The sequence below is a fragment of the Channa argus genome, chromosome 15 (assembly GCF_033026475.1).
Source record: "Channa argus isolate prfri chromosome 15, Channa argus male v1.0, whole genome shotgun sequence".
Taxonomy (NCBI): domain Eukaryota; kingdom Metazoa; phylum Chordata; class Actinopteri; order Anabantiformes; family Channidae; genus Channa; species Channa argus.
In genome coordinates, this window is record NC_090211.1 from 12,098,668 (window position 1) to 12,152,472 (window position 53,805).

A 53,805-nucleotide genomic window follows, 5' to 3' on the forward strand; every position below is an offset into this window, starting at 1 on the left:
TCATATAGCCCCCTACGGTTTCCATAACTAAAGTCATATATACATATATGCCTGAACACTCTGACATCCCTGTAGACTTGGGATTTTGTTATTCATGAAGCCAGTCAGTACTTGAATACAAACTACATTGTTGTTTTGCAGTGATCACGACTTGCTGTCGAGGAACAGCTCACTCTCTGCTCTGTGATTCATGAAGCCTGATGATGAGTCCTCTACTCTGCAGCACATCTATCTTCAGGTAATCTAATGTTTTTTTCCTCTGTACCCACTGTAAAAAAGGGGGGGAGGGGACTACAAAGCCCATAAGTGAAAAAAAAATATTTATAGAGAACATGCATTCATTTGCATCCACATACTGTAGGCTACAGATATTTTACACTGAATTTTTGCAAGAGAACACTGTGAAAGCTGAAGGACTTATCTTTCCAGCCACTTTGTCAATTGGTTGCTCCATGGTGCACACTATTAACTGTGTTTTTTCTCCGGTAAACCATTCTTTTCACAAACCAAGGCCACTCTGAATGGACAGCCCACACAACAGATTCTTCTTGGGGACGTGAAGCACTGGGTAGATAAAATGACAGGCTCATTCCACTGACAATGTTAATCTCAATTTAATAACTGCAGATAAGTGCTGCAGCCAAATAATAAGTTATGTGGTTCTTTCCTAGCCTTAAACCTCATAGGGTATATTGGGCAGACAAACATTTTGGTACAAATCTCTGAAGTACATAAAGCAATGCTACTCACAGTACTATACACAACCACACAGTGAAATAAGAAATATTGTCTGTATCAAAACTTAGTACTTGTGGGCTGATGTAACCCCAGTTATCTTCTATATTCTAAGGAGATTATTTTGGCAGCATCAAACATCAACAAAGCTGTAAGATAAGATGACATGATATATAAAACCAAAAATGCTGTAGTTGCATGATTTTGAATTGATGGTGTGTTTCAGAAGTTCACTTCAGTTTATTCAGAGATCTCAGTTGTAAAATATGGTTAAATATGATGCATTTTCACAAGCTCTACGGTATATAGGTACTGCCTAAATTAGGCCTGCTGTTCCAATACTTTTGGAGGGGACTGCATATTTGCTAGCTTGTGTGAGCAATGAGGAGGAAAAACCAATATTAAAATGCAAATTTTAATGCCACTAGCTCTGTTATAATTTACCCAGGTGAAAGGCACACTCGTGTATTAGTATTAAGTACCCTTAGTCAAACGTCACAGTTGTATAAGCACTGACACACATGCTCTCATTTGCTCACACCATGGTTGCATGAGTAAATATAGAAACTACTTCCATTAAATGTGGCTTGGTGCGTATTCATGGTAATAATTTGACCCCATCATGAGCATCGTCAAAAAATTAACATTTTTTTAAGCATAATCTTATGACTACACAACCTAGTCATCTGTTGAACTCCACAGTCAGATTCATGCCTCACTTTATATTAAACTTTAATTAATATGATCCAGCATCCAGCAATTGGCCTCTTTGTGGTGCTGTTTCAACACCACACCTACACAATGTTCATAGACTATAGGTAATTCAAAAAAGTTAAGGTCAACATTTAAATATACGAGCCAAGCTTAAATTAAATTAAATAATAGCTCAAAATGTTTTTGTATGAGGCTTTTTAACTTATGTGCAGGGACTAAAGATGTGAGTATCAATTTTGGCAAACGTTGTCACATTTTAGTGCACTCTAAATACAGCTTTACTGCATCACCAGTGCAATAATAAATTGACTGTTAGACTACAATTATTTCATTGTCTCAAACTACAGCCTCACAGCAGACTGCCACCTCTTTCCCTCTTCTTAACTGCATTTTACCACTTGCTCAGGTAAGCACAGGGTGAGCTAAGCAAAGACAAAACACACACGTTACAGAAAGTAATTAATAGAGCATAACATGTGACCTTTTCACAAGAGTATTCTAAAATCTTACTGTCAGCTAAAGATTCCGTTCAAAGTTTTAATAACGTGATTTACAGTTTACAGACTCAGAGAGAAACATGACCTGCCAGGAAAGGAACACTATCACTAGAGGGCAGCAAAATGAAATTGATTTCACACAAGATGATCAGCGTAGAAGGTCATCAGCTTTACATATTTTGATTATTTAAAATTATTTCCACAAAATACTAAAACAGCAACATGAACATTCCCACAATCATACCACTATTCTCCAGAGACTGTGTAATTCATCATTGCTTTTATTCTGAAGAGCTATTTTTAGATCAACTATTATGCCCATATTTTTCATAATGAAGAAACATGTCACCCAGTGCAACAGTGTGACTCACTCACACCATTTTCCACCAGTGGAGCCCAATACATATTGACATATTGGTGAATTTCAATTTTGGATACATATTTTATACTTATGTTCATGTTTTTGTGATTTTGTTGGGATTCACTTTAAATAAAAGCCATTTTTAAAAATACTTAATCTTAAAATAACTGATCAGTTGTTGCACACATTTTGTTTTTGTAGTATTGAGCATTTTTCTGTTCCTCTCTCACTTTCAAACACAGACGAGAACACAAGAGAAGTCAAATTTGCTCTCCTGCATGACGTCACTGTTACCCAGTTGTAGGCTGGTGTAACTTATCAGTCCTCTCTCCTCCCCCTCTGTTTTCCCAGACCTTGCCTGCATGTCACCCCCACCACTACCTCCCACCCCCCATGCTGACCTCATCAGGCCTTTGTTGGGAAACAAAGAATGTAGGCATCTGTTTTCAGTAGAAAGAAAGACTTATAGGTTGTAAGGCAACCTATAGGAGGAAGAGGCCAGAGGAGCTAAAATAGGTTTATCATAACTGACCCAATCAGTGAGAGATAAATGAGAATGACAAACAAGCTGCACCAAACAAATTTGTGCTCCCACAGTCCAGAAAGCACTTTATAATCTCATTTGAAGCACTTATCTGCCCTCAAGAAATTCCCCTTCCATTTATAGCCAAGTTTCACTCTCTGTTTGATGAAGTTTTGATTTCTGTACCACTTTACCCTTTTGTCGTCTCCAAGAGTCCTTTGTTGTTTCAAGGTGGAGCTGGTATTTCCTGTATATCCTGCTCCCTCAGCCAGCCACTGACCCACTGTTCCCTCCTGCGGCTTCTCCCTCTGTTGTTATTACTAACTCAACTTTGCGATATAAGCTGTCTATACTTTCAAATGCATCTTGCAGTGGATTGAGATCAGTATGGACCATGTACTGAACCGCAGCCCATGTACATAGAAGATTTAGGCCTAGTATAATGCACAAAGATGTGCATTCAGACAACATCCCATTAGTGGTGATAAATAAGTAAAAAGCGGAGATGCGATGATTAAGCTGCTTAAAAGGAAATGTGGTACTTTGCAGAACCCCTCTGGGATAACATGCTCACTCACTGTCCAGGAAGTGTTACAGCATAGCTTCTGTAAAGGGAATTACAGGGCCCGTGGTGAGTTTGTACACACCTTATCATATAGGCTATTTCATTTACATCTCACTGCAAAACTCTAATATCATCTGCCTGTAGGGTGGGTGTAATTTATGCAATATTTGGATATTATATTACATGTGGTGAGTTTTGCACAGTGCCCTTCTGAAACCAAATAGAGATGTTGCTGTTTGGATAGGAATAAAAGCTGTAGGCTGCTCTTAACGTATCTCCAGTTACACCACGCAGTTGTTGTGCGCCTGTAGAGTGTAATCCTGTGTGTGAGCCACCTGCTTCAGTCAGTACTGATGCGTTTCCATCAGGCAGTGAAAGGGTTAAGAGTGACTCTTCCTGCACCGGGCCGCCCTCCCTCTCCATCCATTTTTACTGAGTGTGTGTGTATGTGTGTGTTGTAGAGGCGAGCTATGCCATCTGCAGGACTGGATTTCTGAAATGCGCCCTCAACTTAGTTTGGTAACAAATCAGCACCCACTCGTTTTAGTTTTGGATTCATTCTGTGTTGTACACAGGGTTCTCCGCGGGTGCTTTCCTCTCCTGTGGCGTAAATATCGTTTTTCCCAGTAGTTCTTCCCTCTACGGGTCGGGATATGTGGAGAGTTGGAGGCGTTGCTTCCTCCACCCAAAGCCTCCCTGAGTTGGGATCCCACAGACGCGCTATGACATGAAGGTAAGAGAGAAAGTGGAGGCGCTGATCCGAGCCGTGGCGGATCAGACTTTTATTTCAGATTTGTCGGGGTTTTAACTTTTAAACTCAGGAACACAGCTGAGTCACGGCCACATACCTACCGGACCATCCCATTTGACGCAACTTGCATGATAATGGGCCCAGTCGTCCTAGCTTGGGACAAAAAGGACATATGAAAGAAATAAGTGAAATCGCGACCACTGTTTTTATCCAGCCGTTGCGTTTTTCTCTCCATACATTTGTGGATATTATAAAACATACCCGGGAGAGCATGAATAGGCCTGATCTGGAAGAATATTTTTCCACTTAGCCTCCTCTTCGTAGCTGTTAAAGAGTGTTAATATCCTTCCACACTTGCACCTGAACAAGAAATTGTACACTTAACTGGCCAGATGTAGATGTCGGAGTACTTTCATAAAATGTATGATGCTGTCACGTCAAGGTCAAAGTACTGAAACTGTGTGAGTTCACCTGGATTGTCTGAAGGCAGTTTGATTAAGTAGTATGAGTGTGTATTGGCGGAGACGGGGTGCTGACTCTCACCCCACTACTGTCATGTGATGATAATGTGTTAGTCTAAATTAAGACATTCATTTGTCTTCATTACCAGTGTGATGGCAATGGAGGAACCAATACTGAATAAGAAATCTGGCCACAGAGAGACATTGTAATTGCCAGACAAACTCTTTGCTTTTCCATTTAAACCACTGCTCTCTCTGTCATTACCTGCATTAAAAACCCTTTTCTCCACCCAAACAACTTTCATTTACAGGAAGTCGCTGCTACGGTGCCATTTCTGTCTGACTTTCTAGTTATTCCTCACACAGTCCCTGGAGATAAAGGGACTGAATAGTAAACTGGGCCTGCATTGGTAACAACTTGATATTTAACCTGTGGTCAGCAGAGCCACAACCTTTCTGTGTCTCACTACTACCACTGTACAGTCTATTTACAGTCCTGCTGCAGCACAGGATGTGCTCTCGTAGTATGTCAGAAACTGTAGGCCAACCCACTGCAGCCACCTTTTAATTCATAGTATGACCACAGCCTGCTGAGGTTTTTTAACTTTTAAAAATTAAAACGTTTTTAGATTCAGGTTTGCTAGAGTATTAGTGTTGCCCATTACAAACTAATTCATCACAGTACAAACTGTACACTTGTTATAAAGCAGATTCTTCATTTTTAGTATTCAACTGCCTCGAGAAGTCAAGCCCACCTCTTTTGTCGCGCATCTTTTTTTTAAAATATATTTTGGAAATGCTTACTCATGCTTTTTAAGGGATGGGATTGATCCCATTCAGTGCTTTGTACACTGAGGAGACAGGTCTGGGAATGACACAATCTCAGTTCAGCTGACTCATTGCCCTGGCAACATAAGGTAAAGGAGTCCAATGTCCAGGGGAAAGCGATATGATACTGTCAAATAACGTTATCTTGCATAAGTCTTTAAATACTTTAAACCCTGCTGCTGCTGTTGCTGCTGTTGTGGTTTAACCAGGTCAGAAAAACATGGGATGTGGAGCCTCTCTTCCTTCTGATAACAGTGACCTAATCTACAGATTATTACAGCCAGTATTTGCTTTTCAGGGGAAGAAATATTTCAGTATAATGAAAATAAATTCCTGTGTCATTGCTTATAACAAAGGACTGTATGCTCTCACACAGATCTAGGGAAATCTGAGCCTTGATGTTGTGTTTCACATTAGTTGAAGCTGCTGAGTCGTCCTCTTTCCTTCCAAACCAAATTAGTGAAATAATGTGTGAGACTTGAGACGTAGTTACTATAACTATTGACACCTGCAAGAAGTAACAAAAGGATACGGTTTGTTTTTTAAAAATGTAAAACTTCTTTCTCTTTATCAATATTTTAAATGAGAATAAACGACATACACCTTCAGATATGTCTGCATGTCTAATTTGTGTCTCTAACTTTTGCAGGACAAACGCTCTCAACTTTTCTAAGGTTGTCAAGAAAAGGCCGACTTCATCACATTTTTCTGCTAAACTCATCTCCACCTTGCCTATAGGGTGACAGTTTGGGCTGGCCTACTGTTAGACTATTTTGCCACTTGGAAACACAACACACAACACAACATCATGCAGACCTCATCTCTCCGCCGTCAGATGAAAAACATGGTCAACAACTACACAGAGGCTGAGATCAAGGTCCGAGAGGCCACTTCCAATGACCCCTGGGGACCCTCCAGCTCACTCATGTCTGAAATTTCAGACCTGACCTTCAATGTGGTGGCTTTCACTGAGGTTATGGGTATGATATGGAAGCGGCTCAACGACCATGGTAAAAACTGGCGCCATGTTTATAAGGCACTGACACTGTTGGACTACATGATCAAAACAGGCTCTGAGCGTGTGGCCAAGGAGTGCCGGGAGAACGTATACACCATACAGACACTGAGAGACTTCCAGTACATAGATCGGGATGGACGTGACCAGGGTACTAATGTCCGAGAGAAGGCCAAGCAACTGGTGGCTCTGTTGAGGGATGAGGAGAGGCTGAAAAGAGAGAGGAGCATGGCGCTGAAGACCAAGACACGCATGGCAGGGGTCACCAGTAGCTTAGGCTCTGGATCCCTGCCTCCTCCATACCCAGGAAGACACACCAGCCAGACCAGCTCAGCGGGTGTCCATGGGGATGATTTGGGCGTGTGCAGAAGCTCACCTTCTTCCTTTCACTGTGAGTAGCAGGGACACATGACGCACGTATACAATACACACTGTGACACAATTTTTTTGCACCCTTTGAAAAAAAACACACCCATGGGCATCTTCAGTTGTTTCAGTCATGTGGTTATCTAATACATTTGATTGAGCTCCTAGGGATTGTGGAAGTAAAATAATAACAAGAATAACAGCATTCCATAACATCTTGATTCATCAGTGACCTAAGATTGTGCATTAGATGTTAGTAAAGGGAAAAAAAGAGGCATTTAAAGTGGAAGCTACTATGTATATTATAATAATTTTCTATGTAGCTTGCATCATTCAGTTCTTGCCTGTGATTTCTCACTAACGTGGATGCTATTTTAATAGCAGCAGCACATTAAACATGCAAGTCTCCATGAGTATGAATTGCTGAGTTACCGTGTTAAAGTGTGTGAAAGTGTTTCAGTTTTGCTTGCTACTCACAGTTGGGCTTCTGCATTCCTTTCGTTCTCCTGTTTACGATCATGTCAGCTATACTAGATTTACTAAAGATAGGAGGCCCTGTTGTTAGTTAATTCAAAGGAAAACCTAAACTAGATAACACGTTCATTTGTGCTGATTTGTTTGTCTACTGCAGCCATTTTGGTGAGATGACATTATGTAATCACACCTAAATTATTCTAATGCTGATGTGTAGGTTTTAGGATATCAGAAATCATCAAGCAGGTGTGGCATGTTGTAAATGTGGTGGTGGAATTTGTGTGGTGGTCTACTGCTTATTGAAAGGTGTTAGACAGTAGCAGAGATGTTGCTCCATGCAGAGACCAGGTACAATTGTGTGCCATGATGTCTGTGGTTTTTCCTCATGGTGTAAACAGAGGCTTGCCCACATATGGTATCTGGCTGTTTTATTACCGCTAATTCCCCAAACATTCTTTTTGTCTAATACATTTTTCCCTTCAATAGACATTCCAGTGTCAGTGGAAACATGTGGCCAGTTGCAACCTCAGAAGCCCAAAAAAATTTAATACATCTGATACCAACCACAGAATTTTAAGTTTGAAGCCTACATTTATGGGACAAAGGGTAGCATTCATGCTGGGTAACCATAACAATTTTATATTCCAGCCATCACTTGGTCTTCATCCTAACAGCAATGCATTCAAAAGGCCTCAGTGACAAAGGATAAGTACTTTAAAGGTGTGCTGTGTTATAATACATTAATGTGTGTTAGCATGCGATTGTGTGATGTGCATGTATTTGTGCCACTGGTCAGTTTAAATACAGTCTATTCTTCTTTCACTGCACAATGTCTCTGCCCCTGATTCTGCTGCGGGTGAATTTTAAAGCTAAAAAATTACAGGATACTGTTGATCACTAGGATATTCCAGGACACATGCATGATTGGAGTGTTGGACAAAATGTTAATGGATGGCGTGGGTGTGGATCTGAAGGCTGGCAGCAGCTAATTTCCAGTAAGCAATTCGGTTCAGATGGAGGATATTGAGGGTTAGCACAGTGGAAACCAATGGTTTCTGAGACCTGACTTTGCCATTGTGTGGCCTGGTGTTTCTTTTAGCCTGGTGACCTACAACCTGGCACCCAAAGTGGTATGCTGCCAAACCCCCATCCCCCTAACTTGGACCTGAGTCCTGGATCACACCCAGAGGATTCGGGGTAATAAGGTGGGCCCCACTCCAAACCGTCCATTCCTCTCCCCCTCCACCACCCTAACTCTCCACACAGGCCCACCATTGTTCTCAGTGCAGGCAGAGTGAGGCAGAACGTGGCAAGCAATGCCAGCACAGGCCCTAAACAAGGGGCAATGAAAAAAATTAACATGCAAAAACAGTGTCAGCTCTTTTATGACCGTCACCCTAAAGTGTTTTTTTTTGTTTGTTTGTTTTCAATATCTTTTCCACTCTATTTCAATTTATTAATGCTTTTGTCTTTATTCTTCTGTGGCCCTTTCCTTCGTACACCCTTCCTGTCCTCCCTTCTGGTCTTCCTCTTTCCCTATAGCCTCCTCTTCTTCTCCTCGAATTGCTCCAGATCTGGAGCAAGCTCGGCCCGCTACCAGTGGAGAAGAGGAGCTGCAGCTGCAGCTGGCTCTGGCTATGAGCCGAGAAGAAAGTGAAAAGGTAGGTCTAACTGAGAATAACACACACACACACACACACACACACACACGTCCCCTTATAACACCACTCCTAAAGAGTCATCTTAGTTGCCCTGCAGCTGATGTGTTGTTATTCTGTGGTAAATCAGTAAATGGCATTCTGCCTCTACTAGGCTTCCATTTCCCACAATCAGTCACTGAAAGTGATATCATCAACTCTGACTCAGATATGGCCAATATGGCCACCTTGATTAATGAGTGTGAGCTAAAGAGTGAAAAGCCAGATAGACACCCATACCCCTCCCTAGTCTTCATGGCAAGGGCAGATCCTGCCTTCTGTTACTTCTCCTAGGCCAAAATGTGAAGATATCAGTGTGCATAGTAATTTCCACTTCTGTAATCAAACTTTGATAATTTTATGATTTTGATGATGAAATTGAAATCCATTTTCCTGTTTTCTGTGTTACTGTATGTTTTTGAGTCAAAAGAAATCACTTTTAAATCGTTCTCTTAATGATTTCTTTAAATACATATTTGAGCAAATTGGATCTTCCTCTTACCTTTCCCTTTGACAAGTCTTCCTCCTAATTCCTCATGCTTGACCCTAGCCATCTCCCCCAGTGGAAATTGATGAACAGGCCCAGCTCCAGATTGCTATGAATCTCAGCAAGGAGGAGGGCCAGAAGGTATAAATACACTGGCAGCAGGGATGACCCTACCTTTGCACTCTTTGGCCTACAGCACATCTTCTGTTGATCTGTACACTAAAACCGGTATCACAGCCCAGACTCCTCCTTCACTTTCCATAGATTTAATATGTGGCCTCCATCCTTCACTTTTCAACAGTGAAAGGACATGCATCTATCTTCAGCGACTAATCAAATGAGGCTTGATCTTTCTGTTCTGCCAACCTTTACATCTATTTTCTTATACAAAACTAGGTGATACCCATGTCAGACCCTCTGACCCCTTCTGAAGTGGTGTTATGACCCCTTTGCTCTGCTTGGGACAGCCTTGGATTTGCATGCATGCTTTTGGAATGCCCAAGCATTATTTCCACATTTATTTATCACAAAATTATGGTTAACACATCCACAGCCAGTCCATCGTGCACCTGCCGCACTGGATATGGATGAGGAAACCCAGCTCCAGTTAGCCCTGAGCATCAGCAAGGAGGAGCATCAGCAGGTAATGTTTAACATTTTGCACCTCCTGGTTTGTTTGCTATGTCTTTTCAAGATGTACAATCATTGATCTGTGGTAACATCTCTCAAAACCACTGTACCCCACCTCACTTTTACTGTTTCATTCTGTCTCTTTGTCCTCCCTTTTTCGTTCTCTCTGTATGCCAGTATTAGGTAGCACAATAGAACTGCTCTGTTAGCCACAATGATGCTCTGCTCTTTCTTCTCTTTGACCAGAGAATTATCTGGCTTCCGGGCATTGTACAAATCTATCTCTGGGTCTAACGTTGCTTAGGAAACATACAAACTTGCTTTTGTGCCTATGGGCTTCCGCTGATTCATAAATATAGTATGATGTGACAATATGTTAATTTTGCCAGAAGCTGTCAAGCCTAAAGGAGTCCATGTGTCTATTTCTGTTGACAGGAACAGCTCAGTCGGCAAGGAGATGAGTCGATGCTGCAAAAAGCTTTGGAAGAGAGCAAACGTGAGATGGAGGCTAGAGGCGGGGTATGAAATATTGGGGTATGGAATATCTCAATGGGGGTGATGAAATATAATCATACATTTGAGAACAGGCGTTTACTGACCAAGGATCAACCCCAAACCAAGCAACCAACTAAACTGAAACAATGTACTGGACAAATGAAGTTTTCTTTCTTGTTGATTTGGACAGACTGCCTTCATGGACCTGGTAGATGTTTTTGCAGTGCCTTCAGATCTGCCTCCTAGTGACCGTCATTGGAATAAGGCTTCACACCAGGCGGGAGCACATCGTGGGGACATAGATCCCTGGGACTCTCTTGGTAAGCTTTGAGTTAGCTTACCATGACAAAATCAGGAGTATTTACTGAATGATTTTTGTCATTTTCTAAAAGAATCTAATTGTCAATGACCGCATGCAAACAATAAAATCAACAATGAATTACCTCTACTCACATTTAGTGTCTGTTAGTCTGCAACATATTCATCTGTGTTGTAGACCTTCATTATAGTCCAAAATAAATCACCTTTATTTTTTGGGGACAAAAACAATACGTTTTTAGGTTTTTCAAAAATGTGCATTACAATGTGGTTAGAAATATAGGGCACCCTCCTTCATATACAACTTGTTTTGCTCACAAGTTGTTTTGCTATTCTACGAAAAACTTGCTCCCTCTCTATTTCTCCTCTGTGGTTTTAAGAGGGCAGAAACATCCCCTCAAGAGTAGATCCTGCCTGGATGGCACCACCAACCTCCAACAGCCCTCCACCACCATGGGAGCCCCCATCTGAGCCCTGGCATGACCCGACAAACACTGTCTCCAACCTCAATGCCACAGGCCGAGTATGGGCCCTACCTGCCAGCACAGGTAAGTAAATACAGTCACTGGCCACTTAGCTACACCTCTCTAGTACCCAGTTGGACCCATTTTTGCCTTCAGAACTGCCTTAATTTTTCATTGCACAGATTCAACTAAATGCTGGAAACATTCCTCAGAGTTTTCTTTCTATATTGATATATCATCACACAGTTCTCATGACACAGTTGGTGCAGATTTATTGGCTGTGCATCCATGATGTGAATCTCTCATTCCACTACATTCCATAGTCCTCTATTAGATGGAGCTCTGGTGACTGAGTACAGTGAACGTTCATGCTCAAGAAACCAGTTTGTGAGGATTTTATTCTGCTTGAAGTAGACATCAGCCTTTCAGTACACTGTGGTCATAAAGGGATGAACATGGGCAGCAACATGCCTCAGTTGTAATAAGTTGTTTAATTACTGTTTCTATCAGCTCAGACTAATCTGGACATTCTCCTCTGACCTCTGGCATCAACAAGGCATTTTCACACAGAAAACTGCATCTCACTGTATATTATCTCCCTTTCAGACCATTACCTCTTTACCTCCATTTACCTCTGTAAAGCCTGCTGTTGTGCATGAAAATCCCAGTAAATCAGCAGTTTCTGAGATACTCAGGCCAGCCTGTCTGTCATTCAAAGTGACTTAACTTACCTTTCTTCCTGATGCTGATGCTCAGTTTGAACTTCAGCAGATCCTAATCATGGCTGCATCAGTACATTGAGCTGCTGCCATGTGATTGGCTAATTAGATATTAGATATATGGAAGCAGTTGAAGATGTGTAACTAAAAAAGTGGCTGGTGAGTGTATGTACATACATGCCACTATACAGTTCAGTTGATAACAAATTAGAGAGGCTACAAGTATTTTAAATGAAATATTTCAGGTAATTTCTTTTGTTTTTAACCTCTTCAGGCATTGATCCATTCTTGGCTCCATCAGAAACAACAAAACTCAAGGGAGCTGTTGAGGAACCATCTCATCGAACTATAAGTCCATCAGGTAAACACCTTCTTCACTTACTATTTTTGGTTTGGTTTTGGAAATCCCATATTTGTACAGTTTGCACTCTCTCATTTTCTGCTGTTAGATGGGGATCTGTTTGATGAGGCCATGGATGGAGGTCATATGAATGGCCGAGGCGAGGGAAGCCCTGAGCCCTTTGACCTGTCAAGTCTCAGGGAAAGCTTGGCTGCCCCCAGCCCCCGTAAATGCAAGACACCTGAGGCTTTCCTTGGTCCAACAGCAGCTTCCTTGGTTAACTTAGACAGCTTGATCCCAGCAAATCCCTCAGCCAAGACCATGAACCCCTTTTTGACAGGTATTTATTAACCTTTGTACTTAGATTTAACTCTACCTAGTTTTTTTATGTAATTTAGCCTATTAATTGCAAATTATTATACAAAATTTTTATTTTGTCTTCCATTTAGGTAATATATGTATCTATATATATATATCTATATATATATCTATATATATATAGATATATATATACACACACACACACACACACACACACACATATTACCACAGAATGGTAATAAAGTTGTAGAGGACTTTTTGTATGTAGACTTTTTAAAACTTTAAACTTTGGGTAACTGGAGAAAGTAAACCTACTACTCTGCGTTTTTGTTTCTTTCTGCACAGGCCTGAGTGCTCCTTCAGCCACCAATCCATTCCAAACCGACCAGCCCAAACTAAGTTTAAATCAAATGGGCTCCAGCTCCACCACCTTTGCTCCTCCCTCTACTTCTCTTCCATACAGTGCTTCCTTGCCCCTGCCTATGAACCACCAGCCTGCCAGCCTCCCTTCATCACTAACTCACCCCACCCAGCCTGGTCTGGACCTGCCAGGGAACCTCCCTGAGCCCTTGTTGCCCTTCTCGTCAGCCAGTACCCAAGGACCACAGGCTGCACAGAGCAGTCAGAACCCTTTCTTATGATGACAAACTGAACTGGAGAAAATGGCTTAGAAAAAGGGGAACTCCATTAGGCTTGAAAGATCCCAGTAACTAAAGATTGAACTGCAGTCCAAATGACTTGTTTAAAAACTGTGTTCTTAGTTGTTTTTACATTGTGCTATAATACAGTAACTATTAGACTGGTGCAAGCTGTTCCTGCTCTTCACTATCCTGCTTCCTAACACAAGTGCAGAAACAAGGTGAAAACATCACCTTTGTTTTAGAAAATAATAATGTTATGTAAACTTCTTTAAGGTCATGACATATTAATATTAATAGACCTCTGGTGCAAACTTACACAAAAGCACAGTTTGATATCAAATTTTATTTCTGCACTTCTTCACATACAGACATACTACCCAGACAAATGTAGTATGATTATTTCAGTACATCAAAAAGTCTGCTCATTCAACTGTTTGTATGAATGGCTTAGCTGGCCTCTGCTGCTGTCATGCTGTCTGGCTGCTAAAAAGAACTGGCAAGACCTGTCCATCTCCTAAAATGTTACTTCTTTAATCAAGGCAATTCTGTGAAGCTTCTGTTGTACCAACACTGATGAGGAACATCAATTTACAATGGGGAAATAAATTGCTGAACTTAACTGAATAAACTTACAATTTGGGAGGACTATACATGCTTCACACTGACCATTAGAATGGCAAATATAGAAAATGCATAAATCAAGTTTTAACCATTGCTTGCACGTCTCATAAAATATAAGGTTATAACACTTCTTTATTCTTAATGCTTTGCATTTTTTTCATTTCCCTTGATGTAAGAACATTTGATATCATAACACAGGCCCACACCCAGTACCAGTTTTATTATTGTTTGGGTATCTTATGCCCTCTGTTGGTAGTAATTCAAAGCTACTATGCTTTAACCTTCAAGTAATCAGCGTTTTTATGTAAGCTGTCCTGGCATTTGTTTCTCCTCATTTGCTACTTGGTAAAAGGGAACTATAAGAGCTTAGTTCATTTCATACAGACATTAGTCTTTATTTATAGCAACATTTTCTCCATTGTTATTGTGACATGTTCCTTAGGCAATGTCATGAATCCTTGCATTTTACTTTTTGTTTGGAATTCAATTAGTACAAGTGACCAATATAAACAACTATTGGCTGCATGTAAGAACGTCAGTAGTGATGATTTAACAAACATGAAATGGTAAAGCATTCAACCATTCCATCCTACCATGCTATCACTAATACATATTCTTGTATATGGTCTCAAAGGTTCGGCATTTGTTTTTTCTTTTTGAGTCTTTTCATGTTCTCAGTGAACCCAACACTACAGTATTACCGACTGTAGACATCATATCATTTTAAAATGTACACAGTCTTTGTATATAGATGATACTGAAATGGAAAAATGTTTGAGATTGTTCTAAAGAAATTATGCAATATCACTTGACTTTAATGGACTCCAGCCAGCTGAGCACCTCCTGAAGTCCCTGTCCAGAGCGGGCACTCATTTCCAGTGTTGTGATTGGCTGAGTAGCTGAAGCAATTATGTCATCCATTCTGAACAGTGATTTTATCTCTACAAGACTCATAGTGCATGGCATGTCGCTGAAAAAAGGTGGGGGAAAAAAAGTGAAATACAATGGTAAGAACAACAGAATTATAAGAATGAATACATATTAAACCTGGGAAATCTTGCATTTTGCACATATGGCAGGTGAATTAAGAAACTGATGTGTATGCTTGGATTCTCACATCTTGTTGAAGAGAATAAGCACAGAGGCACTGCACAGAGGCTCAGCCGAGAGTACTGACAGCAGCTGAATACAGGAGGAGGATACCTGAGCAATGTTGGCAGAGTCCACCATAAACTATAAATAGCACAAAGAATTAAAACATTCCAACTGTCAATTTCATTCATGCTGCAAGTAGTTACAATAATTATAGAAAAACGTACAATGACAGAGGAGCAGTCATTGAAGTAGCTAGCCCATATAGGGCCCATGCAGCCCCCCAGCTCTCTCACTGTCACCCTCTTCTTCTTCAGTGTCAGATCAGTCAAGTTGGTTCCTACCTGTAGACGAATAGGGTGTCAAAATCAATAGGCCACAATTTAAAACCATGTTTAAACTAGTTACTACCTATCGTCTTAAAACTAACTTTCATGAGTACTTACTGTCGGCAGAGTAGAGGGAGGTTCTCCTAATTCATGTAAACTGAGCTGTAAATAACTGTTAGGAAAAAAGCCAGCAGGTGCCAGTGCTGTAAGTTTATCTTCCTATCAAACTTAACGTTAGCTCAGTATATCATTAAGATTCGTAAATACATGCGGTACTTCACTTGAAAACGTGTATAAATATTTTATATACAGTATATAGTATTTAAACAATCTTGTTTTGCAATTACATTTGTACTCAAACGTATGTAAAACTATATGATGTGTGCTGTTGATATGTTTAACACTGGCTAATCTTAAAAACCTCAACGGGCTAGACTTATTAGTACTGTATTTGATAAAAGATTTGGCTAGTTCAAAACAGTCAGCCAGACACAAAGGATATTTTGTAGACGTTTCAGCAACAGCGTTTTGCCAACACCCGTCGCTCCAAGAAGCAAACAGATTTCATTTCGGCTCATTTTAGCCATTAGTAGCATGTAGCCTCACTTGGAACCATGGCGACGGTGTCACTGTGATTCAGCGAAACAGAAATCAATCTCTTCGGTCTTGTTTCTGATTGGTTACCATTCCACCTATAATGAACCGGAAAAAAATCCAGCTCGCAGTTGGTTAGTCGTAGAGCAAGTGTACTGATTGGTTCATACCACGGAAAGCCAGAAAAACGCCCCCCAAAACTTCAGGAACTACAGTTCTGCATTGTTGATGTTTGCGCTATAGTATTTTCCTTCTAGAAGTACTGTATGTTGGGGAAATAACCATGGAAGCTAAAATAAAAAAGGAGTTAGGTACAACCATGCTAAAGTCAACTGGTCACTCTGGGGGTGGATGCATTAGCGAAGGCCAGAGTTATGATACTGACACTGGGAGAGTGTTTGTGAAGATAAATCACAAAAGCGAGGTATTGTATCAAACTTAATAGGTATTTTAATGTATCTCTTATTCTGGACGGAAAAGAACATCGTTGACTAGGTCTTTGTTGCAGCATATTACAAACGTTATTTTTTAAAGCAATTTTGTGCATGAGAGAACAATGTTAATATTTATTTCTTCTACATGCAAAATAGTGTGGGTTTGTTCTACTACGCTGTTGTTGACGCAAATCCTGTTTTTGTTGTATTAAGGCCAAAGTGATGTTTGACGGAGAGATGGCTAGTTTGGAAGCCATTTTAAAGACAGAAACTGTTAAGGTCCCCAGGCCTGTCAAAGTGATTGAGCTTGACAGAGGAGGATGTGTATTTGTTATGGAACATCTGGACATGAGAGGTCTTAACAAGTAAGATCTCTCTCAAGTTATTTCTAGTACTGTATCCCTGTCAATAGTATCACTATGACTTGTCTGTTCATTTTTGATTGCTTACTTAATTTCCAAATCCAATGTGTAGGTACTCAAAGCAGCTAGGAGAACAGCTTGCAGATCTACATCTTCACAACCAGAGACAGTTGGAAAAATTAAACAAAGAACAACAGACTGTGGGTAATTTACCTTGCCTTAACTTTTGTGCATGCTAATAAAAACAAATGCTTTTTGTTTTTGCTTTTACTGGTGTGACAGAATTGTGGTAAATTCGAAGATTTTAACTTAGAATTAATTGGAGATTAATAAAGATATAATATAAATTATTTGTTTGATTATACACAGGAAAAGGAGCAGGGCAGTCAGAGGCTGCTGTTGAAAAGTTTGGCTTCAGTGTAACTACATGCTGTGGATATCTACCACAGGTAAAGATATCTGTACACTAGAGCTGTATTGTAGTCTCTAAGATGTAGTACATTTGTAGTGCATATTGGTGTATGTTCTTTGAGATATTATAGATATATTTATCACCAATGTCACTGTTGCTTTCTCTCTTTTAAACTTTCCAGGACAATGAGTGGCAGGATGACTGGGTGACATTTTTCTCCCAGCAGCGGCTGCAGCACCAGCTTAATTTGGTGGAGCAATCTTATGGAGATAGAGAGGCCAGAGAACTATGGGCCAAGTTGCAGGTACATCCTCCCTTTGACTCATTTTGCAACAAAACATATTTAAAACACAGCTTTACGACTGCATCTGTAATCTGACTTACGTGTGTTTGTGTTATTTTAGTTAAAGATTCCTCAGTTTTTCACTGATGTGGTGATTGTCCCTGCTCTCCTTCATGGAGACTTGTGGGGAGGCAATGTGGCAGAGTGTGCAGAAGGCCCAGTCATCTTTGACGCATCTTCCTTCTATGGCCATTCAGAGTTTGAGCTGGGTATTGCAGGGATGTTTGGTGGCTTCAACACCTCTTTTTACTCTGCTTATCATGAGAAGATTCCTAAAGCAACAGGTTTTGCAAAAAGAAACCAGCTTTACCAACTCTTTAACTATCTGAATCACTGGAACCACTTTGGGGGTGGCTACAGAGGCTCTTCAATAAGTGTAATGAAAGATCTGCTGAAATGATTGCACTCATTGACAACTGCAGAAACTTTCAATCTAAAAGTCAAGTATTATGTTTGTATTAACAGATGCTAATATGACCAAGACACTAAACATAACATACTTACACTGTAATGTCTGTTCTATTATGTAGAAAATACATAATTAACATAGAACTAAGCATGCCTAGGGTGCTGCATCTACCCCAACATGGTTTCAAAATAAAAAATAAAATGCTTACATTTCCATTACTATCCTAACTAATGATATGTTTTGAACCTCAAGATCCAATATATGAGTTTTCTGTTATGCAGTGTTATGTATTTTGTTTCCAAGGTTTGCATGGCCTGAGTTTGACCAGCACCTGACTGAATTATATTGCTCCACTATTCTACTGAATGTAATAGTACGTTCTCCACATCATAGAGACTCCTTTAGACTGATCCACTAATGCATCTGTTTAATATTTGCTGTTACATGCTTAACTAACAATAAATCCTGGAATCTGTTTGCTGTCATCTGGAATTTACCTCACTGCTTGTATTAGCCAATTCCTCCAAGAGTAACAATACACATATATAAACTGAGGCTTAAGGGGTTTTAGCATACGTTTTTCAGAGCAAGTACAAATTTGTGGGAGCCTAGTAAGAACTCTTGTGCCTCTTGGGTTAGAATGACATTTGGCATTCTGACTTCTTGTATTATCATAGTATCACTCCAGTGATTTGCCAAGGCATGCTCACTTTAATTATAGAATTCAAACAGATGAAAATGTAAATTAAGTTAAAAAAGTACTTTCCTTCCTAACAACTGGTTAGGCAAACTCAAAGGTGAACTTCAAAGGCAAACACTTGAAATGCAGCCATGTGATGCCATTGATGATATGAGTACACTTATACATACACTTCTTAATCTAACTAACCTTACAATACACAACCTGAACACAAATGGAGAAAACCTTGGTTGTCTCAACAAATGCTTCAAAAATGGCTACTAAACACACGTTATTAAAAATTATATTTAAAAGGGTGTCCCCCGACTCTTGCCCGGCTTCGATAGGCTTCCAAACCCCCGCGAGACTTAGTATAACCGTTTCCAATAATAGACGGATTGACTTCAGCCAATAATGCATTTTGCCTATGCACAGTCCCTGCAGCCTACTGCCCTATCACGTGACGTGCGATGAGTCCTCTCGCTTACCGTACTGTACTAGGGCGGGGCGCGAAAGCTACGCATTTGTGCAAGCATCTTCTGGAAAACCTCGTAAAGCTATTTCAACTTTAATGCTTTTTAGATTAAGTCCGTGTAGTATTTATATGGTTTACATAAATAAACAATTCGTTTCACAGGCTGGTTTCCTCCATACCCGTCTATTTATCTAACGCTTAGGCACAAATGCTAATGTTTGCTAGCTAACTGGTCAAACATTAATAACAACAAACAATCACGCTGCTCAGATATTCTGTATAGACAACACTCTGACAAAATGGCCTTATCGGAGAAAGAGAATGGCTGTTCCGCTGGTGATGGAGACGAGTCGGACGTTGTTTTCAAAACGTTGGGGGGCTTCAGTGAGATCAGCGAGACCCTAGCATTGATCTCCAGCCTGCCGGAGGCTCACGGAGACACGCTGACAAGCGAATCTGCCATACAAAAGTTCTTGGGTGAGAGGATAAATTGTCACATAAACTCCTAATATTGCCATGTGTCAGTTGTTTTATCCGCAACTTTACCTATTACCTTTCACAGTAATAATGAACAGATATCAAGAACAGCCTCATCTGCTAGACCCACATCTAGGTAAGTACATGGCGATAAATGGAACTGAATTGGGTGCTTTAACGTTAGGTTAATTTGGAGAATGTTTGCATAATTTGAACTCACCCTCTCTTCAACTTGTCCTCTATTAGAATTGATGTTGAACACGATACTGGATTTTATAAAGAGTGAAAAGTCTCCACCCTCCTTGGTTCATTTGGGCTTCAAGTATCTCAAAGCTATCTGTAAGGTCAGTGAAAACATATCTTTAGTAAGGCCAGAGGTTGTCTGTCCTGTACAGATTGCTCTTTGAGGTAAATATATGAGAGTGAGCTGTATAAATAAAAAGAAATTTTGCAGCTGATTTTACGCACACAGTAATGCTCTTCATCTACTTTGGTAACCATTGTTGTTGATGATGCAGGCCTGAGGAAGTTTGTATTTATTTATTTTGACCAGGTAAGAGGCTATAAAATCTTCATGCAGCTTTTCCCACACGAAGTGGCAGATGTTCAACCGGTTCTGGACCTGCTGTCAAGACAGGATCCTAAAGACTCTGAGGTGAGAGTGGCATTGGCTTTTCATAGCTAAAATTAACATCAACGCTTTCATACAAACTCAAGTCAGTGCCTTTGCTTTTGCAAATATATTGTCTTTGTTGTCATCTTTAGCAATAACATGTTTTACCATGTACTCATCCCAGACTTGGGAAACTCGCTACATGCTGTTGTTATGGTTGTCTATGACCTGCCTCATACCCTTTGACCTTTCTCGTCTGGATGGTCATCTGGAGTCAGATGGGGGCATGCCCAGAGAGCCTATCATGGACCGCATTCTTGACATTGCAAAGGCAAGTCAAGTATATGATATAATTTTTTGCTTTTTAGCTATTTTCTTTGAGAAACTATTCAGTTTGTCTAGGTTTTGCACCGGATGGTGGCCTAATCTGTCATTAGAATTTGTGCATCATCAGAAACAATATTTGACAGCAGTAATTCATCAATGAATTACTGCTGCATTGATGCAGAGAATTTTCAACAAAGCACTGGCTCTAAAAAGTTATTTTAGAGCCAGTGAAAGATACATCATTCAAAATTAAAATTGAACAAAGTAAGAAATCAGTAGCATGCTTCTGATACAATAGGGTAACAAATTTGAATTGGAGACACACCTTCAACAGGAGAATCCACTTGCTTATTACCATTTTTTTAAATTATATTTAGCCTGGCAGTCTCAATTAATCTTTAGTTATTTCAACTTACGGTGATTTTGTCTGGCTATATTATCTCACAGTATGAATAACAATTACTTGCTTTTTGTAGTCTTATCTAGTTGTTAACGACAATTCCAGGGATGCTGCGTCTGTACTGGTGTCAAAGTAAGTGCACAAACCTCACATACAGTCAAATACAGTTTTTATTCTTTGTAATTGTCTGCAAAAGTTTAAAAACAAGTAGGAATAATACACTTTAAAGACAGTTTAAGTATTTCAGTATATGCAGCTGTACACTGCTCAGTGTCTGTCAACATACCGTGACTATTGATATCTCGATATGATTCTGATCTTTCATACTGATTAACGCTTAACACCTTCCTAGTCCATCTAATTTCTGTGATCATGTTTCATGATTCATTATTGATTTCACTTCTATTTTTGACATTTTCCCCTTAACACCGGTGTGTGAGCAGATTTTTAATAGAGCGTAGTAAGACATTTTGGCCAACTTTTATCCCTGGATTTTTTATATCTGGATTTATATTCCATATCTATGTCCACTCATTCATTATTTGTTAACCACTTATCCTATGTAGGGGTGCAGGGGGGCTGGAACCTTTCCCGTTGTCATAGGGTGAGAGGTGGTGTACAATCCTGGACATGTTAGCCGGTCTATCTCAGGGCCAATTCACATTCACACCTATGGGACATTTGGGCAAGTCACCTAATGCTAATGCTCAGTCTTTGGACTGAGGGAGGAAACCCAAACAGTTGTTTAAAAAAGTTAAACCCAGAAAGGCCACACATGGCCAGGATGCAAAGGTGTGATCTTCTAGCTTTTAGGCAGAAACTACTCCACAACCATGCTGCCCTCCATAATCACATGCGTGAAGGCCTAAACTTACTAGTATTTTGTAGCATCTAAACTGTAATTTAACACAAAGATACACACACTTTCGTCTATTCATTTGTTCATTACAGCTTTTCTTTTGTTAAAACTGTTGACAAATAAATTATTACATCCATATCCATAGTCTGAATAATGTAATTAGGGAGAGTTATAAGTAAAACGGAAAAATGGAGAAAAACAGTTTTATTTATCATCTGTTATTGCATTTTGTTGTAATGAATAAACACTGTATCTATGGAACATACTTGCATCAAGCAAATACATATTAACCTACTATTACTTTCTATAAACACAAACTATATAAACTACGTAAAATAATTAGCTGTCATTTCTTTTCTTGCCTCTAGAGGGTAAGGTTGTTCTTGAAATTACTTTACAGGTGTCAGCATTTGTTTGTGAAACATTTAATTTCTCACTTGTCTTACTTTACATGACTTTACAGGTTCATGACACGCCCTGATGTAAAACAGAAGCGCCTTGGAGACTTTTTGGACTGGAGCCTCACCACTATATCCCAGACCAATGACCAGGCTTTGGAAGATATTATGGTGCTGGATGGTGCTCTACAGTCTCTGGTAAACATATATGCTCACTGATCATACTTAAGACTGTGGTGTAGTGTGCATGCCTCTGTGTGTGTGTGTGTGTGTGTGTGTGTGTGTGTGTGTGTGTGTGTGTGTGTGTGTGTGTGTGTGAGAGAGAGAGAGAGACAGAGAGAGAGAGACAGAGAGAGAGAGACAGAGAGAGAGAGACAGAGAGAGAAGCCAGTGTAATCTGTTCTTGCTATATCAAAACCTGCTGAGGGTAGTTTACAAGAGCTGACATGACTGGTATGTTTCACACAATACCTCATGTGGTTTTGGCAGGTGTGTGCACCTGCTGCGTGTGTGGGATCTGTTGCTTTAAGTGGCTTCTGTCAGTATAATCCACTGCTTGAAGCTAATTGGTACATACATTTGGTTGAGGGTATCCAACAGAATGTCAGAATTTTCAATTTTCAACCCTCACATTACAACTGTTCTTATAGGAAATCAAATTTAATGATGGAGGGGTTCAAATCACTTCCTGTCAGCTTAGGTAATGTATTGTAGCCCTCAAGCAAGTACATTCATAATCACTGGCATATAAACTTGCTTAACATGTTTAGAAAGCGTCCCTTTGTACCTAATGTCAGTTGATGAGCCTGGTCCCTGGCTTGTGTAGTGCTTAGGGCGTTCAAAACTGGCTCTGTGTGTTCAGTCAACAAGGCTACAGATCTTTCTTTGTGTATAGGTTGAAGGAAAATCTGCAAAAAAAAAGTTCAAGGGCAAAATAACCTGAAATTATGGATTATGATCATTGGTTTCTGAGATTAATGTGCATATTTTTAGTTTTATTCATGGAATGCTTATTTTAAAATGTGTCATGCCTTGCCAAATTTTACTATCACATGTCTTGTGCAGCATTTTAGATTGATTTGTTTTACCTTTTTTGTGTCCCGTAGGCAAAGCTTTTCAAACATGGAAAGCGGGATGATCTCTTACAGTATGGTAGGTTGCCTTTTTCCCTACGATACCAACCTGTGGTAAAGTAATGAATAAAGATGATTTGGTTAGCTGTTCTTACATGTTTCATCGCAGAGCAGATTATGGCAGCACAGTGGTATAGTTAATATGGCCTCAGAACTTCACAACCATGAGAAATTTGAGTATGTTCTTCTTCTATTTATAGTTTTTATGCCCTTGCCTGTTGTTACAGTATTATTTGTGTTCACAAATCTTTATCTAAATGCATTGTGCCAGTGGGCAGATATTTGAATATAGAAGGTGATATTTCTTTAGTATAAAAGGAGAGCGTTCCAGGGAATGACTATTGTATGAGACAACCAGCATTTCCTCTGTTTTTTGTTCATGTTGTGTATTGTTAGGTTAATTGGATTAAGAGGTATACGTATATGTGTACTGATGATGTCATTAGTGACTTCATATGGCTTTGACATTTGCCTTTTTGATTTGTCTTTGACACTTTCCTTTTAAGTGTGATGACCAGAAAAAATGCATAACAGGGGTTTGTTACATGAGAGTTCAGTTCAGCAATTGAAAGGAACAGACATGGACTACAAGAGAGACAGTAACTGGAGCAAAGGAACTGACTACAAGGTAGAAGTGAAAGGTTCAGTGTGTAGCTGTGGAGGCAAACAGGTTCTGTGGATTTAGCCATACTTTCAGAAATGTGTTCTATGGAATAGATATAAGAAATATGTTCTGTGGCTTTAGGAATCACTTTGAGAAATTTGTTTGATGGAATTGTTTCGTGAACATGTGAAATTAATGTTCGTTAATGTATGTTGTAGAATCTGTTCGTTATCGTTGAGAAGTTGAGAATTTCACAGTTGTTGGTTCAATCCCCGGCTTCTCCAGTCACATGTTAAAGTGTCCTTGAGCAAGACACTGAACCCCAACTTAGTTGCTTCTGGTGAGCGTTGGCCAGCTGCATAGCAGCTCCCCCACTGGTGGATGCATGTTTGTGTGATCGTGAGTGTGAATGAGTGAATAAGAAGCAATGAAAAGTGCTTTGAGTGCCAATAGGTAAAAAAGCACTAAATGTTCAGTGTTCATCATACAACAATCTCTGGAGTGAATAATTGTTCGACCATCAGATACGAGTAAGATCGCCTCTAGAACTATGATGAGTGTGTTCCCTGTTAATATTTAAAGCTGTTAATATAAAAGCTTAATTATAGTTAATATCATGAGAATTTGAACTTGGCAGGTTGGAGAATATGTCTTGGATGTATTAATTTATTAAGTTGTTATTTCAATGAAATTAGTTTTTCAACATGTAATGATTATGTTTTTATGTATTTTCCAGCTCCTACAATTCTGCAGTGTTTGCAGCAGAAACATTTGTCAGAGAGCAGCGAGGCCGTGCTAAGGAAGCTTGGTGTCAAACTAATCCAAAGGCTTGGTCTCACCTTTTTAAAGCCCCGCCTGGCCACTTGGAGGTCAGCCATAAAACCATTCACTTATACATGTAACTGTATTGCAATTAAAATAATGAGTATATTCAATGTTAGAAAATGTGTTGATAGTAAAATAAAGTGATATAAACAATCTATAATCAATTATAGTTCTTTGTTTGGTTGGGGATTCCTTGAATATAGGTCTTTTCAACAAGTTGATGAATATATCTGCCTTAACAAAATTTTTACTGTCCTTAGTGAGTCCTGGTTTATACAGGACAGTAGCACAGAGTTTTGTGTCATAAAACATTTATATGCATGTTTTCAGGTATCAGCGAGGCAGCCGCTCCCTAGCAGCAAACCTTTCCATGACCCAGCCCACTGCAGTCACTGATGCTGTGACTCCTGAAGAACAGGAGGAAGACTACGACATACCTGAGGAAGTGGAGAATGTTATTGGTCAGTTTCTGCCTCCAGTTTGTGTAAAATGTTTGCTATTGTATTACATCGTCTCAGAAAAATCATATTGGCATTTTTTTTACAGAGCTCCTGTTGTTAGAACTGAAAGATAAAGAAACAATTGTGCGCTGGTCTGCAGCAAAGGGGTAACTATCTGTCATGTCATCTATTAAAGCTGAAGTGTGGATAACATGTCATCCTTGTTGCTACTTGCCTTTTGGTTTTCTTTATATTAAAATTCAACTCTGTATAAGTTTGTGTCATAATAACTGTCTATCTTAAACCTTTAGCATTGGAAGGGTGACTGGGAGGCTTCCCAAGGAGCTGGCAGATGAGGTGGTTGAATCAGTGATGGACTGCTTCAGGTAGGTTCATGCTAGGATCATATTGGTGCTTTCTATTAGTTACACTCTTATTTCTTATGTAGTTTTTAGAGTTTGCAATATGCATTGCAGTTTTTCAAGTAGCTCCATATAACACCAACATGCTCTTTATTATGACATGAGCTGTATTTGTTCATCTTAAAGCTTCCAGGAAACAGACAATGCCTGGCATGGAGGCTGCCTTGCACTGGCTGAACTTGGTAGGAGAGGCTTGCTGCTGCCTTCCAGATTGCCAGATGGTAAGTTTCCAAAAATGTACATTAAAGAATTTATTGTAGGATACAGTACATGGACTATTGTAGAAAAGTTTGTTTTTGTTATTTCTTTATTCAGCATGTTAACATTTACAGTACATTAAATCTTACATTTATAAACATACAAAAATATCCAGATTTAAATATTAACCTATTTAAAAATGTGTTTCACCTTTTCCAATCAAGTGTGAGACTAAGACATCATATTTACAAAACATTTTACATTTTTTACATTCTTCTTTTAGTTTTATTTATTTTTTAACAATTCGTCTTTTGACAGTGCTATAGCTATGTCACATTTGATCCTGATAGAATAATTAAATCCCAGTGCTTAATATAACATTCAACAATAAAATTCATAATTTGATCTTTGGATGTTGAAGCTTGCAATGGTGAAGGTTAGAGATATTCTATCCTTTTTTCTAGAATATAAAACAGTATTAACAGCCAGAGATTAGTTATTAGCAGCAACGAAGCCTCCTCCTCAGAACCCGCCCTGGTGCTTTTGCTCTCTTGATTGGTTTATGGCAATTGCTTTCAGCCTGGCCCCTGTTCACTCTTTTCAAGCCCTTTGCCTTGGTCTGCTTGGTCTTCTGTAGAGAGCTAATACTTGTCGCATCTGAGGAATCCTTTGGGGGCCTGTTAGCAGTGCTGAAGTCATATGAAGAGGCAGAAGAGTTTGAACTGGCTAGCTGACAGAGTGCCAGTGCTGCGGTGTGTCTCTGGTCACACGGTTCATCATCCAGCTCAGCGTTTGGCTGATGCTGAAGAACTTCTGAAGTGTTTAAGGGAGAGCTGTGTGCAGGGCTGGTGTGAGAGGCACGAAGGCTGAGGTTTAGAGGAAACTCATCCCCCGTTAATGTATCTGTGTCTGAGCGCATCAGTCTGTGGTCAGATGGACCTTTTGACTCTTTGTCCTGGCTTCTTGTTGAGAGGTTCAGGGGAGCCAGATCTTCTGTGCTTTCCACATTAGCCAGTTCAGCGGTTGTTTCAGGACGGGGCTCAGAGACAGACATGGACAGGTATATGCTGCTCTCATCTGACCTAAAAAACACAGAGTAAAACAAAAGGTTTAATGTCTGACCGTCACAACATTATTTAAAATGCATTATTCTGCAGCTCAAATAAATCAATATAAAAACTAGCATTAACAGCCTTTCCAAAAACAAAATGCACTGTGAATGCTTTGGCACTGAAGTGTTTTTGCTGAAAAAGCTTAAAGTTTTGTTTTGCTGAAATAGCTGAAACGAAATGTCGCTTCCTTATATACTGGTTAGGCAAACACTTCAAAGAAAATTCTCTGATGTCATTGAGTACGTCATTTTTAAAAGTATAAAAATCCCAAAAAGTATACAAGGAATAAGGTCCTTTCTAAGCTGGATGTATTGAAGTGTGTTTCTAGCTGAAAGTTTGCTGAAGTAGTTAGGTGCCAAACATCGTATGGAAGATTAGGATATCATCACTGTGAAAGCTCCAACTTACCTTTTGTCCATATGCTGAGTTCTTAACTGCAACAAGCTTTCCGCAGATTCCTCTAGTCTTAAGTCAGTGTTCCTGTCATGCAGGGTTGAAGCTGTGTGTTGCAGTTGGGTTGTTATCTGTAAGTCACCCGTGTTGGTGCAGTGCGGAGCCTCTATGTCTCTTTGGATGCCATGTGCATGGTTGGGTCTGTCGGGGGATCCCAAGGCTGAACAGCCCTCTTTAGGACTTAACCTGGTTGCTTTGTCTATACTTTGCCCAAGGTTACTCTGCTTGTGTGTAGATGTGTTGATGCTGGGACGTGAATGCATGTATAAGTCATAATTCTTAGGCCCATGACTCTGGCCATACAAATCCAAAGGAATGTATCTTGGTCCTGTAATAGGCATTGAGAGGTCATGTGGCCTGTACAGGCTATAATGTAGGTGGCCCGGATGAAGAGGGTGACAGTATCTGTATGTATATGGATGGAAGAGAGAATGGGGAGGTGGGGAAAGGGGTTGTGGTACCACAGGCCTTTGGGGATCTATAAACGGAGGTCGGAATGAAGAAGAGTTTGGCTCATTTGAGTGGTGATTTCCTGGAAGGTAGTATGGTGGATACAGGGGCCTGTCAGGCAGGAGAAAAGTAGAGTATTCAGGAACCATTGGAGGGGAGAATTGTTTTAAGGGGATGGATGATGATATTGGTCCCCATGGGAAGCCTGGATTGTTGAAAGTGGGAGCAGGAGTTTGTGAATCATCTGCATGCTGCCCAGATGACTTAAAGGCTTCAGTTCCGTCACGGTTGGGTGTGACAGGGGAGAAGGCAGATGGGCGTGGCAGAGACTTGGCATCTTTGCTTTCCCTGTTCTCTCTCTCTGTATCTGTATCTGCATTTGGTTTTGTCACACTCTGGTTGTCCTTATTGACAGGACTTTCACACCCAACGTCTACTTCTTCTGTTTCATCTTGGTTGTTAGTGATGTTTTCCTCAGCCTTCTGTTCCTCTGGTTTGTTGTTCTGAACTTCTGGCACAGGACTTGGGCAATCCCTAGATTTGAGCGGGACTCCCTTTGCTACAGTCTTGATCTGTCGTGTTGTTTGCCCATTTTTCTGTGACATTAGGGAGATTGAGTTTTTACACAAGTTGTACTTCATATGGTTAAAGAGATGGGACTTTTCGTTGCAGGTGAAAGGACACTGGAAACACTGGTATTTGAAGGGCTTGCCTGCCGGTCGGGGAATGTAGTGGGGCCTTTTCGGCTTGCGTTCCTGAACAGTCTCCATCTGGATTCTAATACACCTTTTCTAAAAAATAAAAATAAAAGCAGCATAGAATTGAGTAATTTGTACATTTCTTATCTTTCATATATTTTTCAGCTGTTGGGTAACAATAAGGCATAAAAGAGCAACTTGTGAATAATAGCATGTCTTGTATCAGGTGAAGAGTCGTTCTCATTGGAGTTTTTCTGTCAATGTTTTTTTAGCTTCTTTGTCAGAAAAATGTCTCACTACACAAAACACAGCACCCTCAGGCTAATGTATTTCTGCAACTGTTACTTCATACTAAACAGAGAAATAGTTAAATATGACCTGTCTCTTGTATGCAAATATGTACCCGCATTTTTTGCATAGGTGCACTCTTGTCCTAGTCTGGTTTTGGTTGATTGGCAGCGGCCTACAAATGCATTTAACTATCCTGTCTGTTCACCTGTCTATCATCATGATATCACTGTGCTAATCTTCCTGTGAAGTTATAGCACTGCAAAACTAGGCAGGTGTTGGGCAGAGTAGGCACTTACTATCACAGACCTGGAGGGCATGCAGAGACTTGCTTTGTTTCTCAACCATACTAAACTCTTTGCTGTTGGCGTGGGAACTACCAGCCACCTGTTTCCCATGACTACACCTGCAGGATGCACTCATCATTTTGGTGAGCTCACTAGCTCAGGAGACATGAGTATGAGAAATACTTATTTAATCTTTTTTTTTTTTTTGCATCTGAAACACTTAAGGTTTGCTTTGAAATGAAACATCACCTAAAGCTGTGAGTTAAGGCTTGCTGAGTGCTGCACGGAGGAACCTGCTTGTCATGCGCTGTCGCAAGAAGTTGTCACTCAAGTTTTTGGCCAACTGTAGTAGCACGCAAAGCCACTCCCTTCTTAAGAATTAAAAATAATTTGAAAAACTCTAGTTAACATTTTATTTCTTCGCTGTGAAAATAATCTAGCCTTTTGTTTTTTCCTTTGTAAAAATCACATTTATCTTGTGAGTGCAAGTGATGTGCTTATCTTTATAATTCAGTGTTTTATATTTATATATATTCTTAAAAAAAAAAAACACTTTAAAAGTCAGTTATCTGCCTGTATATCTTGAGCTTTTTTAGGTCTTCTGGTGAGGCAAGCTACTTTCAGCAATAACTATCAGTTATGGCTGTGCCTCTGGTGGCTAATTAAAATCAACAGGGAACAGGTAGTTTGTACCAACCTAAATACATCTTACGACCTATTGAAAGCACATATAAATCACTGATACGTGGTATTAGTATTATTAGTATTAGTATTATTTTCTAGGAAAATAATCAAATGTAATTTAAAGCCTCCTCCTTCCTAATGAAGGGAGGATAAATAAAAAGAAAAACATTACCTGATTTTACAGACGGTATCTTCCCCTGTTCAGCTTGCTGAGAGTCACTTGTTTCCACAGCCAGTATTAGTATCTTGTCAGGATATTCACTGCAATATGTGCGATGAGTTTAAAGTGTTTTTGTGAATGTGTGTGATGGTGCATGTGTGTGCTGTATTTGGTGATGCTAGTTACTGTGGTGAGCTCCTCTCACTCAGGTGTTTTCTCACAAGTGGGTGGGGCTTCAGCCCAAACAGCAGGGCCCTCAGGCAACATCGATGTACCTGATATTAGTCAGGCCTCAAGCGATGATTTACATGATGGGGTGGGGTGGGGTGGGGGCTCTCACTTGTCCTTCCTCTTTTCTGCTCTGTCTCTGTCTTTTGTGGAAATGACCACACAGACCTTATTCTGTCGCTATGGAAAACAACTGGCTCATTTACATCAATGCATCAACTTTTATTTGAAGTTCAGTAACACACTGTCTGAACCAGTGTGACATTTGCATAGTCGCAGCTACAATTGGTGCTGCTCTTGTGAAGTCTTATAGCAATTCTTATGTGAGCAGTTTTTAAAGAAGATAGTACAGACTTACAACAACAATCATGTTGTGCTTACTTTTACATGTTGCGTAATAGTACAAATTATTAAATGACTATGGATACACTGACATCACTGATTGTCTCACAGTGGAAAAGAACTATAGGAAAATGTGGGGAGGTACTATTCGTTTTACCTTCAAATTGTCCTGGAATTAAATTGGAAATTGATGATTAGCCATTTCTTTGTGCTGCACACTCATATTTTTCTAATGGATAATAATCTGTCTGATTTTCAAATCATTGTCTTTGTTTGTCCTCATGTGCAACCTTCCTTTACTTAAAATGCTGTAAATATGTGGTTTTAAATGCATACACAAGAAAGTGAATAAAATATCTCTCTCTCGCTCTCTCTCTCTCCATGTATATATCTATCTATCTATCTATCACGTGTCAATATGTAAGAAATGCATAGTAAATGTATTTATTGTACATGTATTTATTATAATAGACTATACATTTAATTATGTTTTTTGCTTGCAGTTGTGCCACTTGTTATCAAGTCCCTGACCTATGATGAGAAAAGGGGAGCATGCAGTGTTGGTTCCAATGTGCGTGATGCTGCCTGCTACGTGTGCTGGTCTTTCGCCAGGGCTTATGAACCCAAGGAGCTTGAGCCTTTTGTCACTCAGATTGCCAGGTAGCCCTATTCTTCTTTCATAGGTGTTTCTATTATGACATAAGAAGGAATCCTAACTTGCCCAAATAAGTAATTTCACTAATCATTTGTAATAATATTACCAGGGTGGCTTCCAGATTGAAGAAGAACCTGGTTTATAATTTCCAGTACATGCTGCATTGTTAAGATATGGTGTTACTAGCCACCCTGCTAATTAGTTTATAGAAATGAGAAAAAGCAAGTTTAACAAAAAATGGTTGCAGAATAATGATCTTGGTTACAGCTGGTACCTGGAAATGCATGTGGAACCATACATGGAACAAGTTACTGTCATTTAACTGTATTGTATATTTTGAACTGGCATTAATGGGTTTCACTCATGATGTGCATCCCACAGATAAATTGATATGTTAAACATCTTCAGTTGGCATGTTTATTAGATACAGCAGCCCCACAATAAATATCCCTTTATGAAGATGATATGATCACTTATGTGGATTGTATGGCTGGTGATATTAATATAAAAAAACAGTTTTTTTACATGCATTTTTGCATAATGCAGTAAGTCTTAGGTTGCAGCTCACTGTAAATTTGCATAGAAATTGCATGGTTTGCCTCGAAGCAGTTATTTACTGCCTCAAACCAGTTTTTCTGAACTACACCAATCTTGGATGGCACCACAAAACTAGCACAAATACCCCTGTGCTGCTTTTTAAAGATTATAGAACTATAGATTGCAATATGCCGAAGTGCATCTGTACCTTAATCATCATTAGACATACTGTAAATATGGCATTTAAAAAAGGAAGAATCAGCCTTTTATTGGTTCTCTTCCTATGAAACTTTCACTGCTGCCAGGCACTAAAAGCTACACAGACTGGACAACAGTTTTTTCTTACGGTCTAAAGGTTTGAATGCAAAATAGTTTGTACTGCCAGGACCAGAAGGCCTTAAAATTACTGGTGCAATATCATCCCGTGACGTGCAATATGTTCAGTCTTTGTCAACAGTAACGGTTTGCCTCCTCCTTGATCTTTTCTCTTGGCATGCATGTTTGGACCTGCGGCCTCTGACTGTGCAGACCAGCTCTGCAGTGTCAGTTTGAACCCCTGCAAGTGCTATTATCATCAGCAGTCGCGACAACACCCTCCCTTTCCCTAGCCTACAGGATTGCCAGGTTTCGCCTGTTGCTGTAGGTTTCGGTCGCCGTTTGGCAGCAGTGCTCAGACAAGCTGGTTCCTGTTCTATTCACAGCTTGATGACATTTACAGAAAACTCACTTTTGTAAAAATCGGACTAAGTGATTTGAGGGAAATGCACACACAGTGGTGCTTGATAGTTTGTGAACACTTTATACTTTTTCCTTCTCTGCTCAAACATGAACTAAAACTGATTCAATTTTTTTACATCAGAACTTAAACTAGCTAAAGATAACCCTATCAAACAAAGAAGATGTTGATTCATTTATTTTAAAAATTGTGTAATTCAATCTTAAATATTTGTTCATGGCAAATGTATATGAAGTATCTGCCTTCAGTAACTAGTGTGGCCCAGTTTTGCAGCAGGGACATCCACTAAGGGGTTATCAGCCCTGCACATCAGCTAAGAGGATTTGTAACCTGTTCCTTCTTAAACTAAAGCATGTCTGTTACTTCCTTGCATAATTTGCCTGCTTTTGATTCACCCATTCTTTTAAGGATTTGTATCAGGACTTTAACTATGCCATTTCAAAACATTGCTTTTCTTCTGCCATAACCATTCTTTGTTAAAACGACCTGTGTGCTATTTTCTTACTAAATAATTCACTTTTTGGTGAACTGTAAAATGTGCTTGTACAACTCAAATTCATGGTTCTCTCAGTGATAGCAAGCAGTCCTGATCTAGAGGCAGCAAAGCAAGCCCAACTAATGATGCTTCCACAGCCATGCTTCACAAACGGGATAATAATTTAGCCATTGCAAGCGAAGCCCTTAGTTATTGAGATGTTACTGTGGGGTTCCTTGCGCCGACTATTTCACATCTTGCTCTTGGTGTAATGTTCGACCTCTCCTGTGGAGAGTAACAGTTTTTGGCTGCTTCAGTGTTCTTTGTTTGTAAGTGACCTGCCTGACACTTGACTGACTGAGTCTAAACTCTTTAGATATTCATTTCTAACCCTTTCTAGGTGGAATGAACATCAACATCTCTTCTTCTAAGGTCTCCTTTGTTTGAGCTGTGACACACTTTAACAAACATGTGCTGTCAAGCTCAGAATTGCATGGTGAAGATTTCTCTTATTTAAAAGAGGCAAGGCCTTCTCAACTCACCCATTTTTGTCATTCTGTTCAGTGTTTACCCTAGAACATTTTCAGGCACGTTGTCAAGGACAAAATAAATATATTCATAAAAATGTTTAAATAAAAAGATAAAATCCAGATGCTGAAATATACCAAATAAAACAATATTAAACCCTCACATTGGTGCAAAATGCAATTTTAACTTCTCAGCAGTTTGAAACATACTGCTCACTTTCTCGTCATGAACATAGTGTGCAACACTCAGTATTGCACATTTTGTTTGGCATTGCCAAATTTTTTACTATGGCATCATTGTATTAAAAGAGGCCCATTTATTGATATTGTCATCCAGGCTCCTAAATGATCTCCTTGCATCCTGTTCCAGAGGTCTGTTTTGATTTACTGAAAGTGAAGATTTGTCTTTATTTTGAAAGGTAAAAATTGAACGATTTATGATTTTGTTAAAATAACTTTCAGAAGTGGGACTTCCATTCATTCCAAATGAGTGTTTATTAGATGGTATTAATTTAAAAAAATGCCTGTTGTATAGGCATGCTGGGGGGGGGGGTTGTTAGGATGCGTGCCCCCTCTGCCTTTACTACTACAGGGGAAACACTGCTGTTGATTGTAAAACCTGACTCTAATTTCTCCTTCACCACAATGAACGTTTTTGCTTCTTTGTGAAATGGATTTCGCTTTATGTAGTTCTACGGCTTGAAAATGTGATTGTGTTATACATCATTTACACAGATACACTGTGTAAATATTCATTGTAGAAGCCTCAAACAGCTTTCTGAATAACCTTTAGGGCATTATTCATTGTGCAATCTGGAGCCCTCAGGGCAAAGAGAGTTAATGAAGCTTCAGGCCTAAAATTTGCCTTATAGAGGGAAGGACGTCAAACAAGGCCACATTCAGTTAGTCTCAGGCTATCACCGTGATATATAAGTACCCACAGCCACCCCTACTTGTAGAGGAACTGAAAAGTGAAGGGATGTTGAGGTCAAAAACATAATCACACAACTTCCAGTATTGTACATTGTTCATAATTAATCATATTCTGGCTTCGTATACCTGCTGGCATGCTGGGAACCTGTACACTGCAAGAAAAAAAGTTTCATGTTGATGATGTCACCTAGACTTTAACGTCATCTTAAAATCTGAATCATGTATTTGTAGGAAATGATTTAGAAACTTTTTTTTTTGATTCTGATGGTGATAACACTTTAGTATTGAATAAGTATAAATTTCACTGCATTAAGGGAACAGTTGTAGATACTTCTTTCATTAGATAATTTATATTCATGATTCACACTTTATTTCTGCAGTGCTTTGCTGATTACAGCTATATTCGACCGAAATGTCAACTGCCGCAGAGCTGCTTCTGTAAGTTGTCTGGAGTATATCCTATGATCACTTGACTAGAGATGTACAGTTACATGAACCGAGTTCATTTCTATTTCTTATTTTGTCCCAGGCTGCCTTCCAGGAGAATGTCGGCAGACAGGTTTGTGACAGCAGTATTAACTACAATTGCGTTATGACAAATAGATTTACTGTGATTTGAGGTTTATTTGCTGCCAAATAACCTTGTCTTGCTCAAACTTGTCTTGTTAGTGAGAAATTTTGAAACAACCTCACAGTACGGCTACAAGGCACCAGCAATACCTAGTTTGCCAATAGTCCTTGAGTGATGAACCCTTCAAAATCTGAAGTCCCCACTTGATTTTGAGGAAATGATTTATTTCTCTTTTCAGTTTTGCTCAGTGCTGAACAATATAGTGTAAACAGTTCTTACACAGTGTTCTGAACATATCTTAGCTGTTTCTTTCTTATTTGTGTTTCAACAGGGGACATTTCCTCATGGTATTGAAATCCTAACTGAAGCAGACTACTATGCTGTGGGGAATCTCAACAACTGCTATCTAAACATTAGGTAAGAAACAAGGTATTCACATTAAAAGTTCTTGGGAGCTTGTCCTAAATTTACATTTTCTTAGTCCTAGGATATTAAGGTTGTAGTTAGTAATTCCATAACCCTGGGCATTTTAAGCCCAGCAACACACCAATGCCAAATCATGTTTACCGTAAATATAAACTAGAAAAGAAATAAGTGGAGCAACGTAGTATATGAAGTTTAACTTTGAAGTTAGTGATAAATAAAAGTGCTTAACACAATGCATATGACCAAGTCTAATGAGGTTTGTCTCTTAAGTGAACTATGTCAGATTATACAATTACAAATTTGTGCATGTCCTGAGATAAAGATATGCCAGAGTCTATTTCAGGATATAAGTGGGTCTGATGCCCTAAGTCTGTGGTGTCCAGCTTTAATCAAGCTCATATTGTGACCCTAATATTTGACCTCATCAACAAACAAGGTGTTAAAGACTGCAAGGTGGGGTTGGTGAGTGAGTTAAAACATCTTTAAGAGCTTCAAAGAGATCCAGTTGTGATCAAAAAGCACTTTTGGAAACTTAGTCCATTTAAGCCTAAACTAGTAAGGTGGGAACAGGAAATGTTCTATTCTTTGTCACTAACACAGCACAGTTTAGATTTCATATCCCTTGTGGTCCAAATTTAAAGAATGTTTTTAGCTGTCTGGTTCTTACCGCGGCCCAAAATGTGCAGCCTTTTATCAAATACATGCCATAGCATTCTAACCTGCTCAGGAAGGCTCCCGCACTACATACATTTTATCTGCACTATCTTTGTAGTCCCCTGGCACATGAGTACAAAATATGTCAATCAGAACAAGCAGGGAAAAGCTCCAACCCTTCCAAAAGTTGTCACTTGAAATGTGTTGCTGCTGTGGATGCTAGCTTTAGAATGTGACTAAGTAAAGAACTTGAAAAAATTTAAAAACAACTATAATATTTGACAAAAGCTGTTATTCATTCTCTGAGTAGCTGAATATTTTTGTTGTTCTCATAGTGTATATATAGCTAGTTTCCCCGAGTACACTAAGGCCATGATAGACCATCTAATAGCTGTGAAGTTCAACCACTGGGATAGGTAAGTACTATTCTTATCCTACCTTAATAATGTCCAAAAATTAAAAAAGATAATGCAGTTATTTTTTGGAATGTAAAACACAAGGCCATATGATACATTTTGCAGTGTGATCCGAGAGCTTGCCACTAAAGCACTTCACAACCTGACACCTCAAGCACCGGATTATATGGCAACAACAGGTAAGATTCATTACAGGACAGAAATAGACTGAAATGTGCTCAAATCTGTAAATATTCTTTAATAAGCAGAAGTTCCACACCCATTCTTCCATGTTGGTTTCAGTTCTGCCACAGATGTTGTCTGTAGCAGTGGGCATTGACCTCCATGGTCGCCATGGAGCCATCCTAGCATGTGCAGAGATTACACACGCTTTGTACAAACTGGGCCTTCAGACTAACAGGTAAGGCAAGATGAGGCAGCTCTGTTTATATAGCACATGTGAAACAGAGAGGCACTTTAGAAATGCTTTACGTGGGCAACAAAAGTATTACAACAACATTGAAAACAATAAGTTGTATAGTTTGTAATGCTCTTCAAAGACATAAACGTGTTTTTAATCAGTACGGCGAAGGAAACTCTTCAATAACTGTCAGTGTAAAGATTTACAAACAGGATTAAGGTGCTCTTTCCTGTTCAAGTGTTCTTTTTGGTGCAAGATCAGGCAAGTTGTGGTAAATGGACTCCCTCAAAGTTTTTTGAACATGCAGTAAAGTATCATATTTTCCTGTATTTCTCCTACAGGACTGTAGTGGACATCATTTCTCCAGAATGTGTAGATGCATTAAAAAACATCCACCAAATAGTAAGTGACCCACAGGAGCAAAAAATAGCTTTAAACTGAATTAACTCTCATCAGAACGGCTGCTGATTTTCATTTGTTGACACACTTTCAGCTACGTGACAGAAAACAGTACAGGTATGCAGACAGACATTTATTTGTGTGGAAATTGGCAGTATAAAAAAAGCAAATTTGGCTGTATGTTGAAGTTGTTCTTTTTGTGTAGGGGCTTTGGGGGAGAATTAATGAGGAAAGCAAGTAAGTCAAAAAACGATTAAGAAATCCATTAAATGTTTTTAGTGCGATGTTACAAGATACATCATATACTCTATTATTTTCCCATGTTACACAGAATAACATTATTTATGTTTTGACAGTGTGCGTTCTCATAGAAAAGCTGTCCCTCTCTAAAATGCCTTTTAAGAATGACCCTGTCATCAGTGAGTTATTTGAACAAGTTACTATAAATTTCATTTTGCATTAGAGACACGGGTCTAATGTGTAACATTGTATTTCAGCTGGTTGGCAGGGGCTTGTTGATGATACCATAACTACGCTTCATCTCATTTCTAGTGGCACAAAGGATGGCATTATGGTAAGCTTAGTATTTCTTTGTAAAAATGTATTTACTGTATGCCAATTAAATGAAAAATACTGGTCTACATACATGTTCTATTTGACCATTTAACAGTAGAATCTAACACTACTTAGCAGTAGAATCTAACACTACTTCTTTATACAGTACTTGTCATCCGTCAGAAAGACCACCTGTTTATTATATCCTGTTGCTGCAGGTTGCTGTGGTATCAGCTTTGTCTGCCTTGTGTGAGGAGTATTACCAGGCTCAGCCAGGCCAGGCCGATGTACATATGCAAGGCAGGTTGAAAAGTTTTGTAGATCCTCTAATAATGCTGTGTATTTTAATTTGAAAATAATCTTTTCATTTTTTATCTACAGATGTCTTGGTATCTCAGTACATTGATGGACTGAAGAGTCCACAGATGCTCATACGTTGTGGATCTGCCCTTGCCCTTGGCAGTCTGCCTCAATTTATGATCCATGGCAAACTAAAGCAGGTGTGTTTGAAGTGTGTGTACATTTCCAAGCCATTTGACAATTACTGTCTCAGTATTTAGGTATAAGGTGGTGGTTTGTATGTTGTTGTCTTTGTTAGATCTTTGAAGGTCTCAAACAGATGTGCACTGTCAGCCAGAAAGAACATAGTTTTACGGAGGCAAGGAGAGATGCAGTCAGAGCAATTTCTCAGTGAGTTTTCGTTCACACCTTTACAGATTTCTCTTTTTTAATCCTTCTATTTCCAAGTTTTTTTAAATTTGTTTTATTTTGTATTTTTTTATGATTAGGATTCATGTCCCAAAGACCCCACCCCACCCCTGGTCTTTGTTTTGCCTGTTTGCTAAGCTCGAATGATAAAATAAACATTCAACTTACCAAACCTGCAGGACCTGAATTGCATGTCTGGCCATTTGTTAATGCTTCTTTTCTTACATTTCTAATAGTATCTAATTTCCCCCAGTTTGGTGATATCATCCTTGGTGCCAATGTTGCATTCCTTTAACTATGTGAACATTTTCTTTCTCCATCAGAGTGTTTGTGAAGGCAGGTGTTTTTGCCGAGGGCTCCCCAGATTCCGCCCTGTGCTCTGAGAATGTTTCTGAGGTGTACGGCACCTTCCTCGAAGGCATTCGAGACTACACAATGGACAACAAAGGAGACGTAGGGGCCTGGTGAGTTAAATTCACCACACATAAAAAACCACACATCTGTGATCTACAAATCACACATCCTTTTTTAATTTGCCTCAGGGATTAGGAATGTTCTCCTGTTTGTGGCCTGTGGTGTTTTATGTCCTTTCACCTAAGGACACAAAGCTATGACAAGCATGCCTACTGCACTAGTAGCCTCAGGCCATGCTTACTGACTCCCCAGGAATGTCACCAGGCTTGTCACTTGTCCTTAGGACATGGGATGGGCTGCTTTTTTTTTTCCCCTGGCTGTCTACTAATGTTTCTTTCCGTCTTTCTTTTCTCTTGAACCTGTTTCCTTCTTGCAATTCGTATCTCTTCTGTTATTGTTTTCTTTCTCACAGCACTCTTTTCTTTTTAAGCCCACACCTACACAGGGACACATTTGTTTCTCATTTGTGTCCATTAGAACGTAAATGTTTTTTGGCCTCTTTTTGACTAAAAGTTTTGCCAATAGGCCAGTTATAATTGGTTATCTGTACACATTTAAGGGTGTGACTTTGGAATGAATGCCCTGATTGACATTTCACCTAAACAAATCATGCCCTGCAGACATGTAACGTATTTGATTAAAAACTTGAGACTGGAAAACATTCTTCAAATGCTTTTATGTGTCTTTCTGTGAGCTTCTTTATGCCTTTGTATGTACTGTATGTTTCATTTATTGTGTGTATTGTGTATAAGAGGTTATTTTCAGTGGCTTTCTCTTTTAGCAGAGCATGTCAACCACATAATGACCCTCAAGTGTGTACTAGATATCACTACAAAAAATATATATTCTGTCGTTTTGCCCAGGGTGAGAAAAGCAGCAATGACCAGTCTGATGGATGTGACTATGATGGTTGCTGCCAGTGCTCCAGAGATCTTAACACCAGACATGTGAGTAGGGAGGCATGTTAACACTCACTTGGTATATGACTAAATATACTTGTCACTCTGTATCAATTCACTAGCAGCTGGTGGTAAAACCTGTGATGCATTAGCAAAGCATTAGCAAGGTTACAAGTCGATCAAATCCGTTCATCACAACAACAGAGCAACAGGATAAAAGATATAATACAGTCATTGGTATTGTTGATACAGTTGAGAAAAAAGTTTCTGTTCCCTTACAAGTGTTTTTGTTTGTCATCAACATAATATTTAATACACATCCTGCTGGTAAAATATTCGTTCAGTATCAAAATAACAGAAATGCTCAAGGAGTGTATAAAAAATATAACGACAATGATGTCAATGCAGATGTTTGCATCTTGATAAACCCTCTAGGTAATTAATTTTAATATGTACAATCAGTTGTCTGATTTTTAAAAAAGACTATCAACATTTAATGCTTGATCAGTGGTACCAAGTGTGTTAAATTGGACTTCAAATTTGCAAGTGAGGACTAAGAACATACCCAATAGAAGTACTAGGAAACACTTGGCAGAGAGTTTCAGATCTACGTACAAATCTAAAACAAACAGCAGCAGACCTGGTTAAAAGCAGGTGGAAATAAAAGTCTGATTCTCCACAGTCAAGCATAGTCTACATAACTCTGTTGTTTGCAAAGCATGGCTGAAGCCATTGCTTGCTTCTAGGCATAAGGCAGCATGCTCTGAGTATGCTAAGGAGCAAATTAAATACGTTTTAGAATATAGAGTCTGATGAGACAAAAGCTCATTATTTGCTCATAATTTGCATGGGTATGTGTGGTTAGAAAAGCCGACTATGACGATAGTCAAACATGGTGGAGGCTTGCTGGAGTTTTGGGTGCATGTCTTCATCGAGCACTGCAGCTCTGTATAAAGTGGAAGGAAGAATAAATGCAACTCAAAATCAGAAGATTTTAAAGCAAAGCCTTCTACAATCAGTCAAAAAACTAATAATGAAGAGGCAGTTGATCCTCCAACAAGATAATGATCCAAAGCACAAAGAAACGTTAACTCAGGAGTGGTTTAAATAGAATAAGGTCTGTCTCCAGAGTTAAATATCATTGAAAGTTTTTAAGAAGGCTGTACATGGCAGACAACCAAGCAATCTTGTGGACTTGGAAGAATTCTATCATTAAGAATGGGCTAAATTTACATCTGAAGGGATCCAAATGCTTCTCAGAGGATACTCAAGGAGGTGGGAGGAGGTTATAAAGATAAAGGGAGAACATACAATGTATTACAGAACATCTCATGAAGGGGATTGCAAACATTTCATTGATTTAATTTTCGTTATTTTACTTTCTACAAACTTTGTCTATTTTTTTTACTTTTGATGATAAAAGAACAATTGTTTATAGCTAATTTTGTAATAAATATTATGTTGATGAGAAAAAACATTTCCCCTTTAACCTTTTCAAAGTAAAAAGGTGAAAGATTTTGCACTCAATTGTGGGATAGTAGTTCATTTCAAACAAAGTTATGTCCTGGTGGAATTTATACCCTGTGTTGCCTTTGGGCTTTGTCACAGTGTAATAATAATGCATGTTAATTCTCAGTGACAGCTTTGTCACTAGAACCCCAGCTGGTAAAGGCAGAAAAGTTAAAAAATAAAATAAAAATCTGAATTGGTAATTTCGTTATACTTTGCTAAACTTGAAAAGCGATCTCTGATCTCTGATCTTTGATCTCTGGTGATTTATAAAAACTGGATAAACATCATTACCATATATGTTTTCCACTATTCTGTCTACAGAGTGAAGTATATGATGTGCTGCCTGGCTCAGCAGGCTGCCGAAAAGATCGACCACTACAGATCACATGCAGGCAACGTTTTCCTTCGCCTTCTTCACCTTCAGCCTGCAGTACCTCACATTCCCCACAGAGAGGAACTGTTGAGCATTTTTCCTGTGTATGTTACTCCTGTCCTCAGAAGCATTATGGGCTGTAACAGTTGCAGTGATTCTAACCTGTTTGTTTTTGTCTGTTTGGCAAATATACATAATATACCAAAGCCAGAGCTGGGCTGTATTTTATACACAATAACTTGTTATATGCGTTAAACCTTGACTCTGGTTCCTGTGTATTTCAGTGAGACCATGATCAGTCTGAACTGGAATGCTCCATCCCAGGCTTTCCAGTATATCACCCAGCTGCTGGGACTGCCTCAGTATCAGTACCACACCCTGCTGGGGCTCACTGTGTCTGTAGGAGGAATCACTGAGACCACGGTAAGGCGTGGGTATGAATCACACACTGTGGGCTTTGCAAGTCACTAGTTCTCAGCCCTGATGAAGACTAATTAACCAACTATACAGTGTGTGTTAGACCACACTCTTCACCAGCATTAGCAAAACTCCATATGAGGAAATAAGTTTGCTAGAATGGTTTTGCATCCCTATAGTAGCATGCCACAGCATTCTGTAATCTATGATCATTCTTATTAAAACATTTAGTAACAAAAATGAAAAATAACAGATGAATGAAATTTTTACAAAATGATACTGGATAAAGGTTATACTGTATATCGTGCAGTTAGAAATTTAGCTCATGTAGCCAGGATGTTATTTCACATTTTCTCTGTTGGCATGAAATACAGAACCCCTGAAAATTAGCCATTAAAGAAGACTTAATGGTTATACTTTGCTCATTAGTTACTAGGATTTTAGTACATAATTGGCCTATTTTATTGTAATGGATACACATTTTAGCACACAATATAACTTAAGAAGATGATAAATATTTTATTACATTGTATTTAGTGTTTTTCCCCACAAACCTTGTGCTGCTGTTATTTTTTTGGAGGCAAACTCGGCTCTTGATTGTTGTTGTTTGGGGTTGGTGTACACCAGCAGGGGAAGCCATGTGTCTAAAGAAGAATTCACAGTCCTCTGCACTGTAGTAATCTTATAAGGCACAACGTTCAATGTTTTTATTTAAATCAGGGAAATCACCAGGTTGTGTTACCTCAATTTAACTCCACCCAGTCTCTGCATGCAACACTGACAGCAATATGAGCTTTAAGGATTAATCCACATTTCATATCCAGAACAATTAATCTGGCTGCTTTCTCATGGAACCAGCCAGTTAAATCAGAGCTTAAATCGATGTCTGTAACATAATATTCTTCAACCACAGTTTACCATAACTTACAGGACTCAGCTGGGATATATTGTATTGTATTCTCTCTTCTCCTATATATATAAAAACGTGCCACCTAACCAAGATTTGTTATGGTTAGGTTATTATTAACTTTACTGTTTAAATAAAAACAAATTAGCAAGTGTGAGTAAGTAAAACTGAACTCTTTTGTCAGTGGAGGATGTAGCATATTTCCTAGGAGATGACCTGTCTCTTGTCTTGCATTTACCTCCCAACCTATCCAGCTTTTCTTTGCCACAGATACATCCTTAGAGACTGGAAGGACTGATATGTTTGCAGAGGGTTGGATGCAGGGGTGTTTAGCCAAAACTGCAGCATTACATAGGGCCAAGATCGCCATTCTCACACCACAGGCACATATTCACAAAGGCCAGAGAGAGATGGAGCATTTACTTACTTTCCAGGAATTGCCTTGAAGGCCAGACTCAACAGAAAGAGAGTATTCAGTTCAGCACTGCGAAAAATAATTTCACTTCTGTACCAATAACGTTTTTATCAGACAGGTGTTATTATGGTGTCTATTTGTGCAATATATAAAATCAAAAATATAGTATATAAAACTTTTTTTTGGTCATGGTTAGAAAAAGAAATCAGACACAAAGTTTTCACATCACTTTGTTGATCTACAGTAAAATGTGTTGCCATGTTGATGTTTAGTGTCAGGGTTTGACACTTATTTCCTGCAGTCAGATGGTTTCATCCAACTCCTTTCCAAGGCCCCTCAGATTCACATTCCCCCCTAAATATTTGCATTCATTATGTGTTGGCAGAGTACACACCTTTGCAACCCAGTGGTTTCCCTCTACAGGAAATCATAAAACCTAAAGAAGATCTCTGCAGCTTACTGCACTAGTAATTAACTAAGTTTCTCAAAGACGGTGGTTGTGTTAAACAGTCGTAGTTGGCATCCAACCTCGAAGCAGTTTCCTTGTATTTTGGCCTAGCATTCCAACCTGCTCCACATTTACTGTTGATTTCTGCTGCTCCCGTTTAGGTGCATTTCTCTTCCCTGTCGCTGTTTGATTATCTGAAAGGGATCCAGAACAACAATGCTGCTCTGACAGCTTTTGGAGAAACATTGCTGAGCATCTTCAGAGACAATCTCCGCAATGACAGGTACACACACATGAAAATACACACTTGACCTTGCTGGATGCATTGCTCCACCTTCTGTATTTTGACATTGGCCTTGTAAACATATGTTTTAAATTTGTTACTGCTAATTACTAGTTGTACATTAACATTAAGTAATTCATTATTTACATCCTACTTACAGGCAACCAGGAAAACACTTGTAAATGCAGCATTTTCATTTCTTTTAGGGTATCAGTTCCTCTTCTTAAGATGCTCAATCAGATACTGGCCAACGGGTGCTTTGAAATCTTCACCACAGAAGAGAAGTACGTGTTCAGCAGCTTTGTTTAATAGAATGTGGATGATAACTGAAGTCTAAATCTTTTTCTGTCTTTGTTTTCCAAGTCATCAGTTCTGTGTGGATCTTTTGGCTCTTTGCAAAGAGTTCAAGAAGTCAAAAAATGTTTCCAAGTTACGTGCCTGTATAGCTGTGTAAGTTTTCATCTTTTTAACAAATATACATAAAATATACTGGGCTAAGGCAGAAAGAACCACCCACATTGACTCTGCTGACTGTTGTTTTTCAGCTTTTGTGGACTGATCCAATTCCAGGGTGAGGTGAGGAAGAAAGTTTTATCCCAGCTGCTGATGTTACTTTGCCATTCCTTTCCTGTGGTAAGTTCAAAGAACAGGGGTGCTCACCTGTGCTTAACAGATTTATTTAAATGTTGACAAACTGTTTTTTAGAATGACATTTAGATTTGATTCCAATTCCACATGCACGTTTCTCTTTAGCCTGCTAATTCATTGAGAATTTTTTAATGTACATCTGTTTTTAGTCATGCTAGTGACATGGCTTTGGAACTGGCATTCAGAAAGGTTCAGACTGGAGTATTTCAACAAGTTTATGATTAATTACCATAATATTTTGGTGAGACATCAGTAGTTTTCATTGAATCCTACTGACAGCACACAGACATTTTGAAATTTGGTTTGACTGTTCATGTCTGGATTTAAGTTTTTAAACTTTATTGGTCCCCTGACTTTTATTTATTTATTTTCCATATAATCGTCAGGTCATATGGATTTTTATTGCGCTAGTACTCTGGTTTATGACCATATATTGTTGCTGCAAAACTAATGACTAATTCCCATCAGCCACAGTTGTACTACACCTGTCCAGTCCTAAACTGAAAATGTTAAGAATGTTGGCATCGTAAACTTACTACTGGCAGAGCTGCTAGCATGGATGCAGACAACACCTACATCATAAAGAATATTCTTCCTTTCTTACATCTGTAGATACGAAGGACCACAGCCAGCCAGATGTATGAGATGCTGCTAACCTATGAAGATGTCGTCGATCAAAATGTGTTGGATGATGTCATGACCCTACTAAGCGATACTATATGGTTAGCGGGATGCATCTATCAATATTCTCTAATAGTACATTAATTATTATGTACAGTATGTGAAATGTTGTCATGTTGGATTTTTGTCTCAGGGAGGCTGACCTTGCTACTGTAAGGTCCCAAAGAAATCAGCTTTGTGATTGGTTGGGAATCACCAGACCACAAGTTGTTGAAAAGGTAACTGTTTAACCCACAAAAGATTTTGAGTGCCTGATTTCAAGATTTCTTTGTTTCTCTTTGAATTTCACCTTTCTGGTCGTAAGTTAACCCACAACCCTTTCTTTCATGAACAGAAAGCTGTCCAGGATTCCTGATCTCCCCATAGCTGCAAAAACCCGTAGGAAATGTTGCAGGTGAACAAAATCCTGTAGGAAAAAAAAGGATGGAGTGCTGCTCTTCTAAAACCATCATGTATCAGTTTGTCTGTTTATCTGCCAAAAACATAACATATAATGAATCACATTCTGACAGTTAAGTCATGATAATAAATGGATGAAAACAATATACATTTTCAGGTTTTGTTATTACTAAATCTTTTGACAGGTAAACCATATCGAACCATGTGGAAAAAAATCCAGCACATTTCTTTTCAGTCAGTTATATTTACTCTAATACCAATGTTTTGGTCTCATGCTGTTTGTGTGATGAAGGATTGAGGACTTTAACGTTGTTAAGATAAAGTGAAATTCATTTATTTTCTCTCTCTTCAAATACCAAGCAAACCCAAGTACAAAGCAAAGTACAAAGCTTTCCTTGTAGTTTTCACTTTTCAAACACGCCCCATTCAGGTCACAGTCTAGTGACACTTTGGAAATGGTTTTAATGGAGTTGTTTACTTGTAACCTGTACCTAGAAAAACAGAGGTAGGTGAAACTGAAACAGTAGTTGGCAAACACTCCAGGGAAATAGTTGCCATTTAGCTGTTTTGGCTCAAAATGTAGAATGCCACAGGGACCGTGCTTCCTCTTGGATCCCAGGAAGACGTACTTTTTCTGCATCAGTTCAGGAGTCCTGCTCCTGATAATGGAGCCTTCCTGGTTGCCTGCAGAACGGAGCCCATTGTGTCACAACTGGTCCAGACTTTCTCATTAGATTCTGATAGTGACCACATTGTCTCCGTTAGCCACCCTGATAAAGATTGTTGCATTGTTTTAGAATGGCTTCCAATTGCTTATTATACATTTCAGTAGCCTCCTAGGCTAGTAATCACTATATTGAATTACATTTTTCCTCTAATATGATTATTATAACTAGATTTATTCTTTCCCATGGAACCTAAAATTTGGACCCCATAAAACTCATTTGATTGTGTTCAGTTTTTTGTTTTTCAGCAGTTCTTGTAATGTTCCGTTTGCTACTAAATAATTAACATTTGTCCATCATTGGCACACCTTACAAGTCAATAATTGGGAAAGAATCAGCTTTTATTCTAACACTTTAAAAACTGGTCTCCTCTAGACTTTCATTTTAACAATGAATTCCAGGTTAGCATATTTTATTGTACTGACAAAACTAATAATTATATTATCACTCAATATAAAATTCTGACTTTCACGTGTTAAATTCGTTTATTACTCTTATGTAATGCCAGTACACTGACCTGCTTCACTGACTGAAAACTAATTTGGTAAAAAGATGATCAAGTTCTGAGGATACTAAACAACTTCAACAACTACAAAGACTAATTGTGTCCCCGATAACTGGTGTATAGTTAATAGTCTTATTGCTATCGTGCAGAGTAACTGCTGAGTTAGTGTCTCTGAAGAGTGTCTTTGCTGGCCTCTTACAGCTCTCATTAACAAGGCTACATTCACTGTTACCCTCCATGGTTGTTGAATTTGTCTGAAAAGCCCAATATTGCTGCAGCCCATAATACGACTTTAATTAATTCCCAGCCAGATGAAAATTCCTGTCGTTCTTCATGAAAGAAATTGTGTGTTTCTCGCAAGGTGGATTGATGGTAAAGTGCGTAGCTTTGCTACAGTGCTCTGGGTGGAGAGGAATGCTAATAATTCTTAAAGGCTTACAGTTTGCTGGCAGTAGCCATGGCAATTCTTCACATACAATGGTGGTCTTTTAGAGTAGTGGTGAGGGGAGGGGGCTGCTCTGTCATTGACTCAGTTGTGATATTAGAAAAGACCTCCTTGCACTTTCCACTGTTTTCGTTATTACAACATTAAGTGGTACCCACTACAGCTCGCCTGGGTTAAGAATTATGAGGGAAGAAGGTAATGAGGTTTTGAGATTGTCCATATTGAACATTGTCAGGATTTCTACAGCAGCTGTAATATTTCAACTGCATTTGTGTTGTTTATTTCTTCATATCTAATTATCCATGTGAAATTTAAGATATGTATTGTAATAGTAGAAAAAAGAAAAACATTGACAACGCTGTTATTCATACTGTAAACTGTGGGTACATGATCTCTCGCTTGTATCATTGCAATGTTTCTCTGAACTTTCAAAGCTCATGATTTTGATGATGGCTCTTCTTCATCCTGAGAGTTATGCCATTGGGCCTGCAGAAAAAAAAATGTGCGCATGTGTGCAATTTTGCCCCTAATAAAATTGCACTGTGTTTGACTCAATTCTGTTATTGCTTAAAGATAATGATGTTTTTCTAATTTTTCTCATGTTATAGTAGTTGGCCCAATGATAACCTTTTCTTTAGTCGTTAATTTGCCTCTATTTGTTGTCTACATTTCTGGGTTAAAAGAAACACTCACTGGTCAAAGGACATGATCACCCAAATGTAAATCGCTTTTAAATCACAGAGGCTTTTCAATGAGGCAGTTGTGCATTCTTAACATCATGCACATGTAATTATTGATTTGTCAAAATGTCTTGCAATAACCAGAGATGAGGGAAAAGAAAAATTTTACACTTTTGGGTATTTATGCAGGTGGATCCAATTCTTTGAACAACTGTTTTTACAAAATGCACAGTATAAAGGCGTTGTGCCCAATATACCTAATATATGGGTTCCCCATTCAATGACTCTACTAATGGAATGTTGTTAAACATTATTATTTTTTCCATACAACTCCATGTATAGAAGCTTATGCTTCTTTGTTGATGTGGACCCGCCCTGAGATGGAGCTGTTGCCTGCAACACAAGTTTATTATTCCCAGGTGTTACTCCTGCTGCGACTTCCTGTGCATGGCCTCGACACCCAGTGAAGGAGCAACAACCCTCCTCCAGCCTGTTAGTCGGATTCATTAGTGGAGCTCAGGCCTTAATTGCCCCAAATTTATGGAGTGGAAGTCCTGCTGAGCAGCTGTTACAGCAAGGTTTGCTTTGGGTTCAAGCCTCTTTCCAGTTATCCAAATGTGGTCTAAAACTGTTATTCTAAATCATTAACTTGCCATTATGTTCGAGTCATACGTTTGCGTGATTTAAAAAGAGCTGTGGACTGATAAGCAACAACACAAACTTTCTTGGTTTGTTGCCTGTGTTATGTTTATTTGTGATCCAAACCTGTATGTAACGATTATATAAAGACAGCAGTGTGCTTGGACCTTTCTTGATCCTCTTGCATTAAAGGTAGAGTTTGTACAGAAAATGAGGTGGAATTGAAAAGCAGCTCACCCTGTGCCAAAATCTTCAACTAAAATGAAAACTGAAGGAAATTAGAGAAAACAAAGTTTAGGTAGTAAAAACTGGATGTGATAATTATATAACTGATAGAAATAGAAGAAATACAATAATTATATGATTGATAGAAATAGCAGAAATGCTATAATTACAAATATGACAGCAGATGTGGTCTCTCTCCAGGAAACCACAGTCTTTATAAGTTACCAAAAAGCCATAATCAGCAGCACAACAGGCATGCGCTCTCTGCCTAGGAAATTACTATGTTGTTTAGAATCATAGTCATTTGGAAGTAGGGGCAGCTGGATAAGTTTGGGAAAGTGGGTTAATTGCTAAGCCTGTCTCATTTTTTTGACCACAGGCTAATGGGCAGTGTGTTTTTATATCAGCAGCACACACCGATGCTTGTAGATAATTTGGCTGATTAAATAGAACGGTCACATTTAAAAGTGAACTATATGGATTTTTTTTTTTTTTTAACAATACGCACTTGCCAAGATTATTGCAGCAATTAAGTAGTTTCTGCAAAAGGAAATGTGATTTACACCTAATAAACATTTTCCTTGGCTTATGTTTTCTGAGGACTGACTGGTTTTGTTAGCAGGCAGCCTCCCATAAGCCTTTTTCCCTTATCACCGCTGTGTTGGTGGAATCTGCCGGCTGTTATCGGCTGCAGCACCTCCCAGATTCCACATTTGCTATAAAGTAATTTGTAATGTATAGAAACTGCATGGAGTGTGTACTGTGTGTGCATCTGCACATCAATCTCACCTGTGAGGAACAGACTCTTATTAAGGGAGCAGGGGAGGAGGTTGTTGACCAACTGGTCTGTTTGGGTTAGAATGATATCAAGAGGCCTGCAGAGAGTTCCTCATGGCCTTCTGGGAAATGTCTTCTTCAGAACTTTGTCTGAGTGTTGCTTACTTAACATCACCCAGAGTTGTTAAAGTCTTTCTGCCAGATAAGGTTTGTTGTAGTAGTCTGGTTATGCCGATGATAAGACTAAATTTATCCTTGAAGATATGTAGGTTTTTTTTTTCTACTGTTCCCCTTTGCTTGCCCCCCCCCAACCCCCCCAACTCCCCCCCCCCCCCCAGCGCCAGCACAAGGATGCTATCCTTGTATTTCTTTGGGTTTAGAGTGTGCACTCGGCCTCAGTCCGGTTAAGATGTTCCTCCTCTTGCTGTCATCACTTTGGCCTCGGGTGAACCTCAGAATGCCTCAAGATTATGTTTGTGAGCCTGTTCTGCTGCTGCTGTTGTTGCTCTTTTCTAATCTATGCACAGAGAGTGACTTCATGAAGACGGCTCAGAAGTCAGGGGTCTGGTTCTCTTCGTATTTGGATGTTGGCCAACATGAGCTCATCCATAACAGTGAGTCCAGCTGCTCAGTGGTAGGAGTGCTGTTCCTTCTCGACCTCTGCACGGGGCTCTGAACCCAGGGGCTGGCCAGCGTGAGGATCCAAGTTAGTGTGAGTGTGACACCATTCCCAGAAGCTTCGGCAGAGACTGACCACTGGCAGCCTGCCGCCCCCTCGGCGCCTGCTAAGCAACACGGCCTCAGCCCTCCGATGTTCCCTAAGGAGAGGCCCAGTTTGATCTGGACACACGCCAGCACTGAGCAGCGGGGGCATGGCCAGGTCAGCTCTCAGGGGTGGTCCCATAGTCTGTGTGTGAATGTATTCGTATGTGTGATGTGTTCGGAGCCATAATAATTAGCTTGTGTTTTGTTTTTGTGTGATTCTATTATTTTTGCCTTAGTGTTAAGCCCTTAGGCAGTAAGATCTCCCTGTGTGTGTCGAGCTCTCAGTGTGTCCTGGGAATAGAGAGGAGGACAGAACATAAAAGATAATGCTTCCAAGTCATTCAGCTATTTTTATGAAGATAAATGCTAATGGTCTTCTGGACCTGAAGAAAAGTTGTTTTAGTTACAGGATGGAGAAAGTTGCTAGCTTGAGCTTCCTGCAACCCCTGCTAAATTTCCATTCTGAGGCAATAGGTACCACAGTAACATCAGCTTGAGTTAAAGATCCCAGGAAGATATAAAGTTTCAACAGCCCAGAAAACTCCCTAGAGGGAAGATAGCTCAGTCATCTTCTGCGCTAACACAGTCAATCTGGTCTCAATCTGTACATTGGGGGCAGCCAGAGGTCAGAACCTGAGAACTCCTGAGACGTTCTATCTCGCTGCACCCCCTCTTCTTATCCTCCTCCTCCTGATTTTGTGCTCCCTCTGTGGCTACCTCCTCAAACCCTGCACCCACTCACCATTTGGAATCCATTATTCAAACTGGTCAAGGGGTTTCTGATAATTAAAAGGAGACGTCCAACTTTTTCTTTCAGATTAATGGCTTTTCCCTAAGACCAACCAGTGGAATGACAAACACAGGAGAGTGTTGGATACTCTGGAGACTTTAGGGTTTTCTATGAGTTTTTTTTTTTTTTTTTTGTGATGGCAGAGGCTGAAAAAGAGGTGTTTTTCTGAGGTACAGAGGTGTTGAGTAGTTCAGGCTGTCGTTTGCCAAAATAAAAAAAAACCCACCACAAATAGTCACTTATTGTCAGCTCTAGTTTGGGCTTTTGGGGCAATTCTGGAAGTAGCTGGATCAGAGCAGCTCGTTTCTACAATGTCATCAAACTATCGTACCAGAAGTTCACTTAGTCAGACTGCGTTCATCCCACATCTCTAAAATTGTGTTTGACAGTGCTGACTGTTTTTATTATTAGGTCTAGGTTCAGCCTGCTATTTGTGTTTCATGTGTTTCTTCCCAGTCTATGAAAACGTTAACCTGTTCAATTCCAATATGTATGTTACATGAGAACATAAATCAACATTTTTGATGGCAGCCAGAATTAATATGAAACTTCAGTCCAAATATGTTTATTCGGTTAAGTGGACAAGCTGTGCTGGAAAAGAACTGTTCTGATGCAATTTAGGAACTTTAATGTCACACAGCATAAAAACAGTGATGATGTTTTTTGATTAGCATGAATCAGATAGCACCAATTCTCAGGAAGTGCATCAGTTATAAGTTTCAGGTGATATGAGTCACACATTCTCCATATCTCTGTAAACATCTGTTGGCCTCAACCATGTGGTGTCAGATTGTGTGGTGCGTGGAGAAGTTTTTGATAATTTTAAAGTTACCAATTAGTAGTGGTAACTCGGTCATAAATAATCATTAGTTTGTGGTCAGAGCATGTGAAAAGGCTGCAACACAAAGCGCATCCAATGACGGTGAAAAAGCTGGTCTCTTCAGGGCGGCATAATAACCTTGATCTTGAACTTTCCACATGCAAACAGACGGGCACTTCCAGACTGCAAAGTGCAGCAAAGATCACCACATGACTCTCAAATTAGATTAGGCTTTAGGTTTTATTCTTTGTGCCTTCTGTTGACAGCTTCTTCACAGTTATATTCTCCAGCCGTGTGACGCAAAAGGCTGACACCACACTTCATTTTACAAAACGTGGCTTTATGTCATTCATAGCTTAATTTTTTAATCTTTTTAAATACAGGAAGTAGGAAGTTACAATGTGTTGCGTTTGTTCTCAGGACATTGCAGCTCTTGTGTTTAACAGAGGTCAAGTCAACAAGTTTAAGAACAAGTGACAGTTTTTGGTAAGGAAAAAGTTACGGTACATATTACTCATCTTCATGGACCTAAAACAGATCCAGGCCACGTGCAGGCCAAATTGCTTTTGTGGTTAGGAAGCATCTGCAGAACCATACTATTAGAGGTAGCATCAAAACTCAAATTTAACTTAAAAGCTGGCGTCTCTAGGATTCAGAAGTCTACATCTGTTGAGATGCCTGATGGAAATTTTGGTATGTTTTCAGCACCTTCCTCGAGTTCAACAAGTCTGTTTGTTGGCCTGTGTAACAAGAGTTTTAACATGAAAAATGTGGTTGTGGCTACTGTTTCTTGTTTTCTGGTTAACCTCAGTGACAGATCAGTGTCTTGAGTTCAAAAGCTGCCTTTCCGCACGGTGTCCCATCAGCCCTCAGAAATGCCAAAGCACCCGATCATTTCTTTTTTGTTGTGTGTTTTTTTCATCATCTGTGTCATTATATAAATCATCTTGTCCTTTAGTTGCAGTCCAAATTACAGACTAAAGTCGCCTTGATTTTCAGGTGGTTGAAGTACTCAGTGTAACCTCTGCTTCCTTTGAAATGTTTCAGCTGTTCATGCCTCATTCACCACAACCTCCAATGATTACCAAAGCAGTTACATTGTGCCATATGGTTGTGGGTTATTAAGATGTTAAATATCCAATTGTGCAAGGAGTATTCAAACGTGTTTCAAATAAATCAGTACACTGAAATGGATGTTTAGGCACACAGAACTGACCAAAACACTACTTTTAAAGCAAATGCCTCTTCTGTTTGGCATTCACTTCGTAATCTAAGTAAACCATGAGTGTAAAAGCACATGTGCATGTGTTTGTTTTCACATTTGAATGTGAGGAATGTCGGTGAAATAACCTAAGAAAAAAAAAACAACAAGCTGGCAATGGATTATTTTGCAGATGAGAGGGGCCTCGGATTGAATGATGCCATGCCCCTCTCCCCCACATGGCAGGCCCACTGCTGTGGTCATGGGTTGACATCAGCCTAATAACAAGCTGCTG

The 53,805-nt window shown here is 39.3% G+C and overlaps 5 protein-coding genes across 7 annotated transcripts; 3 read left to right on the forward strand and 2 right to left on the reverse strand.

The window, feature by feature from the left end:
- Positions 1–3,826: 3,826 nt before the first annotated feature.
- Positions 3,827–14,052, forward strand: epn3a (epsin 3a). 2 transcript variants are annotated; one of them, XM_067476332.1, is made up of 11 exons: positions 3,827–4,128; positions 6,085–6,841; positions 8,833–8,951; positions 9,538–9,615; positions 10,028–10,117; positions 10,540–10,623; positions 10,790–10,919; positions 11,298–11,465; positions 12,375–12,461; positions 12,550–12,780; positions 13,107–14,052. In XM_067476332.1, the coding sequence occupies exons 2-11, from the start codon at positions 6,244–6,246 to the stop codon at positions 13,400–13,402; spliced, it is 1,881 nt and encodes a 626-aa protein (XP_067332433.1). In that variant the 5' UTR covers positions 3,827–4,128; positions 6,085–6,243; the 3' UTR covers positions 13,403–14,052. The 2 variants fall into 2 exon arrangements, with proteins under 2 accessions (XP_067332433.1, XP_067332434.1); XM_067476333.1 differs by lacking the exon at positions 9,538–9,615.
- A 341-nt stretch (positions 14,053–14,393) lies between these two features.
- arl16 (ADP-ribosylation factor-like 16) lies at positions 14,394–16,084 on the reverse strand. 2 transcript variants are annotated; one of them, XM_067476338.1, is made up of 5 exons: positions 15,946–16,084; positions 15,562–15,607; positions 15,343–15,459; positions 15,141–15,226; positions 14,394–14,993 (listed from the first exon to the last, which is right to left on the reverse strand). In XM_067476338.1, the coding sequence occupies exons 1-5, from the start codon at positions 16,038–16,040 to the stop codon at positions 14,828–14,830; spliced, it is 510 nt and encodes a 169-aa protein (XP_067332439.1). In that variant the 5' UTR covers positions 16,041–16,084; the 3' UTR covers positions 14,394–14,827. The 2 variants fall into 2 exon arrangements, with proteins under 2 accessions (XP_067332439.1, XP_067332438.1); XM_067476337.1 differs by having other exon boundaries at positions 15,141–15,256.
- A 231-nt stretch (positions 16,085–16,315) lies between these two features.
- Positions 16,316–18,473, forward strand: fn3krp (fructosamine 3 kinase related protein). Its single transcript, XM_067476335.1, has 6 exons — positions 16,316–16,462; positions 16,686–16,837; positions 16,947–17,038; positions 17,204–17,283; positions 17,428–17,550; positions 17,651–18,473. Exons 1-6 carry the CDS (start codon positions 16,322–16,324, stop codon positions 17,987–17,989), a joined length of 927 nt encoding a protein of 308 aa, XP_067332436.1. The 5' UTR covers positions 16,316–16,321; the 3' UTR covers positions 17,990–18,473.
- A 133-nt stretch (positions 18,474–18,606) lies between these two features.
- On the forward strand, positions 18,607–46,082 carry tbcd (tubulin folding cofactor D). Its single transcript, XM_067476331.1, has 39 exons — positions 18,607–19,629; positions 19,715–19,765; positions 19,876–19,973; positions 20,183–20,284; positions 20,427–20,573; positions 21,046–21,101; positions 22,292–22,424; positions 23,333–23,378; positions 24,700–24,832; positions 25,119–25,249; positions 25,335–25,395; positions 25,540–25,614; positions 25,777–25,871; positions 31,054–31,210; positions 34,794–34,851; positions 34,943–34,972; positions 35,316–35,401; positions 36,400–36,480; positions 36,586–36,659; positions 36,763–36,880; positions 37,222–37,282; positions 37,374–37,396; positions 37,485–37,516; positions 37,636–37,698; positions 37,777–37,853; positions 38,053–38,134; positions 38,216–38,334; positions 38,433–38,524; positions 38,866–39,006; positions 39,820–39,903; positions 41,689–41,844; positions 42,025–42,163; positions 44,089–44,210; positions 44,417–44,494; positions 44,574–44,660; positions 44,756–44,843; positions 45,471–45,580; positions 45,673–45,757; positions 45,874–46,082. Exons 1-39 carry the CDS (start codon positions 19,452–19,454, stop codon positions 45,892–45,894), a joined length of 3,570 nt encoding a protein of 1,189 aa, XP_067332432.1. The 5' UTR covers positions 18,607–19,451; the 3' UTR covers positions 45,895–46,082.
- On the reverse strand, positions 25,950–30,181 carry znf750 (zinc finger protein 750). Its single transcript, XM_067478306.1, has 3 exons — positions 29,993–30,181; positions 27,369–28,654; positions 25,950–26,930 (listed from the first exon to the last, which is right to left on the reverse strand). Exons 2-3 carry the CDS (start codon positions 28,631–28,633, stop codon positions 26,348–26,350), a joined length of 1,848 nt encoding a protein of 615 aa, XP_067334407.1. The 5' UTR covers positions 28,634–28,654; positions 29,993–30,181; the 3' UTR covers positions 25,950–26,347.
- Positions 46,083–53,805: the final 7,723 nt, after the last annotated feature.

Bases quoted from the DNA above. Each gene is read 5' to 3' on its own strand.
- epn3a (XM_067476332.1), top strand. From the start codon at position 6,244: ATGCAGACCTCATCTCTCCGCCGTCAGATGAAAAACATGGTCAACAAC. The intron at 12,462-12,549 runs GTAAACACCTTC...TTCTGCTGTTAG, and splicing joins TCGAACTATAAGTCCATCAG to ATGGGGATCTGTTTGATGAG. The intron at 12,781-13,106 runs GTATTTATTAAC...CTTTCTGCACAG, and splicing joins CATGAACCCCTTTTTGACAG to GCCTGAGTGCTCCTTCAGCC.
- arl16 (XM_067476337.1), bottom strand. From the start codon at position 16,040: ATGCTACTAATGGCTAAAATGAGCCGAAATGAAATCTGTTTGCTTCTT. The intron at 15,608-15,945 runs TATCCTTTGTGT...CAGTTATTTACA, and splicing joins TTGCTGAAACGTCTACAAAA to GCTCAGTTTACATGAATTAG. The intron at 15,257-15,342 runs GTACGTTTTTCT...TGCTATTTATAG, and splicing joins ATGACTGCTCCTCTGTCATT to TTTATGGTGGACTCTGCCAA.
- fn3krp (XM_067476335.1), top strand. From the start codon at position 16,322: ATGGAAGCTAAAATAAAAAAGGAGTTAGGTACAACCATGCTAAAGTCA. The intron at 17,039-17,203 runs GTAATTTACCTT...GATTATACACAG, and splicing joins CAAAGAACAACAGACTGTGG to GAAAAGGAGCAGGGCAGTCA. The intron at 17,551-17,650 runs GTACATCCTCCC...GTGTTATTTTAG, and splicing joins AACTATGGGCCAAGTTGCAG to TTAAAGATTCCTCAGTTTTT.
- tbcd (XM_067476331.1), top strand. From the start codon at position 19,452: ATGGCCTTATCGGAGAAAGAGAATGGCTGTTCCGCTGGTGATGGAGAC. The intron at 19,974-20,182 runs GTCAGTGAAAAC...TATTTTGACCAG, and splicing joins ATCTCAAAGCTATCTGTAAG to GTAAGAGGCTATAAAATCTT. The intron at 34,852-34,942 runs GTAAGTTGTCTG...ATTTTGTCCCAG, and splicing joins ACTGCCGCAGAGCTGCTTCT to GCTGCCTTCCAGGAGAATGT.
- znf750 (XM_067478306.1), bottom strand. From the start codon at position 28,633: ATGGAGACTGTTCAGGAACGCAAGCCGAAAAGGCCCCACTACATTCCC. The intron at 26,931-27,368 runs GTAAGTTGGAGC...TGTGTTTTTTAG, and splicing joins ACTCAGCATATGGACAAAAG to GTCAGATGAGAGCAGCATAT.